This window comes from Homo sapiens, chromosome X (genome assembly GCF_000001405.40).
Source record: "Homo sapiens chromosome X, GRCh38.p14 Primary Assembly".
NCBI classification, from domain to species: Eukaryota; Metazoa; Chordata; class Mammalia; order Primates; family Hominidae; genus Homo; species Homo sapiens.
In genome coordinates, this window is record NC_000023.11 from 113,987,070 (window position 1) to 114,059,158 (window position 72,089).

Consider the following 72,089-nt stretch of genomic DNA (forward strand, 5'->3'; position numbering starts at 1 on the left):
TGAATATTCTTTTTTTTTTTTTTTTTTTTTTTTTGAGACAGACTCTCGATCTGTCTCCAGGCTGAAGTGCAGTGCGATCTCGGCTCGCTGCAACCTCCGACTCCTTGGTTCAAGCGATTCTCCTGCCTCGGCCTCCAGAGTAGCTGGGATTACAGGTACGCACCACCATGCCCAGCTAATTTTTGTATTTTTAGTAGAGACGGGGTTTCACCATGTTGGCCAGGATGGTCTTGAACTACTGACCTCAGGTGATCCGCCCACCTTGGTGTCCCAAAGTGCTGGGATTACAGGTGTGAGCCACCGTGCCTGGTGAATATTCATATTGTTTGGCGACTTTTCCTCTCAGAAATAACTTTTTTGGGGCAGTCATTTTCTTTTGTCATTGTCTTTCCATGTCATTCTGTCATAAAGAAGAGTACCATAGGGTAGAATATGGGCCTAGTGTCCGTAAAGCCTGCTGTTTGAGCCAGCCCTGAACACTGGTGAGCTTGCACTTCTGGCTAGATATATGTCTGTTAAGATAAACTTTGCTGTTGGTCCCTGAAAGAAAAACTGGGTAAGGTTTCCCTCTTGTCTTGTTTTACGTCCTTGAGAGCTTGATTTTGTGACTAAGTGGCATATTCTCTCATAGTCTCTACTACCCAGAGGGCATGAATTTTTGTGGTCAAGTGGACAGTCTGAAAGACTGGGAGTCCAACACACATAATATTTTAAGCAACACACTCTTTGTACCAAGTGTGTCAAGCTCTTAGAGGAGTTTTGTCTTAAAAAAAGGCTTATCCCTATGACACCTTCATTGTCTTTTGTCTATGTTAAGTCTATTTCTGAGAGTAAATTTTTGGGGATCAGGGAGCTGCCTCCTCTACATTACAGAGGTTTTGGATTGAGTTGCTATTGGAATAAAGCCTACAATTGAGAATTCTAATCGTCAATGGCCAAAAGATAGAAAAACAAAAAAGATTTTAGAGATGACTTATTCTAAACAATTGGAAAAAAAGTTTAAATTTTTAAAAAGATACACAATAGTGTCATGGCTAGCCTTTAAAATTCTCTCAAGCAGTTAAAATCCTATGTAAGTTCAAAACTGCCTGCTCCAGAAGAGCAATGGTGACTGCCCCACACTGTATTTTAGTAGCTGAGACTCTGCCCTTTCACTGTGGCAATCTGGGTTCAATTCTTGGCTCAGAGAATGAATCCTTTCTGGTTTGATATTTGTGTGACTTTTGAAATATCAACTGTTCCAGCTAAAATATGATAGTGAGAGATTGGAAAGAATTTTTTTAGAACTCTATGGTTAAAAGTCAGCTTCATTAAAAGCCGATTTCTGTCAGGCCTCTGAGCCCAAGCCAAGCCATCACATCCCCTGTGACTTGCACGTATACGCTCAGATGGCCTGAAGTAACTGAAGAATCACAAAAGAAGTGAAAAGGCCCTGCCCCGCCTTAACTGATGACATTCCACCATTGTGATTACTTCCTGCCCCACCTTAACTGAGTGATTAACCCTGTGAATTTCCTTCTCCTGGCTCAGAAGCTCCCCCACTAAGCACCTTGTGACCCCCGCCCCTGCCCACCAGAGAACAACCCCCTTTGACTAATTTTCCATTACCTTCCCAAATCCTGTAAAACGGCCCCACCCCTAACTCCCTTCGCTGACTCTTTTCAGACTCAGCCCGCCTGCACCCAGGTGAAATCAACAGCCATTTTGCTCACACAAAGCCTGTTTGGTGGTCTCTTCACAGGGACGTGCATGAAAATTTCCAAGCTGTGTGTGTGTACATGTGTGTGTGTGGTGTATATGTGTTTATATATGTGTGTATATACGTGTGTGTGTATATATGTGAGGGTGTGTATATATATGACATCTGTGTGTATGTGTGTGGTATGTATGTATGTTTACGTGTGTGTGTGTGTGTGTATATATATATATATATATATATATATATATATATATATATATATATATATAAAATGACCTTTGTGTGTGAGTGTGTGTGTATAAAGACCTGAATGCTTTTTCTCTTCTAGGATTTTGTGGTTGTTGTTGTTGTTTTGAGAAAAAGTTTTTTCTTCTCAGTCAACTGACTTCTGTTTCTCCATTTACGTCTGACTGCCTCCCTCTTGCCACTATATGCCACATGTGAGACCTAACAAAAAAATAAGGAATTTATGATAGCCTGGGATCCCCTGAGAAATCACAGGACACTAACAACTCCTCTGAAAGGAATCTGTTTTCCTCAAGGAACCCCACAAGTTTTAGGCAGACAGATTCCACTTAGGTATAAAAATTCTACTCTCTTTTGTGTTGTATTACCTGATACTTTGGATTTTGGAGGAGTACCAAAAAAGTTATTTTGCATTATGAGAAAATTTTTTACTTTGGTGTGTGTAATAGCTAAGTAAGAGATACACTTTCAGAGATGGCTAATGGCGGTTGCTTACAGGAAGTAGTCATTACTACAGGAGCTACTCTTTGCATGTTTAAGATAAGAAAGGATGCAGTTTAAACTCTTAGAAAAATGTCTGTAAAAGAAAGCATTAAATGGCTTGGTTCCATGCCATTTCTCCCTTTTTGGGTACCCAGGATTCAGTGTAGGCTCCACCCTGAGCTCAGTGGTCCAGTTAAAAGACAGAGACTAAATTTAAAACTACCTATCTAGGCCAGGCTCAGCGGCTCACGCCTGTAATCCCAGCACTTTGGGAGGCCGAGGCAGGTAGATCACTTGAAGTCAGGAGTCTGAGACCAGTGGGGCCAACATGGTGAAACCCCATCTCTACTAAAAATACAAAAAATTAGCCAGGTGTGGTGGTACAAGTCTCTAATCCAAGCTACTTAGGAGGCTGAGACAGGAGAATCGCTTGAACCAGGGAGGTGGAGGATGCAGTGTGCCGAAATCATGCCATTGCACTCCAGCCTGGGCGACAGGGCAAGACTTCATCTCAAAAAAAAAAAAACAAAAACAAAAACACAAACAAAAACAACCTATCTAAATGAATTGGTCACCTTAAAAAATCTTATGGTAAATTTCTATGATTTTGTGTTGCCCTGGCATCTATTCTTAATCTTGCTCTAACACACCCAAACACACTCTGACTCTCTCTCTTTCTCTCCCTGTACTTTGAAATGTAAATTTGCTACCCTCTTTTCTCCAAAACTCAGTAAGGGTGTCTACCATGGCCATGTAAAACAAATAAACTTTAACCTTTTCACAATTTAACCCACCTTTCCTTTTAAACTAGTGAGTTTATCTGTTTCATGGCTAAAATTTTACAATCAACACTATAAAGTCTTTGTAATGCTCTGTATCTTTATGTGTACATGGGTATATGTCTTTCTGTGTACTGTCTACATGGGTATCAAATTGACTTACTCGTAAATTAAATAAATAAGCCCAAATGCCTTCCAAGTTCACATGATTTTAGTAATCTCTGGTAAATAAAGAGTTTTTTAATTATTGGTAAAATAGCATAGAAATGCATTTAAAATTTAGACATTTGGTCTGAATTAGTCACTGTTTCTGCTAGATGTTTTAAGATAAACGTGGGGAAAAGAAAGATGAGATTGTTACTGTGTCTGTGTAGAAAGAAGTAGACATAGGAGACTCCCATTTTGTTCTGTACTAAGAAAAATTCTTCTGCCTTAAGATGCTGTTAATCTGTAACCCTACCCCCAACCCTGTGCTCCCTGAAACATGTGCTGTGTCAACTCAGGGTTAAATGGATTAAGGGTTGTGCAGGGTATGCTTTGTTAAACAAATGCTTGAAGGCAGCATGCTTGTTAAGAGTCATCACCACTCCCTAATCTCAAGTACCCAGAGACACAAAACTAAGGGAACTTAGTATTTATAAATACTAAGGGAAGTCAGAGGCCGGTGCCGGTGTGGATCCTCCATATGCTGAACGCCGCTCCCCTGGGCCCCTTTTTCTCTCTCTATACTTTGTCTCTGTGTCTCTTTCTTTTCCACCTAATGAGAAACGCCCACAGGTGTGGAGGGGCAACCCACCCCTTCAGATAAAAATCTTTGTTTCTGACACTTGCCTGTCTAAAAATGTTTGTCCTTTGACTTGAGCCTTTAGGATTTGACAAAGCCTAACTCCAGGCATTGTCCTTTGCTCTTGGCTCCATACCTGGTACATATTAAAATTGTTTACCTCCCAGGTTTTTCACTAAGAATAAGAGTTACTAAGAGTTAACATTATAATTAATGAATGTAATTAAAACTACTAGGTACACACAAAGTGTATAAGAAAACTAAGATGCGTTTTTGGTAAAAGGTTATTAAAAAAAGGGAATGTGGTTTTTATTAAAGGGAAATTTGTCTAGTTTAGACATTTTTAAAGATTGTCTTAAGCAAAAAGAAAGGACACAACTGAAGGTTTAAGCAAGTTGTAAAAATTTTAAGGAAAATCAATCTTGTAAAAACAATTCTGTTCATAAACAAGTTGGCTAAACTTTAAAGAGGATTTTTTTGTCTGTAAATTAAACATTAAAATAAAAATCCACACTAATGCAGGGCCAGAATCTAGACCTCAGTGCCAAAATAACAGGGTTTTCTTGCAATGTTGATTTGTTCTTCTATATATATATATATATATATATATATATATATATACATATAAAGGGGAGTTTATTAAGTATTAACTTACATGATCACAAGGTCCCATAGTAGGCTGTCTGCAAGCTGAGGAGCAAGGAGAGCCAGTCCAAGTCCCAAAACTGAAGAACTTCGAGTCCGATGTTCGAGGGCAGGAAGGATCCAGCACGGGAGAAAGATGTAGGCTGGGAGCCTAGGCCAGTCTCTCCTTTTCACGTTTTTCTGCCTGCTTCATATTCACTGGCAGCGGATTAGATTGTGCCCGCAAGATTAAGGGTGGATCTGCCTTCCTTAGCACACTGACTCAAATGTTAATCTCTTTTGGCCACACCCTCACAGACACACCCAGGATCATTACTTTGTATCCTTCAATCCAATCAAGTCGATGCTCAGTATTAACCATCACAGTGAGTGACCTGTAATTCCATTTTGTGGTATCGAGTGTTTTGAACCTTTGATATTTGACAAACTTTCTAAAAATCAAATTGTAAATTCAGTCTCTTGGCCTAAAACTAACTTTTCAGAAGGCCAAGAGAGACATACTTGGCTTATTTGGCATGTTAAAATTATACAAGAAGCACTGTCAAATATAAAATTGTATTTAGATTTTTTTGGCTTACATTTATATAAATGTGTTATTAATATGTTTTCCAAAATTATATATATATATACTATTAGTTATGTCCCTCTAGAGAACCCTGATTAATACACTCACTTTGAAATAAATCATTCATTTATCCAAAGTGATAACGCAAAGATGTTTTTTAGAATAAGCAGAAAATTTTACTCTGATAAAAAGGAGACTAAGTTTCGCAAATAATAAAACCTAATCATATTAGACAGTGTGAAGCCAACTGAATCTGTCTCTCTCTCCCCCTCCCCCCCCCGTTTATTTTTTTTTGGTAATTTATTCAAAGAGGCAATTACATGAAATCTTGCTCCAGAGAGAAAAACAAATTTTACTTTTGCATTCGCATGTTATTAATGCTAAAGCTAATTTAATACATCTTATAAACAAATCTATTTAATTTTAATCAGGCGGAAGCACTGGTTATTTTACCAAGGCTTTGACTGGAATGGCATATTTTCAGAAATGAGAAGACTGCTTTAAGAATTGAGATTGACTTTATAGAGCCAATAACAGCCCTTTGGAAAAACTGGCCTCACACCTTATCTATGCAGTTCCTTTGCAGGTAGGTTCCTGATCTGCAGTAGGTAAAGAATGCCACTTTCTGACAGACCCAGGGGCCCCAAATTATTTTGGGACATTAAAAAGAGAGGAATCCACCCAATTAATATAAGTATATGCAGGCACAGATAAATCCTTGGCTGGCTGTGGCTTGAGGCTTTTATTTAGAAGGTCTAATCTGAGATTCTTCATGAAAAAAATACTCCAGCAAAGCCAATTTAAAAATGAGCCATATGGCAAATAATTATTCTTGCTGCACTTTATGCAAAAAATCAAGCCGAGTATAATAAGACGAAAACTTCTTTTGCAAATAAATTGATCCTACTACAATTTCATCTTTAGTTAAATTGGGGAGTTGGAAAGAGAAAAAATATTTTTCTTTTTTTTTTTTGAGACGGAGTCTCGCTCTGTCGCTCAGGCTGGAGTGCAGTGGTGCGATCTCGGCTCACTGCAGGCTCCGCCTCCCAGGTTCACGCCATTCTCCTGCCTCAGCCTCCCGAGTAGCTGGGACTACAGGCGCCCGCCACTACGCCCGGCTAATTTTTTGTATTTTTAGTAGAGACGGGGTTTCACCGTGTTAGTCAGAATGGTCTCGATCTCCTGACCTCGTGATCCGCCAGCCTCGGCCTCCCAAAGCGCTGGGATTACAGGCGTGAGTCACTGCGCCCCACCGAGAAAAATTATTTTTCAAAAGAAGCTATAGTACACCTGTTATTAGATTGTAGCCTTGTCCACTGTGTTTCAGGTTTTATTATTTTCTACAATTTGGTACGGATTCTGAAATTTTTCGTGGTTACAAGTCTCCAAACTAATATTTGCCTTTTTTTCTCCCATTTTTCTGACTTGAAATCACTAGAAATTAAAACTGTGGTTTTCTTAAATCCTTGCAAACTAATGTTAGACGACTTAAGCTTTGGGAGAAAATAACAGGAAATTATATATAAATAAATTTCGTACTTGCTTGCTGATGTATAGACATCAGGGTTATACGGCCTAAATCAGTTTTCCGGGATTGCTTTTCCCATTTGTTATTATGATATTTCCTCCCTCCTTTTCGTTCTTTTCCATTTTCTTTCTCTTTCTTCCTCTCCCCGTTTTTCTCCACAAGACGTAAGACTTCACAGCCTACTAAGAATAAGCTTTCCTAACGCTGTGGGACCTATTTGTCTAGGAATAAATCATCCTAGTGATGAGAGATCAGACAAAATATGAGACCATGAGACCAGAGACTCCTTTTCTTCCAATATGTTTTCCGTGAAAGATTTTTTTTTTTTTTTTTTGTGAGGGAAATGGGATAGGAAAATAAAATCTTGGGACCCCAAACTCACTAAGCCAAAGGGAAAAGTCAAGCTTGGGAACTGAGTCACACAAAATTGCCTCCCACTTTTGTTCCTACAAAGATGAAAATTCACATAGCTCCCCAGGAGCCCTCCCTCACAAGGAATTTGCTCACAAGGAAATTCCTTGTAGGCCCCAAGATCTTTACCCTAAAACAGTCTTGTTGAATTTCACCCTGACAATGTAATTAACAGCTTATCTTCACGGGTACAGGACAAAAACTGGACCAGAAGTCATCTCTGACACAATGACACACTTTCCACCTGACACAAATGCATATTAATGCAGATTCACTGAACATGAAACAAATGCATAATTGACTATTTCTGTACCCCCTCATTTCACATGTAAAATATGGATTCAGTGAGCATTGATCAAAACCTCAAAAGAGTAGTACCACTTGCCCCTTTTATCTGCTCCCCTTTCTCCGCTTGTTTTTCTTTCCTCTTTCTTTTATTTCCCACTCTTACCCCTTTTAAGTATTGAAGTCCCCAGGCCTTCACTGGAAAAAAAGCACAGATCACAGATCTTCCTGTGGTTTTGTGTTCTTTTTCCCAGGGTGCATCCTCAACCTTGGCAAAATAAAACCCTAAAATGATTGAGACCTGTTTCTGACACTTTTTTTTTTTAACAGAGCTTACATAAGCATTCAGTCCATTGCATATAGCAAGGTCAAGGGACAAATTTTTCCAATAGATGCTATATCACTTCCATCTCCCTTTCCTTTTATTCAGCTATACATGCACTTATACACTCAAACTCAAGAACAAAATCTCTAATAACTTTGTGAAAATCATCTCTTCTCAGGCTTGCTCACCAATTCATTGCCAAGAGTGCTCAGATATATCTGAATATTAGGCTAAAAGAAAGCTGATCTTCTACTATAGGTGCCTAAGGGTTTAGGTATTTTTTATGTCTTATTAATATATGCTATCTACATAAATATATTCTAGTCCATCTTCTTACTAACTTGCTATGGACGTTTAGCCAGAATAATTGGTCCAAATCTGATTTTTCTTATGTGCAATATAAGAAGATGGGACCAAAACTAGAAGTTATTTAAGCCTAAGATCATTTTCATTTCAGCTGTTTCATTGTTTCATTCAGTTGTTCCATTTAGCTGTGATTCTAAGGGCAGAATCAAAGAAGATGTATCATTAACCTAAATTTAAATTCCCTCTTAGATTCCCTGATAAAAATTCACATATTATAATGATCAGTCAATTGATAATCAATTTTATGGTACATTTACTATTCAATTGATAAGTACTCAACTAAGAAACTACAAATTCAAAGAAAGGGATTTGTTTTTTATGTCTCAGATATATATATTGGATGATAAATCCTCAGTGGTCTTTTGTCACCAATGAAGATTTATAACTTTTAATTTTTCTTTAATGAATCCTTCTGTCTGAACTTGCTGTGGTCACTGGTAATATCTCAAACAGGTAGCACACAAATGTCATTACAGAAAGATATTTTTGAGATGTAAATAATAACATTTATAATAAAATTGAAATCAAATGGGAAATCTTAATGAAAATATTCTGTAAATGACCTTTTTGGTAAATGGTTTGGTAAGTGGTTTAACATATAAAATTTCTCCACAAACCTTGTGCTTTAGTTTAGTAACCTAAAACAAACAATAGAAAAGAAAAACATAAATTAAACAAATAATTTATTTAAAAGTATATTTTACAATGATATTTCCTTTTATCATTTTATTCTATTATGAAAGCTACCAATTTGGTGCTTTTTGTGAAAATTATAATTTTTAATCCTATAAAACCATCAAAAGTAATGTCATTAATTGCCTAGCAGAATTGGAAATTCTATGGACTTTGGAGTAAGACCAACCTGGGTTCAAATCCTACTTTTCTATAGCCTGAAGCAAATCATTTGACCATTTAACCCCTGTGAGTCTTGGTTTGCTAATCTGTAAAATGAGAATATTGTTAGTTCATATTCTCTAGGATTTATCTTTTTAATTAATGAATAACATTTAGCTATTGGCTCCTGGCATATAGTAGGCAACCAGTAAATGTTAGTGCTAACCAAAATACCTTCCTCTAAATGCCCAACAAACACAATAAAATATAAGTTCCCCACAATAATACTTTCTCCCTCTATTATAGTTATCAGTGAATTATTTAATGATGGACATGATTGTTTGATCTAATTAAAATAGCCAGACTCCCCAATAATTGGTATCTTCCTTGTGTAGAGCTAATAGGTTAAAAAAATTAACCATCAATTTTGCCCAGAGTCATATAGCAGAAAAGGCAAATTTCACAGTAGAATAATTTGCTCATTCAACAAATACTGTACATCTACCTTCAGCTGGCTACTTTGTCATGCACTATAAATATAAAGATGAAAGACCAGTCACTGCTTTCAAGGTTTAGTGGGAGAAAATAATTTCAGAAGATTATTATAGTACACAGTGACAGAAGTGAGTGATGGGTACTTAGTGAAAGAAGAGTAAGTGAAGATGTTGTTTGTGGAAGACCATAGTAAGAGATTTCTGGAAGAGGGACACCTGAGCTGAATCTGAGGATGAATAGGAATTTACAGATTTCCAAGAGCAGGGAGACTTGAAATATTGTAATGACTTATGGTTGAATTTGGTATATGGAACATTGGTGGAATGTCAACAGGTGAAACCGGAGGTGTTTACAGAGGCTTGGAAATAATGAGCCTTCTATATCACAGTACAAAGTTTGTATTTTAACCAGAAGCTAAGGAGAAAAAAAAAAGGATTTTGAGCAGGAAATAAAATGATCAATCAGCATTTTAGAAAAAAAAAAATACTGGCAGTGGTGTAGAGAATACCATTTAAAAAGAATGGGATTAGTATCAGGTACTCTGGGTAAGAGGTTATTGGTCACAACCCAGGAGGAAATGATATGTACATGAACTAAGGCATTGACAAGGGAAAAGAAGACAATACAAACACTAATAACAAAATAGGATCAGCAGACTTTGAAATCTGTTGATATGAGGAGTTTTAGCAAAACAAAGGCGTTCTCACTTGAGCTATAGAGAAAATGGTATTTCTATTCATCAAGTTCAGGAATTCAGGGAGACTTGCAACTACAGCATGGTATGAATTGGGAGTAGAAGAAATGGTTTGCGCTACCTGTGAAACATCTCTGTGAGATTGTGCTAAAGCTCAACATAGATATAGATACAGACACAAATACAGATAGATACAGATATAGATAGATACAGATATAGATATCTGGAAGTCATCATGATCTTCACATAAGGGGTAGTTTAATCCCATAGGATGAGATGAAACTCTTCTGGGGCATGCTAAGAGTATTGTTTGTATGTGTTCTTCACACAGCCTACATCAGAAATATCTAGTGGGGAGGACACAAGCTCTTGACCCTCTAAAGGTTCACTAAAGATCACCAACATGAGGTAGATTGATTAATAGAAGAAAAGGCATACAAATTTATTTAACGTGTATATATGGTAGTCCTTCAGAATGAAGACCCAATTTGCCAATGAGTTATAGAAACTTATATGCCATCCTGAGGCCACAGTAACATATGTAGAGTTAGAGCATGGCCAGAAACAGCTACTGTTGGTAAATCAGGATTGGTGGCAAGACAGGTTAAGAGAGAGAGAAAGGAAGACACTTGGCTAGCAAAGGTGGCCTTGTTAGGTAGATGAAGACTTCCTCAAAGAGAATAACTGGTAAATTTTTCTTTTCAGATTTTTAATGATGTCAGACTCTCAATTTCTCTTGGATCCAGGGAAAGGCATAGAAAGGGAAGGGGGCATGGTTGCATCAATGGAGATTCTCTACAGACACAAACTTTCCCCACAAAAGACAGCTTTGCAAGACCACTTCTGTTTGCTGGCCAAGTGGTGGCCATTTCAAAGTATGTCAAAGAAATATATTTTGGGGCAAAATATTTTAATTTCCTTCACTAGAATGCATCATGACAATGTTCCACTCCTGACATCAAAACTTTTGAGAATTGGCTCAGGCACTCTATATTTTGGAAAAGGGATCCTTTAGCATAATAATTGTGAAGATAGGGACAGAAACCTGTTATGGTAGCCAGCCTCCAAATCGACCCCTAATAAGCTCCATTTCCTGGTATACACATCTTTGTACAGCCCTCTTCCATGTTTGACCATGTTTGATCTGTGTCACCAGTAAAATATGGCAGAACTGGGCCGGGCACAGTGGCTCACGCCTGTAATCCTAGCACTTTGAGAGGCTGAGATGGGAGTATTCCCTGAGGTCAGGAGTCCAAGACCAGCCTGGCCAACATGGCGAAACCCCGTCTCTACTAAAAATACAAAAAAATTAGCTGGGTGTGGTGGCGCATGCCTGTAATCCCAGCTACTCAGGAGGCTGAGGCAGGAGAACTGCTTGAACCCAGGAGGCAGAGGTTGCAGTGAACCGACATTGCGCCATTGCACTCCAGCATGGGTGACAAAGTGAGACTCTCTCAAAAAAAAAGAAAAAGAAATGGCAGAAGTTATGAACATGGTATGTCATTCTTACATTAGGTTACAAAAAGACTAAAGCTTACATCTTGAAGATTCTCTCTCTGATTGTTGTCTCTAAAAAAAGCCATCTGAGAACACTATGGTAGTCTATAGAGAGGCCCACATGTTGGGTAACCGAGGCCTCCAGCCTACAACCTGTGAAGAATTGAGACCTGCCAACAACCACATGAGTGAGCAAGTAAGCTGAGTATAAGACCCGTTGGACCCAGTCACGACTTCTGATGACAGCAGCCCTAGCTACTATCAAGACAGCAATCTCATGAGACGCCCTGTACCAAAACCATGCAGCTAAGTCACCCTTAGATTCCTGATGCTCAGAAACCCTGACAAATAAATGTTTGTTGTTTTAACCTGCTAAGTTTGGGGATAATTTTTTATGCGGCAATACATGTGACAGATTCCATATGAAAAACACAAGGCAAGATTCGAAATCATTAACTGAGGTTTTAATGAATATGTAAAAGCTCTTTTCTCTTTAATCAATTAATATTGGCTTATGAATTCACAGATACTTATCAGATGTCTTCTCTGTATGTACGTATTTATTGCCTGTTTCCTCTATTAGAATTACAGTCACTTGGACACAGGATGGGGAACATCACACACCAGGGCCTGTCATGGGGTGGGGGGAGGGGGGAGGGATAGCATTAGGAGATATACCTAATGTAAATGAAGAGTTAATGGGTGCAGCACACCAACATGGCACAGGTATACATATGTAACAAACCTGCACATTGTGCACATGTACCCTAAAACTTAAAGTATAATAAAAAAATAAGAATTACAGTAATCACCTCACCCCAGGTGTTAGCACTGAGATTTTTTGGTTTTAGCACTGAAAGTCCCACATTCCAAGAAACCTCTTATGTTCCATTTAAACCAGGACAGTTGGTCACTCTAATGAAAATGAACCAAGAAGTAAGGGACAGTTTATTGTTTATTACTAGACACCAGTATCTAGAACAGAACCTAACATATAGGTGGTGTCTAAAAAATATTTTGAATGAAGGAATCAGCGAAATAGCACTTTATGTGTTTGTTGATCATACCTTCCCTAATGTGGCAGCAAGCTGAGTGTTGGGCTCCATTTGAATGGCACACTGTGCATTTAAGTCACAATTGGAAGGAAAGTTGGTAGAGGGGTACTAACCATGGGATTAAAACCAATTAAAGCTGATTCTTTCATTTTACTCTACCTAGAATGAGAAATCATTGGAAGATATAAAACAAGAGAGTAAAATAATTTGATTTATAATTTTAGAAGATTACTTCGGATACTCTGTGACAAAGGACTGTCATGGAGCATGAGTGCCAATTAGCTGAGCATTGTACTAGACACTGTAGATAATTTGGAAGTATGCAAATACAATGTAGTTGGAAAGCAGAATTAATGAATAGAAAACAGTTACCAATATGAAGTAAGTATACAACTATGATGCATTAGTGGTGAAGATTCTAAAGGTGACAGAATTTCAAAGGGAGAAAATAAGAGTAAGTGATGTAGGACAACTAAATAGAATAGATAAGGGATGGCATTCCTGGCAAAAGAAATGAAGTCACAGATGGCATAATAAAGATGGTATGTTTGGGCCGGGCGGGGTCGCTCATGCCTGTAATCCCAGCACTTTGGGAGGCCAAGGCAGGAGGATCACGAGGTCAGGAAATCGAGAGCATTCCGGCTAAAACGGTGAAACCCCGTCTCTACTAAAAATACAAAAAAATTAGCTGGGTATTGTGGCGGGCACCTGTAGTCCCAGCTACTCGGGAGGCTGAGGCAGGAGAATGGCGTGAACCCAGGAGGCAGAGGATGCAGTGAGCCGAGATGGCACCATTGCACTCCAGCCTGGGGGACAGAGTGAAAGATGGTATGTTTATGATAAAGGTGATAGCTTGCACTAATTAAGCCTGAAGATTCTTTTTAGTGAGAGGTAGGCTATTGGATAGTTAGGCCAGGCCTAGTTCACACTTTGATGACGTTATCCAGGCAGTAGTTTGAAGTGCAGAAAGTTGGTTGCCACTCTTTCTTTTATTGATGTGATACAGTATGTCATTAAATGAAAGGTTATGGGGAATTGAGGATACAAAAGAAAAAAGACCTAAATCTTCTTCCCTCATTCTAATTACATTTGAGATACTTATCCAACTCACTGATTTTCTTTAGTAGATCTCGAGGAATAAGATCTACACAAGACACAGCTGGTACAAATACTCAATTGTCCTTGTGGCAGAAAATAGAGCTCAGAGGAGGGATTTCAGTGAAGGGCAGCCCCACAGGAGAAGACTGAATTCGGATACTCAAATTCATGGCCAACAGGCCCTGTCATCTCTAGGAAGATATTTGTGGCTTGTTACTCCACTTAAAGTTGACAGTAAAATTTATCCATCACTGACCTTGCCAACTGCCTATCATTTATTGCTTGATAATGAGGTTTTTATTATTTATTTATTTATTCATTTATGAGATGGGGTCTCCCTCTGTCGCCCAGGCTGGAGGGCAGTGGCGTGATCTTGGCTCACTGCAAGGATAATGAGGTTTTCAATGCTAACTTTAGATTAATGAAATCAATGACCAATAATATATTCTAAAAATTCAACAGCAGGACTACCCTTTTTAGTATGAAAGGGTCAAGATCCTTTAAATAGAATAACAATTTTATTATGGACAATCATTTTCTTTTTATTTAATAACTTAACAGTGGAAGAAATGGCTTGAGATCAAGCCTTTTACTATATAATACACTGATTCGTAGACAAGGTCAGAGCAATTTTTACTCAATGAAATATGACCATTTTACTCTTCAATTTCAGAATGAAAATCAGAAACATTTGTTTTATAAAAAAGTGTTCGTCTTTCTCACTCTGTGGAATCAACCTTGTAAATTGCTTGTGATGCTCCTGGCAGTAAGTTATTCCAGTTCATCTTTTCTTTTTTTATTTTTAAAATTTTAAGTCAAATGTATATATTTTTTCAACTTAAATTTCTCTCTTGGCTTATTATATGGATAAAGCCTGTGTGAAGATGGTTGTTTTAATTAGCTACCACAAATTAAATATTATTCTTAAAGAAAAAATTTCAACCAGTTCATAATAAATCACATTAAATCTGAACATACAAGTGACAAGAATTAGTGAATATTTATTAAGTATAAGTTTTAGAGAGTTAGCACTTGGGGACAAAGGCAAAGTTGGGACCTGGCCGGATCTATGCTCTCCAGAAGGACTCCATGGCCTGGACTATTTTTTCTGACTTTGCAGCTAATCAAATCTGCCTACCATATTTCCTATTATCTGGGGTCTACAAACCCCAACTGTTATATTTGAAAGTGACAAAATGACTAATCCTTTTCAGGGTATAAATGGGTGAATGTGGCTTAACGTGTTAACTTTCATCTTAACTAGGCCCTCCTAGAGATCTTGTAACTGCTACAGAGGATTTAATCCTAACGGTACCATCAAGCAGCTTGTAGCAAGAAAAGGAGGATAGATTGATACCATTGGTCATAGCTACCAAGTCTATTTTTATGGAAGGCTACATCCCTAATGATATCTTGTGAAAAATAAGTCTTATAAAAATATCTACATTAATTGGACTTTAAACTAGAAATAAGCAAGTAATGTAACAAGACATAGCAGACAATATGTGGTTTTATATATTCAGTAACACATGACTTCTCCAACCTGATGAGTCAATATTAGTGCATTACCATTCATTCATTCAAGAGACACATCATGAACCAGATACAGATTTATAAAGCAGAGGAGCAGAAGATAGTTCATTAGTTATTGTAGGGGATACACTACTCTAACAAAGACATCCACAATTACTGCGGATTTCACAATAATATTTACAATATGAGATATACATTTATTTTTCTGTCAAATCCAGACTGGGTTAGACAGATAAAATTAAAAAAAAACTTCTTTTCATCTTATTGCTCCATTCTCTTCTAGGGTGCTGATTTTGTCCACAAGGTTCAAACTAACCTTTGGGAAGGATAAACATCAAAATTCAGAGAAATCAGCATGTCTTTCTGGTAGAAATGGCTCAGATCTTACACACTTACTTACACTCACTTTCCATTGGTTTAAATTTGGTCATGTGGTTACACCTATATGCAAGGGAGGCTAAGAAATGAACATTTTAGCTAAGTGTGTAGCTATTTGAGTGAGAAAGGTAAAATAGGTATTGGTGGCATTAATAGTGGTCTTAGAATGGAGTGCTTTTCCATTCCATTCTAAGCTGTTTTGAGTATTCTACAGGTGCTGGGAATTACTTAAAGGTTTTACACAGAGTAGTGCTTTGAAGAACAGATTGGAGGGGTATAAGATGCTGAGATACCACATAGGATGCTGTGGCAATAGTTCCAGGGAAGAGATGACTAAGTCCTTAACTAAGGTAGTAGCCTACTTTTATGGTTTATACTAAGTTTTACACTCAACTGCTCAGCACATTCAAAAGGGGAAAAGATATATGCTAACTGGAAGGAGGGAGTGGCACCTACTTAATATAGTCCCATTCTCCTACCCTCTATTCCAAGGCAGAACACTCTGAACATTCTTCTCTTTGGAACAGATATAGCTAACGACAAATGTGATATTAATGGCTCCTCATTAACTATTGTACAACAATATGGGTTTTCATTTTTTTCTAACTGCAGAAAGCTGGCGAGAATAATATAGCAACAATCCCAGCAGATACAGTATTATAGGTGGAGCCCTAAGATAAATATTTTCACAAATTCCACATGATTCTTAAGAACAGTCAGAATGAGCAACACTATTAAATTATCAAGATACAAAAATTAGTAGTGATAATAGACATTTATTTACAGTATACTCTTAAAACACATTTTATAGATTTAAGGATCAATAACAGAACAAAATTCTATGATTGGGGCTGGGCATGGTGGCTCATGCCTGCAATCCCAGCACTTTGGGAAGCCAAGGCAGGTGGATCAGCTGAGGTCAGGAGTTCAAGACCAGCCTGGCCAACATGGTGAAACCCTGTCTCTACAAAAATACAAAAGTTAGCCAGGCATGATGGTGGATGCATATAATCCCAGCTACTCAGGAGGCTGAGGTGGGAGAATCTCTTGAACCCAGGAGGTGGAGGTTGCAATGACCCAATATCATGCCATTACACTCCAGCCTGGGTGACAGAGCGAGACTCTGTCTCAAAAAAAAAAAAAAAAAAAAAAAAAAAAAATTCTGTGGTTGGTAACATGGGTATTGATGAGCACTTTGACATAGGACCCTTAGAATTTGAGATAATTGATATTTAGACCTGCTTACTATATGCCACCAATATTGAAAAATCATGTCAATCACAACTATATTCCATATAATTCTTATTAATCAATTAATAGAAACATTCTTAGTAACATCACAGACTCAAGGTTGCCTTACAGACTCAACATATTCATTGCCCTTTCCTGCCTCACCTCATGTTACCCTAGCCATCACTTACTCGGCTTTTTCTGTTCTATATAGCCTCTACAAGAGTGCCCTGCCCTAAATCACTTTACACTTACATTTATAATGGACTCATTCTTCTCCACCCCTTCCAGCACTGTACAGATTTTACTTTTCAACTTTCTCGTGACCAGTTCTCTGCCATGCCCCAGCTTCCATGTCCTAGCACACCTGATATAACATGTCAGACCATGCCCTGATTTGCCTGACCTTGTCTTGTTCAGCTCTTCCTTGCTCTGGGTATCTCTGCTATGCCCTGCCTTATCCCCCTTTCTCTTTCTTTTTTTTTTTTTTTTTTTTTTTTTTCTTTTGAGACTGAGTTTCGCTCTTGTTGTCCAGGCTGGAGTGCAATGGCATGATCGTGGCTCACTGCAACCTCGGCCTCCCGGGTTCAAGCAATTCTCCTGCCTCAGTCTTCCAAGTAGATGGGATTACAGGCGTGAGCCACCACGTCTGGCTAATTTTGTATTTTTAGTAGAGGCAGGGTTTCACCATGTTGGTCAGGCTGGTCTCGAACTCCTGACCTCAAGTGATCTGCCTGCCTCGGCCTCCCAAAGTGCTGGGATTACAGGCGTGAGCCACCATGCGCCGTCCCCTTATCTTACTTTTTCTGAATCATACCTTTACTGAAAGGTACTATTCAATCCCTCCTGGACTTTTTCAAACCCTCCTTACTCTGTTGGGCTTGAACCTACCCCTACATTTTCTAATGTGCCCCACCCTGCCCTGAACAGTCATTTCCTGCCCTGCACAACACTTTCCTTCTCTGCTCTGCAATTTTTATAGCTCTCCTGATTCCTGACTGATGATACCTTTCTATCAAATAGACCTTGAGTAAAGCTCTGATGTCTGTTATTCAGCAGTAAGATGATGGCAATGACCTGAGACACTGCTAGTAAGTATCCTGGCACTAGCACAAGATCCCTGAATTCTGAATTTGTATGTGTCAAAATTTAACAAAGCCCCCTCTTTAAATTCAGGTCTAGAAACTGTCATAAGCTCTTTTTTATTTAATTCAAGCTTTATATGAACAGCTACAGATAGCCGAGACAGAGAGCAATTTTAACAACTATTTCAAAAATCATAAGTTACATTGAACTTTTCTAGACTATGATACAACAACAAAATATCAATTCAAACTGGAAAAGAAGAAATGAAAAACAACCAGACTGAATTTATATATGTAAAATAATGAACAATAGGCACAATTTATAAACTATTTTCTACTATTTTACTTCTATTTTATAGCATTTCAAAATTACCTAAAACATCTTTTACTAGTCTTATTTTCATGAAAACATAGGTATTTACATTTTGTATAGATAGACAAGAACTGTAGCAAAACAAGCTTGACAACAAGAGAGTTATATTGAATGCTAAAACAGTCAAGAGAAATTTGTTACATAAAATAAAGAACACAGAAAAGACATGTTTAATTTTGTTTTAAATTTTTCTCAATTTTGGTAGTCAGTAAGTGATTTTTAAATGTATATCCTTGTGTTATCAATAATTCGTATCTTTCAGCTTATCAGTGTAGAGACAGGTATTTACAACAGAGTACCTAATAGGCCATGTGATTATAGGTCCAAGGGTTTGCGTTATAATTTCTCTTTAATTAAAGTTGATTCTTTTAGTGTGTAGTGGGATGAATGGTGGTCTCTAAGAAATCAGGTTCCTAATTCCTGAAACATGTAAATGTTATCTTATTTAAAGAATGGGTCTTTGTAGATGTGATTAAGAATCTTGAGATGAGGCAATTATCCCAGATTGTTGAGGTGGGTCCTGAATGCCAATACAAGTGTCCTTGTAAGATAGATGTAGAGTAAGACTCCATTCATGTAAAAGAGAAGGTGTTGTAAAGATTGAGGCAGAGATTGTAGTAATATGGCCACAAGCAAAGGAATACTGTGAGCCACCAGAAGCTGGAAGACGCAAGGAATAGGTTTTTTCCAGAGAGAGCATGGCTCTGCTGACACCTTGATTTTGGATTTTGGACTTCTGGCTTCCATAACTGTGAGAGGATAAATTTGTGTTTATTCTTAAATGATCCACTGTATTAGTCCGTTCTTGCATTGCTGTAAGGCACTAAGTGAGACTGAGTAATTTATAAAGAAAAGAGGTTTAATTGACTCACAGTTCTGCAGGCTGTACAGGAAGCACGGCTGGGGAGGCTTCAGGGAACTTCCAATCATGGCAGAAAGTGAAGGGGAAGTAGGCACATTTTCACATGGCAGAGGAGGAGAGAGAAAGAGCAAAGGGGGTAGTGCCGCGCAGTTTTAAACAACCAGATGTCCTGAGAACTCAGTCACTATCATGAGAACAGCAAGGGGGAAAGGAAGTCCACCCCATGATCCAATCACCTCCCACCAGACCCTTCCTCCAACATTGAGAATTACAACTCCATGTAAGATTTGGGTGAGGACACAAATCCAAACCATATCATCTACCCAGTTTATGGTAATCTGTTACAAATGCCATAGGAAACTAATAAGAGATTTTTGTACCAGGAAATGAGATGTTGCTGTAGCAAATGTTAAAAATGTGGAATTGGCTCTGGTATTGACTAATGGGTAGAGGCTGGAAAACTTTTAATAACATGATAGATAAAATGTACATGCCTTGAGCAGACTGTTGATAGAAATGAGGATGTTAAAGACGCTGCCAGTGAGGACTCAAGAGGAAGTGAGAAAAATAGTAGAGGAAATCTGTATCATATTAGAGAATACATATTCTGCCTGTCATCATGAACAGAATGTTGGTAGAAATATGAACATTAAAGGCACTTACAGTGAGAACGCAGAAGGAAATGAGAAACATATTATTGAAACCGGAGGAAGGATGACCTTCATTATATACTGATATAAAACTTAGCTGAACTGTGTCTTATAGTTGTGTGCAAAGCAGAACTTGTAAGTGATGAACTTAGAGGTTTAGCTGAGATTTCCAAGCAAAATGTTAAAGGTACATCCTGGATTTTTCTTGCTGCCTGTAGTAAAATGTGAGAGGAAATAGGTAAATTGAGGGAAGAACTGTTAACAATAGCAACAAAAACCAGAACTTGATTTGGAAAAATCTCAGCCTATCCAGATTGCAAGACTTGCTAAAATTACAAGATTCACAGTTAATAAAGGATGCTCTAAAGAGAAGGCCAAGGATGTGGCTAGATAACCCTGGCTAATGCCATGAAGAAATCTTAAGTTTGAAGTATTCTCTCACACAGAGGGCTCTTTGTAGAGATGAAGCTTGTGACTCATGAATCTACTCAACAATCTCAGCAGACTAGAGATGAAATTATCTGGGAAAGGTATGAGAGGGATTCTCTTGTTTAATGGTGTGAGTATCTGTAACATATACAGAACACCCACAAAGTTTTTAAGAATGTTATATCAGCAGCAACACACACAGCTTGGCCTGAAAGGTACTGACAGAACAGTGAAGAAAGAATGCCTCTGAAGGCAGATCCTTGGGCCCACAGGCGGGGACTACAGAATCAGAACAATTCAACTTCTAAGTATTTACCCAAGAAAAATGAAAACACATGTTCACACAAAGAAGTGCACATGAATGTTCATAGTAAGTTTATTTACAATAGCCAAAAAAATAGAAAGAACCTGAATTTCCATTTGAAGAAAATAATCAAATTGTGACATATTCGTGCAATGCAATACTACTGAACAATAAAAAGGGATTATCTAAAAATATACATAAAATATGAATAAATCTCAAAAACTTTATATTGCACAAAAGAAGTCACACATGAACATTTTATACTGTAATATTCCATTCCCATGAAGTTCTGGAATAGGCAACATTAAATGTGTGAAGGGATTGATTGGGAAGGGGAATGAGGGAACTTAACTGGAGTGTTGGAAATGTTCTTGGTCTTGATAGGTGTGAGTTATAAGGGTGTCTGCATTTGTCAGAACACATCAAACTGTTCACTTACAATTTGGGAAATTTACTCTGTAAATAATAATTCATACTAAAAATTTTCATTCACAATCTCACCAAATTAAGTATTATTCTTAATACATTATTCTTCTTTATTCTTCAAGGGTCCCCTTGAAGGGGACCTTTATTCTTCAAGGGTCCCCTATTTGAATCAAAATAAAACACAAAGTTCATACAAAGCCTAGAAGAATATCCAAAACCTGACCCCACCAACCTTTCTAATATTTTTTTTCCTACTCTTCTTATGAATTCTGCTCCATCCACACTGGCTTTCAAACTATTTCTTGAATATTCTATGCACACTCCCAACTCAAGGCTTTTGATCAGCACTCCCTCTGCATGGGTCCCTCCTTACTTTCTTCAATATTTGCTAACATCCCACTTTATCAAAGAGGCTTACTCTGTCCATCCTATTTAATTTTTTAATGAGGTACAAGTCACATAACAAAAATTGTACCCCTTTATGGTACACTATAAAGTGGATTTTATCATATTTGCAAAGTTAGACAACCACTATCTAATTAAGGAAAACTTTCATCACCTTGAAAAGAAACCCTGTATCCATTAGGAGTCAATCCAGAATCCTCCCTCTCCTCATTTCTAGGAAGTCACTAATCCACTTTCTGTCTCTATTGATTTGCCTATTCTGGACACTTCATATGAAATCATATGATACCTAGACTAGTGTGTCTGGCTATAATGTTTTCATGTTGCAGCATGTAGCAGAAATGCATTTATTTTTATAGCTGAACAATATTCTACTAAAAAGATATAACACGTTTTGTTTATTATCCATCACTTGACGGACAATTTGGTTCCTTCAACCTTTTGGTTATTACGAATAATGCTGCTGTGCCCATCTCTATGCATGTTTCTGCATGGACATATGTTTTAATTTTTCTTGGATGTATGCATAGAAGGGGAATTATTGGGTCATAAGTTAAGTCTGTGTTTTAACTTGTTTCAGGAATTGCCAGATATACTACCAAAGCAGCTGCACTATTTTACATCCCCACCATAAGTGTATGGGGGTCCCAATGGTACTACATTCTCTAAACTACTTGTTATTGTCTTTTTCATTAAAACTGTCCTAGTGAGTGTGATACAATGTCTCTTTGTAGTTCTGATAAGCATTTCCCTAATGATTAATGATGTTAAACATATTTCCGTGTGTTTACTGGCCATTTGTATATCTTCTTCGGATAAATGTCTATCCTATCCCTTTGCTCATCCGTATTATTATTATTATTTTGCTCATCTTTAAATTGGTTTTTGTCTATTTTTATTGAGTTTATGGAGTTCTTTATATATTCTGTATACTACACCTTTAAGGGGTATATGATTTGCAAATGTTTTCTCCTTTTCTGTGGGTTGTCTTTTTACTTTTTTGATTGCATTCTTTGAAAAATAAAAGTTTTTAAATTTTAATTAAATTTATTTCTGTAATTGCTTGTGCTTTTGGTGTCATATCTAATGAGCAACCACCTAACCTAAGTTCACACAATTTATGCCTGTTTTCTTCTAAGAATTTTATCACTTTAGCTCTTACATTTAGGTCTTTGATTCATTTTGAGTTAAATTTGGTGTATGGTATGAGTTAGGTGTCCAAGTATTTTTGGCATGAGTGGATCTAGTTGCCCCATCACTATTTGTTGAAGAGACTATTCTTCCCCCAACTGAATGGTCTTGGCAACTTGCTAAAACAGTTGTGATCCCAGCACTTTGGGAGGCCGAGGCAGGCGGATCATTTGAGGTCAGGAGTTCGAGACCAGCCTGGCCAACATGGTGAAACCCCATCTCTACTAAAAATACAAAAAAAAAATTCAGCCGGGTATGGTGGCGAGCGCCTGTAATCCCAGCTATTCTGGAGGCTGAGGCACGAGAATGGCTTGAACCCAGGAGGCAGAGGTTGCAGTGAGCCGAGATTGTGCCACTGCACTCCAGCCTGGGTCACAGAGCCAGACTGTCTCAAAAAAAAAAAAAAAAAAAAAGGAAAAAAGAAAAAGAAAATCAGTTGATACATACATTTACCTAGGGACTCTAAATTAAATTCAATTAATCTATATGTCTATCCTTAATGCTAGTACCATAGTGTCCTGATTACAGTTGCTTTGCAGTAAGCCTTGAAATTGAGAAATGTAAGTCTGACAACTGGGTTCTTTTTTAGGAGTTTTTGGTTATTTGGGGTTCCTCAAGTTCTCATATAAATTTTAGGATCAGCTTGTCAATTTCTATAAAAAAGTTAGCTGCTAGGATTCTAGTAGGGATCACACTGAATCTGTAGATCATTTTGGGGAGTATTGCTATGTAAATAAACTAAGTTTTCTGATACATGAACAGGAAATGTCTTTCCACTTATTTAAGTCTTCAATTTTATTGAAAAATATTTTCTAGTTTTGAGTGTATGTTTTGTGCTTCATTCATAAAATTTACTCCTAAATATTGTATTCCTTTTGATGCTGTTGTAAGTTAAATTTTCTTAATTTCCTCTTTAGATTTTATCTCTAGTATATAGAAATACAACTTATTTTTAATATAAATTTGTATCCTACAACTTTGCTGTACTTGTTTATTAAGTTGAATAGGTCTAATAGTTTTACTTCTTCCTCTCCAATATAGATGCATTTTTATTGCCTGTTTGCTGTGCTAGATAGATCCTCCAGTACCCTCTTAAATAACAGTGGTGAGGTTGGAAATCTTTGTCTCATTTCTAATATTCATGGGAAATTTTTCAGTCTTTCACAATAGAGTATGATGTTAGCTGAAATTGTTCATAAATACCCTTTATTATGTTGAGGATTCCTCCTTTTTGTTTTTTTGAGACAGAATCTCACTCTTGGCTCACTGCAACCTCTGCCTCCTGGGTTCAAGCAATTCTTCTGCCTCAGCCTCCCAAGTAGCTGGGACTACAGGTGCGTGCCACCACGCCTGGCTAATTTTTTATTTTTAGTAGAGACGAGGTTTCACCATGTTGGTCAGGCTGGTCTCGAACTCCTGACCTCGTGATCCACCCACCTCAGCTTCCCAAAGTGCTGGGATTATAGGCGTGAGGATTCTTCCCTTTGTTCCTAGTTTTATGAGTGTTTTTTTTCTTTTTAATAATGAAATGGTGTTGAATTTTATCACATGCTTTTTCTGTTTCAATTGAAATGATCATGTGGTTTTTGTCTTTTTTTAATATGGTGCATTAGATTAATTGATTTTGTTTTGTGATTTTTGATTAGTCTATTCTTTGCCCCAGCTGTTACCTACTATCTCAGGCAGCCAGTTTCAACAATTGCTTCTCACTGATTTTAATAAATGTTCCCAAGAAAAAGCCTGTTCATACTAGGTAAGCTCCAAGTCAGGTCAAATAAAGACAATTTCATTGGCAAGTCTTCCTAGGCACCTTCAGGCAGGACATTATGGTCTGAATTGTGTCCCCAGAAAACTCACAAATAAAACCTTAACCCCCAATACCTAGAATGTGACTGTATTTGGAGATAAGCCTTTAAAGAGGCAACTAAGTTACAATGAGGCCATTTTGGCAGGCTCTACTACAGTCTGAGTAGTGTTTTTCATATTAAGAGTAAATTTGGATTCACAAAGAGACAGCAGGGATGTCAGTGCACAGAGAAAAGATTATTTGAAGTAGCAGCAAGAGGGAAGTCATCTGCAAGTAAAGAAGAGAGGTCTCGGAAGTACACAATCCTGTTCTTGAATTTCTAGCCTCCAGAACTGTGAGAAAATTAATTTATGTTGTTTCATCTATCCATTCTGCAGTGTTTTGTTATGGCAGCCCTAGCAAACTCATACATTCAAGTAATGACAATTCTCCAGAAATGGGGTTTTAAAGGATCTCCAACCCTATTTTGTCCCTCCTGTACCAACCAGGCTTTTCATCATGATTGTGAGTTGTTGGTTTTCAAGGCTACCATGGAGCTTGGGGACGTGGGAATAGTACAAGTTAAAGGCCACAAAACTTGCTGTTCTTAGCAAGATTCATCTATATTTCTTGAACAAACAATCCTCAGATTTGCTGCAAATATATGGTCATTTCCAGAGTTCTGAAAGTTTTTTCTGACCATTATTGACAGACTTTCACTGCTTTCGTAGCTAATAGAATTTTCAAAGGCTCTTACTTTACCACTTTTCACTGCCATCCTCTACCAGGTATAAAATGTAATTAACCACTGTCCCTGGCATTCCTGATCATCATTATCCTATTCACACTTTAAAAAACAGTATGTATAGGTCAGGTGTGGTGGTTCACACCTATAATCCCAACACTTTGGGAGGCCGAGGTGGGAAGATTGCTTGATGGCAGAAGCTTGAGGCCAGCCTGGGCTACATAGAAAGACTCCATCTCCACAAAAAAATAAGAAAATTAGCAGGGCATGGTGACTCACACCTATAGTCCCCACTACTGGGGAGGCTGATGCAGGAGGATGGCTTAAGCCCAGGAGGCAGGAGGGTGAGGCTGCAGTGAGCTATGATACAGCCACTGCATTCCAGCCTGGGAAACAGAACAAGATCTTGTCTCTAAAATTAATTAATTAATTAACATGTATAGCTTTCTAACATACTGATTTATTTATTATAATGTTTTCAACGTATTTATTATATCTTCTGTCTCCTCGCACTAGACTATAAGTTTAAGAGAACTGGGGTATTTTCGTGTTTTATTCCATGATACATTTGCAGTGTCTTGCATGATACCTGGCCATACTAGTAATCAACAAAATTCTGAAATAAATCAACAAATATTTACTAGCTTTAACTGACAAGACATTGTGTAAGGCTTTGTGTACTGATAGAGTTGCGAAATAAATAAGCTCTAAGTCCTGCCATCTATGTTTATGATATAGAATGTGGCTCACAAGTAATTGAATTTCAAGTAGCATGTACTCAATACCATAAGACACATAATAATGAGCAGCTAGGTGATTTTGGGGAGGTAGATATTGGTTTTGTTTAGATAATTAAGATACTCTGCATTGTGATGTGATGCTATTTGAGATGGGCTTTAAAGGGTTAGTATGATTGCTATGAGCAAAGTTAAGTGTAGGTGAATGTACAGCATTGGAAGAAGAAATGTGAGCAAGAAAACACTTAAAATCTTAAAGGATATCTGTGGGAGGTTGAGCAGAACACTATAACTGGAAGTCATTTTTATTTTTCTTGTGGATAGTGAGAGATAAGGCTAGAAGAATGGTAGGGGCAAGCTTCTAGTAAGCCTTAATTATTTGTTAATAAAAATAATAACTGTTGCATGTTTACTATGTGTCAAGAACTTGGAAGCCAGTGATTCCTACAATATAAACCATACCCTCAAGAAAATTGCAGAATGCTTTGAATGTCAGATTAAGAAAGGCATAAATTACCTTACTGTTACTATTGTGGTGAGACATCTCTGTCTTTTCTCAGAAAATTTTCTTACTCAGTGTTGCTTCTTCTAGAACATCATGTACAGGAAATAGTAGAGGGCATATTCTTGTGTCTAGCTTCTTTTGCCCAACATAATATGCTTGAGATTCATCCAGGTTGCTGTGAGTATATTTACTGGTTCCCTTTCATTGCAATCCTAGTGAGACATATGACAGATACACTCCAGAGTTTTCTATTTTAATGTATATCTGGCTTCAAAGATTAGCTGTACCACATTTTAGGATTATGAATAAATGGAATGGAGATAAAAACAGCCTGGGCATATAATATTGACAGAAGGCAGTCTGAATGAACAAGGAGAAAAGGGTTTTGAATCAGCAATAGGGCAAGAATTAGTATTAGCATGAGTAGAAGGAAAAGATACTTAAGTATTAAAAGGAGATTATAAAAGACTGCAGAAGCAGCAGTCGGCACTGGTGGTAATAATGAAAGGTAGATATAGAGGCTGCTAATACAACGCAGTGGTAAATCTCTATAACACAACTGAAAGAAATATGCAGAAAAACAATGGTCAGCGTAGTTGCTCTGATCAACAAACGAGAGAGATCAAGACTAAGAAGAAACACCCTGAAACAATGACCTTCCCCCCTTTAGTAAAAGATTAGCGACTCTATTAAGAAAGGATTAATGGTTGAATTTCAATTCACATCTCCAGAGTTTTTGAAGTGTTAATTGTAATTAGCTAATTGGTTTTATAATTAACTGCTCTGTTCTTTCTAATATAGTTTTCACCCACATTATGTTTACTGTGTTATTCTCAAATTATTTCTTATATTATTTAAATTTGTTTTTTAAAATTTATGTACAATAAGACATTCTTTTTGTTATGCCATTCTATAAACTTTGACAAATGCTTAGAGCCATGTAATCCTCACCACAACATGGGTGAATTACTTTTATTTTTAAGTCCTGGTTTTTTACAACTGTAGAAGGGTGTGTGTGTGTATGTGTTTGTGTAAGATAAAGGCTAGGGATAGAGATGTAATTTTTCCCCAGATATTTATGGATTAAAGAGTTAAACATAAAAAATAAAACATTGAAAGTATTCTAAGAAAATATGAAACAATATTTCATTACCATTTAGTGATACTTTGTTAATCATGAAACAAATCAGGAATTTTTATGAAAACACTAGCATCAGATTTGATTACATAGTTTATAAAAATTCATGTTTGGTAAAAGACTGTAAACAAAGCTAAATAAGAAGCAAGAAAATATTTTGCAATATAGAGGAAGCGCAAAAGATTTTGGTCTAGCAGAAGCATAGTGTAGTGGAATTATAGTGTAGAACATTGGTCTTGAATTAAGTCAGAAAAGACAGATACATATCCTAACTTTGCCACATAAACCGTAGATGACCTTAGTGCAATTATGCATCCTCTTTCTCCTCATTGCCACATTTGTAAAATTAGCAAAATAGTAGTATTTATCTCATCAGATTTTTGGAGGTTCATAATTTACATTAAAGACTTGTTACAATAATTTGCTCATAGTAAATCCTTAATTAATATTAGCTATAGTATTACTTTCATTGTTGATAAATGATTCTGCAAATCAGTAAGAAAACAGCAAGCAGACTGCGGCGGGTTGGGGGAGCGGGCGGAGGGGGGGACAGGGGGAGGCGGCGGAGGGGCTCACACCTGTAATCCCAGCACTTTGAGAGGCCAGGGCAGGTGGATCACCTGAGGTCAGGAGTTCGAGACCAGCCTGGCCAACATGTTGAAACCCCATATCTACTAAAAATACAAAAGTTAGCCGGGCATGGTGGCATGCATCTGTAATTGCAGCTACTCGGGAGGTGGAGGCAAGAGAATCACTTGAACTGGGGAGGTGGAGGTTGCAGTGAGCCAAGATCATGCCACTGCACTCCAGCCTGGGCAACAGAGCAAGATTCTATCTCAAAAAAAAACAAAAAACAAAAAACAAAAAAGACAAAAATACCAACAAGAAGATTTTAAAGAAAAAAACAGGAAATTTCATAAACATAAAATCTTCAGAAAATAAAATACATATGGCTAATAAGTATGCAAAAGATGCTAAACTACATAATTAACGATACACAATTATTTAAATGAAATAATAACTTCAATCAAAATGAAAAATATTAAAATTTGATGATGCAACTATATAGATATTTTTATACACTGTGTTAGCCAAGGTCCTCCAAGAATCAGAGACCAAGATATGATTATTCATATAAGAAATTTATTGAAGGCCGGGCACGGTGGCTCACACCTGTAATCCCAGCACTTTGGGAGGCCGAGGTGGGCGGATCACGAGGTCAGGAGTTCGAGACCAGCCTGACCAACATGGTGAAACCCCATCTCTACTAAAACTACAAAAATTAGCCAGGCGCGGTAGTGCGCACCTGTGATCCCAGCTACTCAGGAGGCTGAGGCAGGAGAATCGCTTGAACCTGTGGAGGTGGGGGTTGCAGTGAGCCGAGATCGCACCATTGCACTCCAGCGTGGGTGACAGAGTGGGACTCCGTCTTAAAAAAAAAAAAAAAAAAAGAAAGAAAGAAATTTATTGAGAGAACTACCTGTGATAGAAAATGGGGAAGGAGCTGAAAGAATCTGGGAGAACTGCCAAACCACAATGCAGAACTGGCTCTGGATGAAAGGGAAGGGTAAAGAAGGAAGAATTAAATAAAGGTTGGGAGAGAAAGCATTCTAGACTTCATTGTGGTTTAAGAGACTTCTGAAAGGTCGTTGGAGAGTCCTTGAGCCAAAATCCCCTATCAGAGCAGCCCTGCATGTCTTAGAAATGGACCTGTCTTAGAATCTCTGCTGTGCTCAATTGTTTATTGGCTAGAAGCAACCCTTAGGAAGAGTGGTCTGTGCACAGCACAAGTACTGTGATGGATTTCTAAGTGCTACAATTGGGCCGCAGGTCAGTTACACTCTCTTCCATCAGAGATATAAGAAGCACATTTTCATGGCACTATGCATGGTGTATTAGTCCATTCTCACACTGCTATGAAAAAATATCCGAAACTGGGTAATTTATAAAGAAAAGAGGTTTAATTGACTCACAGTTCCACATTGCTGGGGAGGTCTCAGGAAACTTACAATTATGGTGGAAGGCAAAGGAGAAGCAGGCACCTTCTTCACAGGGCAGCAGGACGAAGTGAGTGCAAGCAGGGGAAATGCTGTATGCTTATAAAACCATCAGATCTCATGAGACTCTCTCATTATCATGAGAACAGCATGTGGGAAATGGTCCCCATGATCCCATTACCTCCACCTGCCCCCACCCTTGACATGTACGGGTTATGGGGATTACAACTGAAGATGAGATTTTGGGTGGGGACACAGGCAAACCATATCAAATGGCAACATATATTTATATATTTGTAGGTCATTTTAGCAATAGTTTTTACATTTGGAATGTTCATTTCCTTTCACATGGCAGTTCTACCTCTAAGAATTTATCCTTCAGAAATATACAACTATATATATACATGATGACTTACATGGACTCTCATTCAGCTAATGACTTGCTGCTGAAACATGGAAATCTGATTTTTAAAAATATAAAATAAGTAAAAATATAAATAAATTAAAATAAAATAAATTTTTAAAATAATTACACGACTGTAAAAATCTATGAAAAGTAATGATTATTGCATCATCATCATGGGTCATTGTTGAAAATTAGAAACAATTTAAAAGTTAATCAATAGGGGACTGGGAAAAAAATAACATAGCATTGAATATGATATTGTCAGGATATATGTACATTGAAAGGAATACATGAGATAGTATTGAGCAATAACGGATTACAAATAGGATGTCTCCTGTGAACTTTCATGTCTATGAAAAAGAAAGTAAACCAAGTAAGTGGAATAAAAGTGCTCATCTTTCTGAATATAAGCTGAAATTTTAGCTCAATATTTTGTCTCATAAAGAAAATGAAACATAAAATTTTTCCCATAGTAGAGAACCCTTCTTAATTACTTTCTTTTATTATTATTATTATTATACTTTAAGTTCTGGGGTACATGTGCAGAACGTCCAGGTTTGTTACATACGTATACACGTGCCATGGTGGTTTGCTTCACCCATCAACCCACCATCTACATTAGGTGTTTCTCCTAATGCTATTTCTCCCCTAGCCCCCCACCCCCCGACAGGACCCAGTGTGTGATGTTCCCTTCCCTGTATCCATGTGTTCTCATTGTTCAACTCCAACTTATGAGTGAGAACATGCGGTGTTTGGTTTTCTGGTCTTGTGTTAGTTAGCTGAGAATGATGGTTTCCAGCTTCATCCATGTCCCTGCAAAGGACATGAACTCATCCTTTTTTATGGCTGCATAGTATTCCATGGTGTATATGTGCCACATTTTCTTTAACTACTTTATTTTGAACAACTACTTGGAAAAAATACATAAATCTAAAATGGCCTTAATCAATGTTAGTTTTGTATGTTAATAGAAATTATCAGCCAGAATTTATAAGAAAAAAAGGAAGACAAAAAATCAACACTGATTTTTATTTATTTATTTATTTATTTTGAGATGGAGTCTCGCCCTGTCGCCCAGGCTGGAGTGCAATGGCGCGATCTCGGCTCACCGCAACCTCCGCCTCCCGGGTTCAAGTGATTCTCCTACCTCAGCCTCCCGAGTAGCTGGGATTACAGGTGCACACCTCCACGCCCAGCTAATTTTTGTATTTTTAGGAGAGACGGGGTTTCGTCATGTTGGTCAAGCTGGTCTCGAACTCCTGACTTCGTGATCCACCCGCCTCGGCCTCCCAAAGTGCTGGGATTACAGGCGTGAGCCACCGTGCCCAGCCCAATCAACACTAATTTTTAAATTATCATCTGTGAAGACAGATGACCTCACAATTACGGATTTTGGATACCAAGTATAAACAACCCTTTTCAAGGCTACTTTAGAAACAAATATATGATAAGTGGTTTTATTAGGGATTTTATCATGAATAACAGATACATACTTGTAACTTGGGATAAAATTTTGAGTGATATGTGGATTCAAAAAGTGCTTTCTTTAAAATATCTTAGATAGAAGTGATTATGTTGTATTCTAGAAAAGTGTCAGATCTCTCCAGAAAAAAATCTTCAGTGATGATAGTAACGAATGTTAAATTCAACAGTAAAATATGAATAAAATTGTTTTATAAAACATGAGAAAGATACAACATTATATTATACCTAAATCTGCACTTTGTGTTTATTGTCCAAACCAATGGATTCGGTGCTCTAAAGGATAATAGAGAGAAGTGTGAAAGACAACTTACCCCAAAGGGCATACTATATTGTTGGATCATCAGAAACATTCATGAATTTTTTAAATATATATCTGTAATTAATTTAATCAACATTTGCAAAGTAAATAGGGATATATCATCTTATTTAATTGCCATTTACACAATTTTCTATATTCAAGTTAGCCATATATTCTTGAAAAAAAAGTTCTCCTTAAGAAAATAGAAACATTTCTTATATTCAAAATTATCTTATAATTGAATATATATGGAAAATGCCCCAGCCCTTCAGGAATCTGCTTCATTTCTCATATGGACGGAAGAATAAGGTTGAAAGGCTTTTTTTTGCTGTTATTATTGTTTATACCTGTTTACTATTGCTACCAAAACATATCACAAAGCCAGTGGCTTAAAATAGCACAACGTATTATACACCTCTGTAGGTCATAAACACAACTCACTGAGCTAAAATCAAGGCATCGTCATCAGGGCTGCATTCCTTTCTGAAGGCTATAGGGGAGAATCCATTTTCTTGCCTTCTCTGGCTTCTAGAAGCCATCTACATTCCTTGGTTCATGGCCCTCCTCCTCCACCTTCAAAGCCAGCAACATCAAACTTACTTCTCACACTACCATCTTTGGTTCTCTGCAGCTGGAAAAGGTTCTCTGCTTTAAAAGACTCATGAAATTAGATAGGATTTACCTGGATAATCCAGAATAATCTTCCCATTACAAGCTTCTTAACCTGAATCACAGATGCAAAATCCCTTTTGCCATGCAAAGTAGTGTATTAACAGGTTCGGAGGAGTAGGACACATATATCTTTCAGGGTCCATTATTCTGCTTTCCACACTTTTACTTAAAAATGAAACTTAAATCAGTTATCAATTCATGTTATTTTCAGATTCATGTCAATAGAAAAACATATCAACAAATCTGCATTGTGTGCTTATTATGCAAACCAATGGATTGGGTGCTATAAAGTATAATAGAGAGAATTGTAAAAGAGATCTTACCCTAAAGAGCATTCTACATTTTTGCATCATTCATGAAAAGACAATTAACGATAAAAGCCTATGTGCTAAGTGTCAAATTCATGTGTTCAACAATATTTATTGAGTATCTACTATGCTTTTCTAAGCTCTGATAATACAATGAAAGAAAACACAATGTCTCTACCTTCATGAAGCTTATTTTCATGTAAAAAAAGAAACTATGAAAAGAAAAGAAAATTTGGGGACCCCAAACTCACTATGCCAAAGGGAAAAGTTAAGCTTGGGAGATGGGTCACGCAAAAACTGCCTTTTGTTCCTAAACAGATAGCTGCAACAATAGAAGGCCACATATCTCCCAGGGGGCCTCCTTTACAAATTGCTCACAAGGAAATTCCTGTGGGCCCCAAAAATCTTTACCCTAAAGCAGAGTTATGTTGAATATCACCCTGACAGTACAAATTAACAACTTGTGTTCACAGGTGTGGCACAAAGACAAGACTGGCAATCATCCCTCCATGCACCCTAAGAAAAATACACATTTGACTTTCTCTTCCCTATGTTTACTTTATGTTATGTAAAATGCAGATTTACTGAGAGTGAGATAAATGCATAATTGACTATTCCTCTTTTCCTTCCTGCCCACTCTCCCCTTTCAATACTGAAGTTCTCAAACTCTCTTTGGAGAAAGCACTGGGCTACAGATTTTACTCAGGCACGTCCAGAACCTTGGCAAAATAAACCTCCAAATTGATTGAGATCTGTCTCAGACCCTTTTTGGTTTACAAATTTAATAGCTATACTGTAATATCAAGCAGGAATAAGTGCTATGGAGGAAAATAAAGTAGGTTAAGGGGATAGAAGAGATGGAATAGCTATTCCAAAAAGGTTAGTAGTCCTCTTTGAAAGCTGAATGAAAGAATGAATGAATGAGTGTTACAGAGAAATACTGTATGACTTCACAGTACAGCAGTGATCTCTCTTGACTAGAGTAATCCCAAAGACTTCATATTAAAAAATAGAACATACATCTTTGGAGGGTAAGTAGGGTTTTAGTAAGTAGAGCAATATTTCTCATTGTGCTATATGTATCATCTTCATCAGAATCCACTGCTAAAGTTGTGGATTCTCAGGTGCCACCAACAGACCTACTAAATCAGAACCTCTGTGGATGGAGCTTAGGGATGTAACCAGGTGATTCTTACCTACACTGAATTATGAAAAAACATCACAACAGAGTCTTTTTTTTTTTAACTGTAACTCGCTTTTATGTGCTAAAATACTCATTTCTAGCTACGAGGCAATTTATGACAAAAGCCCCAAACTTCCAGGAGTTTTTGTTTTTGTTTTTTATTATACTTTAAGTTCTAGGGTACATGTGCACAACATGCAGGTTAGTTACATATGTATACGTGTGCCATGTTGGTGTGCTGCACCCATTAACTCGTCATTTACATTAGGTACATCTCCTAATGCTATCCCTCCCCGCTCTCCCCACCCCACGACAGGCCCCAGTGTGTGATGTTCCCCTTCCTGTGTCCAAGTGTTCTCATTGTTCAATTCCCACCTATGAGTGAGAACATGCGGTGTTTGGTTTTCTGTCCTTGTGATAGTTTGCTGAGAATGATGGTTTCCAGCTTCATCCATGTCCCTACAAAGGACATGAACTCATCCTTTTTTATGGCTGCATAGTATTCCATGATGTATATGTGCCACATTTTCTTAATCTAGTCTATCACTGATGGGCCTTTGGGTTGGTTCCAAATCTTTGCTATTGTGAATAGTGCCGCAATAAACATACGTGTGCATGTGTCTTTATAGCAGCATGATTTATAATATCTTGGGTATATACCCAGTAATGGGATGGCTGGGTCTATAATTCTAGAAATACCATTTGAGGAATCAACACACTGTCTTCCACAATGGCTGAACTAGTTTACAGTCCCACCAACAGTGTAAAAGTGTTCCTATTTCTCTACATCCTCTCCAGTACCTGTTGTTTCCTGAATTTTTAATGATCGCCATTCTAACTGGTGTGAGATGGTATCTCATTGTGGTTTTGATTTGCATTTCTCTGATGGCCAGTGATGATGAGCATTTTTTCATGTGTCTGTTGGCTGCATAAATGTCTTCTTTTGAGAAGTGTCTGTTCATATCCTTTGCCCACTTTTTGATGGGGTTGTTTGATTTTTTCCTTGTAAATTTGTTTAAGTTCTTTGTAGATTCTGGCTATTAGCCCTTTGTCAGATGGGTAGATTGCAAAAAATTTTCTCCCATTCAAGACAGAGTCTTAAACCACTAAAACTTAAAAGAAAACTGCACTGTCCCTTCCTGACAGCAACATGTAGCCCATGCCATGCCTGGGAGGATTAGCGAGTAGACTAAACTGGTGAAACAGATGGTCAAAACTAGAAGGATGTTTTCTACCAGGCTGAGAAGTTTAAACTCTTTAAAGACCAGTGAACCATCAAGTATTAATGATCAGGTAATTAACGTAAAAAGCAATATTTTAGGTCTATTAGCAATATTTAGGACTATTAGTCGTGACATGTACAGGATGGACTGTAAGTGAAGGTATCAATAATGAGGAAAAGTATGATAAATCTATGGCAGTGGTACACACTTGAGGCATTACGCATCAGAGCCAGGTTAACTTCAATAATAATCAAAGGGGAAGAACAGATATGGAGGACATTATGAGGTAAGTAAAAATGAGACATTGTAATTGTTTTGATTGGGAGAATGAGGAAGAGTCAGAAATGACTCAGATTTTGAACACAGATAACTGGCTAAATGGGTTTGCTGATTATTATGGAACACCATTACCTAGCTTGATGGGACAATACTCATAAATGATTATATAATAGTATAGGAGAAAAAAGCTATTACCTTCTTCCTGCAATTTTTCTAAATTTGCCAGTAATCAAAGAAATATGATTAGAGCCCTCTCTTGTACTTCTACCCAAGTTAACACGTGAAATAACTTCCAGCATTTGGGAATCAGTGTGCAAGAAAAAAACACCTTAATATTGAAGAAAACTGGAACTAGTCCTTTATAGCAACTGTTACTAATTTATTAGCTGAGGAGTAAGTAGAATGTAATTATAGCTTTATGATTGTCAGTATCAGTAGCATTTTGGAGAAAACCTGTAGTACTTCATGTTTGTTTCTTCAGTTATAGCACATACACTTAAACACAATCACACACTAAGAAATAATTACTATTGTTTAGCAAATGATAGTAATTATGTCTTTCAATTATTTTTAATTTAAAAATTATGTATTTCAGTCACCTAGTAATCCATGTAAAGTAAACCTCATTAAAATAAAACTTTTTTTTTTTTCTTTTTGAGACAGAGTCTCGCTCTGTCACCCAGGCTGGAGTGCACTGGCACAATCTCGGCTCACTGCAAGCTCCACCTCCCGGGTTCACGGCATTCTCCCGCCTCAGCCTCCCGAGTAGCTGGGACCACAGGCACCCGCCACCACGCCAGGCTAATTTTTTTTTTTTTTTTTTGTATTTTTAGTAGAGACAGGGTTTCACCATTCACAGGATGGTCTCGATCTCCTGACCTTGTGATCCACCCGCCTCGGCCTCCCAAAGTGCTGGGATTACAGGCTGAGCCACCGCGCCCGGCCAAAATAAAACTTTTTAAAGGTTGAAGTACACATTTTTCTAAACCAAGATATAGTAGGATACTCAAAGATAAGAAACAGGTAACTAGTGATTAGAGTATTCCATGCATTTTAAATGAAATCAACTAGGAATGTGAAGAATATGTTCTTTAACATTCTCTGTGTGTGTGTTGGTAGGGGGGGCTTTCTACACTTATACACATACGCATAGAGATATATGCATATATGTATCTGAAAAAAATGAGCAGAGATTTAATACACATATAATTTGAGTTCCATATATATAGAGAGAGAGAAAGAGAGAGAGCGAGAGAGAGTGTGTTCACCACATTAATGCCTTTGGAATTATCTGTGTGTATCAAAACACATTTGGCAACATGTTGTTACTATTCTAGAAAACTACCATATCTGTTTTCACATCTCGTTTTTTCCACAAATATAGTTTACTTTGTCCACTTTATTTTGAAGAAAAATCTCTCTCTTCCCATAATTTTCTACTTGGAGAGAAATAGCTAACAACTAGAAGAAGCAAAACTACATCCTACATTTTCTTCTGAGGTCAAACCCACTGGGCAACTGAAGTTGGTATTATTGGGTTTTCATGTGATTACTTGTCTTCTCATGTGAAACATGAATACACAAAAGGGAGAATGGGTTCAGCTTCCTGTAATGGCCAAGTGTCTCCTTTCAGAGCAATCCTTGTACAAATAACACCACCAATTCTGAATAATATTTTTAATTAAGGCATTGGATTATGATTGAAAGCAAGCAGGAACTGGAGAGGATTTGACAGTCATGAGGAAGTAAAGGTATGAGGTGAGATTTCTTTTTCTTTTAATAGCTTTTAGCCTTATGGCAGGCCCCAATCTGTGCCCAGCCTTGTGGATAATGCCCTGATAGAAATGCTGTAGTCTAATAGGCTTGAAAAATGAGAGAAAGGAGTTCTGGGCAATCACAGCTACTGACAGTGAAGGAAAAAATTCACAGGAAAAAGGGAGCCAGGAAGGGAGATGAACATGTATTATGAATAGTCTCTGCCTAAATCTCTGGCTGACCCTTGAACTACACAAGGGTGAGGTAGACTACAAGGAGCTAAGCCAAAATAACTAAATTGAGATCTGAGCTGCCTACACACCAAGGGAGAGACATTGTTCACATTACGAGTTCGGCGAAGTTAAGAGGTTTTTTTTAATGAACATTCTTTAGGAAAACATAAAAATAAAAACCAGAATCTTCACAAGATTTACAACTTCCAGGTACAATTCAAAATACTTAGAATATGAAGAATCAGAGAAAAAATTATCAATTTCAAAAAAAGGAAAATTAATGGAAACCAACCTCAAGATTTTGTAACTATGTAATAACTATAAAACCCTAAGATTTTATAACACAGCTTTTATAACTATGATCAGGGATATAAAGAAAATACGCTTGTTATGAATGAAAGGAAATCTTAGCAGAAATATAGAAACTATAAAATGAACAAAGAGGAACTTCTACTTTAAAAAGTAGCTTAAATAAAATAAATTGTTTAATAGGGTTAACAGCAAAATGGAAACATCAAAGGGAAAAAAAGGCAAGGAATTTGAAGATAGATAAATAGAAATTATCCTGTTTGAAAAACGGGAAAAAAGATGATTGAAAAAAAATGAGCAGAGACTTAATACACGTATAATTTGAATTCCATAAAAAGACAAGAGAAAATGGAAGAAAAAAAGATATTTTAAAAGCTTTGTTTATGCAAAGGAGTAACTTTGATTTTAGATGCTTATTTAAATCTCCTTAAATTTAGCTGTTCTTGCAAATATTTGGGAAATCTGGTTTTTAAATGGTGATGTAAAGATAGAATTTTTTATTTTAACCTTCTGAAAATCACCCACAAATAAAAGGAGAATGAGGAAATAAAAAAGCAAATTCATTTTTTGATGAAATCACTGAACATCTGGAATCCTTAATCACAATTGACAAAGAACGGCTTCATATACATTTAAGGATAAACAGTGGCACAGGAAGACAGCAAGAGCGGATGCACATAACCATGGAACTTTCTTTTTTTAGACGGAGTTTTGCTCTATCACCCAGGCTGGTGTGCAGTGGCACGATATTGGCTCACTGCAATCTCCTCCTCCCAGGTTCAAGTGATTCTCTCGCCTCAGTCTCACGAGTAGCTAGGACTATAGGCGCTGGCCACTACACCCAGATAATTTTTTCCTTTTTTGGATTTTTGGTAGACACAGGGTTTCACCATTTTTGCCAGGCTGGTCTCAAACTCCTGACCTCAAGTGATCTGCCCGCCTTGGCCTCCCAAAGTGCTGGGATTACAGGCATGAGCCACCGCACACAGCCCCATGCCCATGGAACTCTGATGAAGCCCACAGATCATAGTTCTCCGAAATATGTAGCACATTCTCAAGGACAAAACTAACACTTATTTTTTATACAAAAACTATCCTGTGATTTGAATACATAGTTTGAAATTATGTTCTAGGTACATTTTAAATTACTTACCTTGAGGGTGCCTTTTGAGAAAACGTTGAAGAAAATAATATATTAGTGATTCTTTGGAGCTCACTTCTAATTTGAAGGGATTTAGTTCATTTTTTTCATTCCAATAAAAATGAAAATAGGCCGGGCACTGTGGTGCATGCCTGTAATCCCAGAACTTTGGGAGGCCGAGGCGGGTGGATCACTTGAGGCCAGGAGTTCAAGACCAGCCTGGCTAACATGGCAAAACCCCACCTCTATTTAAAAAATAATAATAATACAAATATTAGCTGGTCATGGTGGTGCATACCTGTAGTCCAAGCTACTCTGCAGGCTGAGGCAGGAGAATTTCTTGAACCCAGGAGGTGGAGGTTGCAGTGAGATGAGATCGCGCCACTGCATTCCAGCCTGGGTGACAGAGCAAGACTCCCTCTCAAGAAAAAAAAAAAGAAGAAATAAAAGAAAAGAAATTTTAAAATTCTAAACTCATTGATGTAGATCTACACTACCTCCAGATGGTCACTAAGGAGATCAATTTTCTCAGTTATAGCAGTTTAAAATGTCATCTTATTAGAATACAATACAAAAAAGTTCCCTTACCAGATTATCAATTAGCTGACTTGGGAAAATAATAAGTGTTCTCTATTTCCTCTATAAAGCATTCTAACTGATGCCCAGCACAGGCTAGATACTCACTGCTAGTTGGCTGTACTCATTACCTTCACAGGCTTCTCCTTCCACCATATGAATTTGATGCTTACCAAGAGTCTGTTGAGTTTATTCCAAAACTTATTTATGCCAGTTAATGTGTTATGCCAGTATTTATGCCAGTTAATTATACATGTTAATGTGTTAAGTAATTTAAGGCAATATTGCGTAAAATGATAAGATATGAATGCAAAATCAGAGTTGTTCTTTCCATAAAAACTAATTTGAATGCTTTGAAAAATATTACTAAAAGTACATCTTTAAACATTGCCTTTGAATTTGGTGTAGATGAGAATTGCAAATATAAGGAAAATTTATTAACATCTTAAAAATTTCTAAACTCAGACTGCTTGCCAATTTTCTTTAAGTCCCCTATTCACTTTAAATACACTCAAATTGTAAAAAATAAATTATTTGATTTATATATTATATTTTTTTGAATAGTTTTTTGAATTATTTGAATTAATTTTTTTGAATTATATTCATGTAAGAATAATGTGAAACACAAATGATTGATTTATATACTCAAAGGAAAAGCCCTATGTTAAAAAGAAAAGCCAAATATATATTTAATATTTTAAACATTTATGGCACAGTCCATCATTTTTATGTTTCCTCAATTTTGCTTACTTAAAAGAAAAACAGAAACCAAGAAACTACTACCATGACATAGGAGACAAAAAGAAAGATTTATCAATGCCCTTTGATGTGTTATTAGCCATAAAGCTACTGTTACCAGACAGAATTCTGGAGAAGAACTATTGTATTATCCATATCCCCCATTCAATACTATTTTAATAACATAAAATATGTGCTTTTCAAAATGGAGAAGTCATGTGAATAAATATAATTTTCAATTATCATTGTCCAACTCCACTTTTCTCCTATCAGCATTTTATTATTATAATTTAATTTGGCATGATGATAATAGTAAACAGCTTGTGTAGAAAGCTTTATAATCATCATCATGATAGCTAGCATTTATAGAGCCTTTACTATACGCCAGGCACCTTGCTAAGTACTTTATAGGAATAAGCGCCTTTAATTTTCGCAACTCTCAAACTAACTTTCAATTGAAAGTTATTGAAACGAAAAAAACTGTCATTGAATAGCCTATAAGGCCTACTTTTGTATCAATATATATAATAATGAGTCATCTCAGTACCTATTTCCTGAGTAAGTAATCCAGTATAATATAAATATCCTGCTGTTTGGGGAAGAAAACAATGCAAAGTAATGAACGTTCTTAGGCTTAAAAAAGTAAGCACATTCCAAAGAGTAGTATCTATCTTCTTTAATCGAATGCATGGAATAACCAAATTTAAGACCAAAGATAAAATTAAGGAAATGTATTTCACCAAAGGATAATTATAGTTCTATTACCAATTCATTAATTCATATTGATTCACATATTATTCCTACTTATTATGTAATTTATTTTAAGAATATGTGGTAAAATTTACAATCTTACAAGATCTAGTTCCCAAAAGTTATAGAACATTCCATTCATTGTATTGGGTTAATTTCTACTGAAATCAGGCCTTTCCCCTAAACATGTAAAACTACTTTCTCAAATTTTCTTGAACATTTAATCTGAACAAGCCCTTTATATACATACTTATTTAATCTTAAAAAAAACTGAAAGGGCAGGTAGACTATTCTTTCCAATTAAATCATAAGAAAATTGAATTTGGAAGAATTTAGGACACTTGCTGGGGAACACACAATTAATAAGTATGGGAGTCTAACATAATAGGACATTGAAAAGGACTTCCCTTGTTGTCTTGGGATTGTCCACTAGAACTCACAGCTAAAAAAAGATTTAAAAAATACTAAGGCACTACATATCTTATTCTAAAATGAGCTTCCAACGAGCTACCCAGACATGCATCCAGGTATCACATTGCAAGGTTTTCTAATTGGTGTCCCAACTCACCCATACCATAATCAACCAGTGCCCTACTACTTCACTCTGGTATATAAGGAGAGCACCAGGGAAGGTAGAGTGCTCATCAAAGTGATTCCTCTGCCTCCTTGTAATAGGAGGGAAGAGGCGTTTTTTTCCTCTTGAAACCATATAATGTGGTGTTCCAAGAGAAAATATTTATAAAATGTAGGATGCATGCATGTAAGACTAGAGAGACATTTTGTTCCCTGGCTAGATAATTGCTTAGGCAACAGGCTTGCTATTATGCCCCTTGTCAAAAGAAAAAAACTACAACAAATTTGGTTTAAAGATCAAACTGACTTTTACCTGCAATTTGAGAATCTGGTAACATCTCACTCTATAAAATAGAATGAGTGTTCCAATGAGCTGAGCAGAGGAGGTTGGCTTTATAGGCAGAAAAGGGCTGAAGAAGCAGAAACAGAACAAAAAGTGAGTTGGTCCTTTTGAAGTTACTGTCTTTACAGGTTAAAATAGAGGCGACTTTCTTATTATGTTGACTCTGGTTGACTAGACTCTCATTTTTCAGAAAAACTGGCCCGTTTCAAAGTTCAGTTTGATTAGCACTTAGCACAAGTGACTCCATTCTGGTTTGGTCTGGTCTGACTGGGACCTAGCACAGGAGGCTAATCCAAAACAATGGCTTCCCATAAACTTTGTTTCCCACCCTATACCTATCTGATCAGGAAAATAAAGAGAGACTTAAAGGAAGAAGGAAGAAATTAAAGAAGAGATGGCAGTGGAGCAGCCTGTACTTCCTACAGCTCAACACAGAAATAACACCTGAGTATGTATAGTTTAAGTGGTTATCAAGGACAGAAGCTGGCGTGGGTTCTTCAGTGAACCACTGTGTGAAGAATTTAATAGGCGATACAAGTGGTTGAGAACTGTGCAGCGGGGAAGTCCCAAGAGTCCTCAAAAATACTCATATGTGCACTCCATAAAAGAGTCAGCATTTGGGTGTCTATTACACAGAAGGCATAGAGAGCCAGTGTTTGATAGTCAGAAAATCAGCAACAACAACAATTGCTAAAATGCATATGTTGACATTTTAACCTTGTGCCCTTCTAAAAGAAACCTCAGGCTGGGTGTAGTGGCTCACGCCTGTAATCCCAATACTTTGGGAAGCTGAGGTGGGTGGATCACTTGACGTCAGGAGTTTAAGACCAGCCTGGCCAATGTGGTGAAGCCCCGTCTCTACTAAGAAAGATACAAAAATTAGCCAGGCCTGGTGGTGGGCACCTGTAATCTCAGCTACTTGGGAGAGGCGGAGGTTGCATTGAGCCAAGATCCCACCACTGCACTGCAGCCTGGGTGACAGAGAGAGACTCCGTCTCAAAAAAAAAAAAAAAAAAAAAAGAAACTTCAGAGAATTCCTTTTCTCCTTCCCCCATGTGAGGACACAGTAAGAAGGCAGTCTGCAGCCTAAAAGAAGGCACTCATCAGAACCTGATCATGCTGGCACCTTCATCTCATCTGGTCTGTGGTATGATGTTATTGCAGTCTAAATGAACTAAGACAACACCAAGTAGTCTGCAAAATGCTGTCAGTTAATTAAAGAGACAGTCTCCTCTCATGCCCCCTCCCCAAAACCTTCTTGTAGTCAGTAGGAGAGAAGAAGCAAAAACTGAGAAGAAAAAGGATATAGGCTCCTAGCAGAGTATTCCCTGTCTCCACTCTAGGCCTTGGAGCTCTATGAAATTAGATATGAGACTGAAGTTTGAAACTGGTCTAAGACATTTTTCTAACTGTGAATTATATTGCACACACAAATGTTTGTAAAATGTATCCATACATGATGGAAGATGACATCGTCATCAGCAAAAAGAAACAGTTTCAATTCTTCCTTTTCTGTAGCATGCCATTTAATTCTTTCTCTTGTCTAATTGCTCTGGCTAGGACTTCCAAAACTATGTTGAAAAGAAGTGATGAGATAAAGATAATTTTAAATCGAAAAAATTCAGTATATTGTTGGGAGCAAGCCCCCCAAAGTCTGGCCATAAACTGGCCCCAAAACTGGCCATAAATAAAATCTCTGCAGCACCGTAACATGTCCATAATGGTCCTAACGCCCAAGCTGGAAGGTTGTGGGTTTACGGGAATGAGGGCAAGGAACACCTGGCCCACCCAGGGCAGAAAACCACTTAAAGGCATTCTTAAGCCACAAACAATCAGCATGAGCGATCTGTGTCTTAAGGGTGTGTTCCTGCTGCAGCTAATTCGGCCCATCCCTTCGTTTCCCATAAGGGATACTTTTAGTTAATTTAACATCTATAGAAACAATGCTAATGACTGGTTTGCTGTTAATAAATATGTGGGTAAATCTCTGTTTGGGGCTCTCAGCTCTGAAGGCTGTGAGACCCCTGATTTCCCACTTCACACTCCTGTATTTCTGTGTATGTGTCTTTAATTCCTCTAGTGCAGTTGGGTTAGGTTCTCCCCGACCGAGCTGGTCTTGGCAGTATATGAAATATGTTGTCTTTTGGCTCAGAATTTGGTCTTGGTGGAAAATCTATGTGCACTTGAAAATAAAAATGTGTATTCTGAATTTTGGTTATACTGCCCCATGAGTATCAATTACATCAAATTGGTTAATAGCATTGCACAGATCTTACATCATTAGTGAAATTTGTTTCCACTTGTTCTTTCAGTTAAAGAGAGATGTGTGCAAATCTCCAGCTGTATTTTTTATATTTCTCTATTTCTCCTTTTATTTCTGTTGATTTTTACTTCATGAATTTTGAAGTTCTGTGATACAGGTTCATACATATTTAGAATTGTACCTCTTCCTGATTAATTATCCATTTATCATTATGATATTTCCTATTTATCCTTATTGAGGGCCTGTTAGTCTGTTCTTGCATTGCCATAAAGAAGTACCTGAGAGTGGGTAATTTATAAAGAAAAGAGGTTTACTTTTGCTCACGGTTCTGCAGGCTGTAGAGGAAGTGTGGTGCTGGTCTGTGCTCCTGGTGAGGGCCTCAGGAAGCTTCCAGTCATGACAGAAGGCAGAAGGGAAGCAGGCATGTCACATGGCAAGAGAGAGAGCAACAGAGAGAGGGAGAAGGTGCCAGGCTCTTTTAAACAACCAGATCTCTTGTGAACTAATAGAATGAGAACTCACTAAATACCATTAGGATGGCACCAAGCCATTCATGAGGGATTCGCCCCCATGACCCAAACACTTCCCACTGGGTCCACCTCTAACATTGGAGGTCACATTTCAACATGAGATTTGGAGGGGACAAAACATCTAAACCATGTCAGGGCCTAATTATGTTAAGCACTCTGCTAGTCAATTTATATGTATACTTTTCTTAGTATGTATGCCCAAATAAGCCAGGATCAGGGTGGGAAAGGAGTATAATTTCAGGCATAGCAAGCAGCAAGTTTACAGACAAGGCATGAATGAGATTGACCTTTTTGACAGAAGTGAGTAATTGTGAGAGGGGTTGATGGTGCTGTTGCAATTTGTTTTTTTCCCTTTTCCCTCTAAGCTCAGTAGCATACAGTATCACTCAGTCTTGTACTGCTGCCCTACCTTCTGGAGTATGTTTATAGCAATGTAAAAAGCAAATGCCTCTTTACCATGATAAAAATTCACATTACAGTCATTTCTAATCTCACTACCACTCCCAGACCACACAGGCGCTTTCCTGATCTCTGATAAGCAAGATCTTTTCCAAGTGGGTCCCAAATCTACCTCTTTGTTTTCTCTCAAAACTACTTTCTCCATGGGAAAAAAAAAAAAAAAATCTTGTCTTGGTGGATTCCTGGATCTAAACATAAACATATAAACTCACCCAAAAGGCAAACAACCTAATTAATAAATGTGCAAAGAATTTGAATAGCCATTTCTCCAAAGAAGATATATAAATGACCAACAAGCACATAAGACAATGAACATTATTAATTAGGGAAATGCAAATCAAAACCAAAATATGTACCACTTTCCACTCATTACTAGTGGCAGTAATAATAATAATTTCTTTTTTATCTATTTCACTCATTAGTAATGATTTTTTTTTTTTTTTTTTTTTTGAGACGGAGTTTCGCTCTTGTTGCCCAGGCTGGCTTGCAATGGTGCGTTCTTGGCTCACCGCAACCTCTGCCTCCCAGGTTCAAGTGATTCTCCTGCCTCAGCCTCCCGAGTAGCTGGGATTACAGGCATGTGCCACCAAGCCCAGCTAATTTTGTATTTTTAGTAGAGATGGGGTTTCTCCATGTTGGTCAGGCTGATGTCAAACTCCTGACCTCAGGTGATCTGCCTGCTTTGGCCTCCAAAGTGCTGGGATTACAGTTGTGAGCCACCACACCCAGCCTTCAAATTTTTCTTTTAATTATTTGAATCACCTTTTCTTTAATACTTGGGACACATTTTTAATGACTATTTAAAATCTTTCTCTACTTAATCCAACATATGGACCACTTTACAATTGTTTATTACTGATTGCTTTTTGCTTCACGATGGGTCATATTTTTCTGTTCCATTGTCTAGTATTTTTAATAGTATATTGACCTTTTGACTCACATGTTGTAATGATTTTGGATTCTTCTATCTTCCTCTGAAGAGTGTTGATTTTTTTTTTTTAATCCAGTAAGCAGTTCAATTACTGTCTAATTACCAGGAATTTGGATAGGCTTGGTATTTTCATTGTGTTAAGACAGATTTGTGAAAAATCTGAAGTGTTCTCAAAGCCCCTAAAACATGAAAAAATTCAACCTCCAAACTCTTCTCACCTAGGATTTTCTAAGGCCGTGGTTGTAGGCTTACTTAATGTGACTCTGTGTTAAGTCTTACTCCAGAGAAGGGGTCAGCAAACTGCGTGAGCCTGTTTTTCTATACTACTAAGCTAAGAATGAATTTATGTTTTTGAATGGTTCTTAAAAAGAAGGACTAGTAGCAGGAAGAGAACAAGAAAGAGGATGAGAAAGAAAAGTGAGAGAGCTATGTGTCCCACAAAGCCTAAAGTATTTATTACCTGGCCCTTTACTAAAGAACTTTGCCAATCCCTGCTCAAGAGCATGGTCCTCTTTCCTAAAGCACAACCTTTCTAGATGCCTCAGCTCGATTAGGGGTATCAGCATAGTGTTAAGCAGATCTTTCCTTTCTGACTCTGCCAGAACTCCAAAGTCCTCCAGCCCCAAAGGACCTCTACTACCACTGTGTTTTGTTCAGTCCCACTGCAGGCACACTATAAGCCGTAGGTAGTCTAATCCTTTGTATTTTCAGCCTACCTCTCACTCAGGGAAGCACAGGGGATGTTCACATAGACTCAGAGTCCACTTTTCACAGCACTTTCTTTGATGACCTACTTCACAGATTCTAGGGACTTCAGTTATTTTGAATTTGGATCTCTGTCCTTTTGTTCAGCTGGACTACCATGCTCTGCTTGAATTCCAGCTCTTACATGTACTTGGATAAAAGTGAATAGTTAAGAAGTGATAGTTAACCAACAACTCATTAAAGTCTTAAAATGACATTATATGCTTGATATTATTATCTCCATTTGACAGATGGAGCAACTGAGGCATGAAGAGTTTAAGCTACTTTCCGTAAGTCACAAAAACGTCTCTTTTATCAAAATATAGGAGATAATATATATGTGCAATATATAAAAGGCATTGCAGCAGATTTAGTTAAGGAAATTGATGGACATAGAACTTTCTTATATACCTAAAATTATCTCCATTCTAATTGTAGGAAAAAAGGAAAGCATCTTTTAAATTTCATGCAGTACTGTTCTGTAGACATTCTAAAATAGATAGGAAATTTTCAAAGTCTGAGACAATAAAGCATATTAACTTTTGCAGCATTTAATTACTGGAATAATCACTGTAATTATTTGAGTTAGCCAAATAGATTTTACATATCTAAATAAGTATATAAGGTACATACATAGAGCCACATCGAATATTTAATAAAGTGAAAGTTATGCAATTGCTCATTTTCAGAAAAATAATGGTGACTGACACATGAGTAGCAGAATAAGATTAGGAAAATATTTTAATTCTATGAAGAATTATATTGAAAAGACAAAATATGATATCCAGTAAATTTGGAATGGTTTGCTATTAAGTTGGTGCAAAAGTAATCACATTGTTTTGCCATTACTTTCAATGGCAAAAACCTCAATTACATTTGCACCAACCTAATATAGTCTAGAGAAAACACATCGATTGTATTCTCTTAGAAATACTATTACTATTTTACCAAAGTTCAAGATTTGAAATTCAGTTTGTTTTTATTACAGATAGTGAATGAGGCATTTTTATGGCTTTAAAGATAAATCTCTTGGTTGGATAATCACAAAATAGTGAATTCTTCTATATCTTTACTATTTTTAGCCTTGCTAGATCAAATATTTCTTTGAAAATCTGATAAGAACTATGTATTATCTCTCCCAGGAAAGAAATGTATAGATGGATATACATAATATTTTATGCACAATTTCAGGGCATTCACACACTCCATTAACCCCATTATGAAACTAAGAGCATATTAAAGAGCACTAGTTTAGTATAAATGTTAACAGGAGGAAAAGGGAAGCAAAAATGAAGCCCGCCATGAATGAGAAGGGTGTTTTGGTTTATTTAAACATGAGACCGAAAATTTTGCAAACAAATAGGAAATCTCTATCATGCAATATTTATTTTTCCTATGAGATTCCACACAAATAACTGTACTTAATTTACTTCTCATTACCCAGGGAGCAGGTGATGCTCTTGTTTTACAATGATAAATGTTTAACTGAAAATGAAGCGTGCTGTTTTAATAATCTGTTGGGGAAAAAAATCCACCATGTCCATCTATGCACATTTCTCACTGGGTATATAAAATTGCAAAGCTTTCATCACTCTCTACCTGGACCATTTCTTGGGGCTGCATTTGCACAAAGAAACTCTAAGGATGAGGAATCATCTCCTTCCAAACAAAGAGCACGCTCACTTCTGCTTTCTATAAAAGTGTTAACATTTCAAAGCTCAGTATTACTCTCCTGGAAAAAAAAAAAAATCCACTGCATATATAGGCATCTACCATGGGCCCTTTGGGTTGCCGTAGTGGGACATGGGTGGCATGGAGATCCTGTATGAATCAATATGAAGCTCTGAGGACTCCTTTTTCTGTGAGTAACAAAGTCCTTTGTCTCTGACCCAGGTCTTCTCTCATTCTGTCAGTTTACAAGTAGTGTAAAGTCTCAGCCTCTGTCTGCTGTTGTTGACACAAACTACCCCAAAACATGGTGGCTAAAGAATAACCCTTTCTTATAGCTAAGGTTTTTTTTTTTTTTAGTTAGGAATTCTCAAGTGCTTAACTGAGTGAATTATCTACTACACATGGTGTCAATTGGGGCCATTCAGTGGCATTCAGCTGATGGCTGAGCAAGTCTGGAGGATCCAAGACAGCTTCGTTCACTTGCCTGATGCCTTGGCAGTGACATCTAGAAGACTGCACTCTGGTAGGAATCTCTCTTCTGTGGTTCAAATGCATCTTCACATGATATTTACAGCAGTGTAATCATAAATAAGCAGATTCCTTACATAAGTAGAAAAGCAGGCCTTCAACAGTAGGTGTTCCTAGGAGTGCCCTCGACAAGATGATGAAAAAAAAAGCCCTAGACTCTTCTTGCCCCAAGGATACAATGATTCAACAGTAATACACAGATCAATTCTCTTTGTGGGAAATGCAGAAGATAGTTGAGAGGCTCCTGCACTGTGAGTGAGTGCAAAACCACCCACATTGAAACCAGTAGGAAAACTGGAGAAATTCTCACACCATATTCCTCACCCCTGTAAGGAAGTCTCAAGATCCACTCCTCCTCACAGAAAATTCAATTATCAACTATCCAAAGACTAGAGCATCCTTTTGAAAACTCAGTACATGAAAGCAAGCCTGAGAAACCCGTGTGGTCCACAGAACAGAATAAAAGCCAAATGCAAAAGATAGAAAGAATGATCTTACTCTGACCTTGATGCCCCACCCCTCCACAACCTCAAGTCAGTACAGTGTTGGACAGAGAGGATTTCCCTGGGCCCACAGTTTATACAGGGGAAAACAGAATGGGAGGCAGTCATCTGGCATCCCTAGCACTTTGATATGCTTCCCAGGAAGCTGATTTGTCTCACCTCACTGAAAACACTAGGGTAAACAGCACACTTAAACCACCCAAGATCAGGTAGAAACAGAGAAAAGAGCCAGAGATCGTGACCAGCACACAAATCTTGGTAGTACCTTCATGTTCCTGCCAACTGTGGCACCAGATCATAGACACTAGCCAACCTCATAGCCCACCTGCAAGGCTGAGCCGGTTTGGTTGCCTTCAGAAGCACAGTGGGAAGTTTAACCTAGTTTGAGTACCTAGATTACTAGTCTCCATACCCAGCCTCAGAGCCTACCCTAATGACCCCACCCAGGCAAAGAGACTCCCACCTCTGTTCATTTTGGAGAATTTAAAGGACTAGGCTGGCTTAACCTGCCAAGTCAAGCAGCAGCTCCACTCAGCCAATGAGCCCAACCAATGACCTTGCCCAGGAAGGAAGACTCCTACTTCTGCACATTTTGGGGAAAGAAAAAGGTTAGATCAACTTGACCTGGGAAGTCAAGCAGCAGATTCATTTAGCCAAAAAGTTCACTCAACAACCCTGTCCCGGAAGGTAGACTTCCACCTCCATGCATTCTGAAGAGGCAAGGGGGCTGGACCAGCTTGACTTGGGAGGTCAAACAGCCACTCGCCTCAGCCAAAAGCCCACCCCATGACTCCACACTGACAGGGAGGCAATCCTCAATCATGTGGCAGTTCTAAGGGGCATAGCCCTTGGTCTCACACATCTCAAACAGCATCTCTACTTAATCTTGGAGCCCAGCCTGCAGACCTGCCCAACTGTAGGTCCCAAATAGTGGAATTGCCCAGACAGGAAATACACGTTATGACCAGCCTGAGTAGAAGACATTGCTATACCCAGCTAGTATCTCCACCTGATAACAGAGCCCAGCCAGTGGTCCTACCGGACAGTGCAGCCCATCCAGCAGCCCCATTTGACATCAGAGTAAAGGCAGTGGCCCAGCCAACTGCATGGAAAAAACCAGTTTGTTCTTCTAGAATCACAGGCTAGACTAAACAGTGAAGGCCTATCTCTGCCAAAGACTATCTATAAGGGCCAGAAGAGGGGGCTGACTCCTCAAATACACAAACAACGATGAAAGGACACTGAGATTATGGAGAATCAAGGAATCATGACACCTCCAAAAAATATGAATAAATCTCTAATCATGGACTCCAGAAAAATGGAGATCTATAAAATGGTAAAAAAAAAAAAAATAAATAAATAAAAATTCAGATTGATACACATAAAGAAGTACAGTGAACTACAAAAATATGCGGAAAAAAATTTATTGAAATTTGGAAAATAGTACATGAAGTTTGACAAAGAAGTAGAAATAAAAAACCACCAGACAAAAATCCTAGAGATAATAAATAAAAGGAATGAACTAAAAAAGTTATGGAGAAAGCCTGAACAGGATACCACCAAGAGAACAATCCATTGCATCATAGGAGTTGTGGAAGGAAAAGAAAGAGAAAAGGGACCAGAAAACACATCTTAAAAAATAAAAGCTGAAAAATCCCAGAATTTCACTTCTGCCAGCTTCTATTAGTTATGTCAGTCAATGAAAAGGAAATTAGGCCCAAAATCTTAATGGTAGGAGTGTTGTAAGTTTCCAATTATTTCTAAACTGTGTTGAGGCTCAGAAAATGATATCCTAAAATATGGCACTTAATATGCTGAACTGAGGAAGCCTTAAGGTATCTCTGACCACTCCCTCCCCAACCTCCTGTTTCTCAGCCTTCTGTCTCTCCCAAAGCACAGAATGAGGCTTTACTCTGATATTCCCTCACCTGCCTTAAAACTGGACCCTTCAAAAAAAAAAAACCACAATTGCCTTCCTCTTGCTCACATCTCATTATCTATCTTAAGAAGGAAGACTGAGGAATGCAACCACAAGAACTGACTTTTTCTGCAAGATAATGTCTGCCTCTCTGGCTCATTCAAATTCTAAACGGAACCATTTACAAGTAAATTTATGTATCCTGGCTCTATTCATTCTCTTTAATGACTATTTACTACTCCTCAAAAGAATTGCCTACATTCCCCATTTCCCCTCTCTTCTATGAAAGGTATACAAGCAACTGTACCACATTGGGTTATTCGGTAATCATTCTCTCGCAATTTCTCCATGCTATGGATGTTAAGTTAATTTAGTATGACTTTTTTTTTCCTATTAATCTGTTTATTTTCAGCTACCCTTCAAAAGGCAGAGGGGAAGCTTTTCCTTGGCCCCATAATTTTTTTTTTCTGAGACTATCGCTTCAATTTCCAAGTCTATCTGAGCTTATTATTATAAAAATATTTGGCTATAGTCTTTCATACCTGAGATTATAAATATATCTTATTTATCTACCCTGGTGAAATAAGTTTGATGCCCTTAAAATTCCTTAATGCGGGATGGGCGCGGGGGCTCACGCCTGTAATCCCAGCACTTTGGGAGGCTGAGGCAGGCGGAGCATGAGGTCAGGAGATCAAGACCATCCTGGCTAACACAGTGAAACCCTGTCTCTACTAAAAATACAAAAAATTAGCCAGGCGTGGTGGCAGGCGCCTGTAGTCCCAGCTACTGAGGCAGGAGAATGGCATCAACCCGGGAGGTGGAGCTTGCCATGAGCCGAGATCACGCCACTGCACTCCAGCCTGGGGACAGAGCGAGACTCCGTCTCAAAATAAATAAATAAATAAATAAATAAATAAATAAATAAATAAATAAATAAAATTCCTTAATGCATTTAACTGGGGGCTCGTGATTGGAGGTTGAGAGAAATAAAATAAGTGTTTAATATTTAGTACCATTGTTTTAATATGAGTCATCTTGTCTTTATTAACTCTAGTCAGAAGTCTTTATTAACTCTAGTCAGAAGACATATTCTATTTGTACTGTTAATTAAGAAGAAATAATCTATTGTTAATTCAATCTAGCATTTCATTTTGTTTGGAGAACTTTAACTATCAAGTAAGCTTAGTGAAAATCTCCTTAATATGCAAAATAATCATGTAAGCATGGGGGATAAGCCTTGGTAGTTGAAATGGGATCTTTGCTGAGTTGTTTTTCTGTTTTCTGGGAATTACATTTTTCCACATTTAGGCCATCGATATATTTGAAAATAACACAGTAAATTATTTATTATTTCGAGAACAATTGTAGAGCTAATACACCTGTTGCAATTGGGTTGTTTTTGATTCAATGATAATGATTGTATTGCTTGATATATGGCTTACTTTCTTCTGACTCTCAATTGTATCAATCAGAGTTAATGGTAACAGTTTAAAAATGTCTAAACCCTTTGTTTTAAAATGTCTAAAGGTGTAAAATGTTATTAAATGATTTAAAATGCATTATCAGAGATGTAATCGGGAAAGACTATCAGTTTGTGCAATAAAATCAACGTGAAAACATTCCAAGATCTAGGACATAGCTGTCAGGCCTCTGAGCCCAAGCTAAGCCATCATATCCCCTGTGACCTGCACATACACATCCAGATGGCCGGTTCCTGCCTTAATTGATGACATTCCACCACAAAAGCAGTGAAAATGGCCTGTTCCTGCCTTAACTGATGACGTCACCTTGTGAAATTCCTTCTCCTGGCTCATCCTGGCTCAAAAGCTCCCCTACTGAGCACCCTGTGACCCCCACTCCTGCCCATCAGAGAACAACCCCCCTTTTTCCTTTACCTTCCTAAATCCTATAAAACGGCCCCACCCCATCTCCCTTCGCTCTCTTTTCAGACTCAGCCTGCCTGCACCCAGGTGAAATAAACAGCCTTGTTGCTCACACAAAGCCTGTTTGGTGGTCTCTTCACACGGACACGAGTGAAATTTGGTGCCGTGACTCGAATCGGGGGACCTCCCTTAGGAGATCAATCCCCTGTCCTCCTGCTCTTTGCTCCGTGAGAAAGATCCACCTACGACCTCAGGTCCTCAGACCGACCAGCCCAAGAAACATCTCACCAATTTCAAATCCAGTAAGCGGCCTCTTTTTACTCCCTTCTCCAACCTCCCTCACTATCCCTCAACCTCTTTCTCCTTTCAATCTTGGTGCCACCCTTCAATCTCTCCCTTCTCTTAATTTCAATTCCTTTCATTTTCTAGTAGAGACAAAGGAGACACGTTTTATCCATGGACTCAAAACTCTGGCACTGGTCACGGACTAGGGAAGGCAGCCTTCCCTTGGTGTTTAATCATTACAGGAACGCCTCTCTGATTATTTACTCAGGTTTCAGAGGTGTCAGACCACGCAAGGATGCCTGCCTTGGTACTTCACCCTTAGCGGCAAGTCCCGCTTTTATAAAGGAAAGGCAAGAACCCCTCAACCCCTTCTCCTTCACCCTTAGCGGCAAGTCCCGCTTTTCTGGAGGAGAGGCAAGAACCCTGACCTCTTATCCCTATGCCCCGATCCCTTATTTCTGCGCCCGGACCTCTTATCTCTGCGCCCTGATCCCTTATTTCCACGCCCCGACCTCTTATCTCTGCACCCCAACCCCTTCTCTGCTTTTCTGGAAGGCAAGAACCCCCCCCGCCGCCCCCCGACCCCTTCTCCGTGTCTCTACTCTCTTTTCTCTGGGCTTGCCTCCTTCACTATAGGCAAGCTTCCACCTCCATTCCTCCTTCTTCTCCCTTAGCCTATGTTCTTAAGAACTTAAAACCTCTTCAACTCTCACCTGACCTAAAATCTATGCGTCTTATTTTCTTCTGAAATGCCGCTTGACCCCAATACAAACTCAACAGTAGTTCCAAATAGCCAGAAAACGGCACTTTCAATTTTTCCATCCTACAATATCTAAATAATTCTTGTCGTAAAATAGGCAAATGGTTTGAGGTGCCTGACGTCCAGGCATTCTTTTACACATCAGGCCCTCCCTAGTCTCTGTTCCCAATACAACTTATCCCAAATCTTCCTTCTTTCCCTCCCGCCTGTCCCCTCAGTACCAACCCCAAGCGTCGTTAAGTCTTTCTAATCTTCCTTTTCTACAGACCTATCTGAACTCTCCCCTCCTCACCAGGCCGAGCTAAGTCCCAATTCTTACTCAGCCTCCGCTCCTCCACCCTATAATCCTTTTATCACCTCCCCTCCTCACACCTGGTCCGGCTTACAGTTTCGTTCTGTGACTAGCCCTCCCCCTCCTGCCCAGCAATTTACTCTTAAAAAGGTGGCTGGAGCTAAAGGCATAGTCAAGGTTAATGCTTCTTTTTCTTTATCCCAAATCAGAAGCGTTTAGGCTCTTTTTCATCAAATATAAAAACCCAGCCCAGTTCATGACTTGTTCGGCAGCAACCCTGAGACGCTTTACAGCCCTAGACCCTAAAAGGTCAAAAGGCCATCTTATTCTCAATATACATTTTATTACCCAATCTGCTCCCGACATTAAATAAAACTCCAAAAATTAAATTCCAGTCCTCAAACCCCACAACAGGATTTAATTAACCTCGCCTTCAAGGTGTACAATAATAGAAAAAAGTTGCAATTCCTTGCCTCCACTGTGAGACAAACCCCAGCCACATCTCCAGCACACAAGAACTTCCAAATGCCTAAACCACAGTGGCCAGGCGTTCCTCCAGAACCGCCTCCCCCAGGAGCTTGCTACAAGTGCCAGAAATCTGGCCACCAGGCCAAGGAATGCCCGCAGCCCAGGATTCCTCCTAAGCCGCGTCCCATCTGTGCAGGACCCCACTAGAAATCGGACTGTTCAACTCACCTGGCAGCCACTCCCAGAGCCCCTGGAACTCTGGCCCAAGGCTCTCTGACTGACTCCTTCCCAGATCTTCTCGGCTTAGCAGCTGAAGACTGACGCTGCCCGATCACCTCAGAAGCCCTGTAGACCATCACAGACGCCAAGCTTTAAGTAACTCTCACAGTGGAAGGTAAGTCCTTCCCCTTCTTAATCAATACGGAGGCTACCCACTCCACATTACCTTCTTTTCAAGGGCCTGTTTCCCTTGCCTCCATAACTGTTGCGGGTATTGACGGCCAGGCTTCTAAACCTCTTAAAACTCCCCAACTCTGCTGCCAACTTAGACAATACTCTTTTAAACACTCCTTTTAGTTATCCCCACCTGCCCAGTTCCCTTATTAGGCTGAGACACTTTAACTAAATTATCTGCTTCCCTGACTATTCCCGGACTACAGCTGCATCTCATTGCCGCCCTTCTTCCCAATCCAAAGCCTCCTTTGCATCCTCCTGTTGTATCCCCCCACCTTAACCCACAAGTATAAGATACCTCTACTCCCTCCTTAGTGACCGATCATGCACCCCTTACCATCTCATTGAAACCTAATCACCCTTACCTCGCTCAATGCCAATATCCCATCCCACAGCACGCTTTAAAAGGATTAAAGTCCGTTATCACTCGCCTGTTACAGCATGGCCTTTTAAAGCCTATAAACTCTTACAATTCCCCCATTTTACCTGTCCTAAAACCAGACAAGACTTACAAGTTAGTTCAAGATCTGTGCCTTATCAACCAAATTGTTTTGCCTATCCAGCCCGTGGTGCCAAACCCATATACTCTCCTATCCTCAATACCTCCCTCCACAATCCATTATTCTGTTCTAGATCTCAAACATGCTTTCTTTACTATTCCTTTGCACCCTTCATCCCAGCCTCTCTTCGCTTTCACTTAGACTGACTCTGACACCAATCAGGCTCAGCAAATTACCTGGGCTGTACTGCCGCAAAGCTTCACAGACAGCCCCCATTACTTCAGTCAAGCCCAAATTTCTTCCTCATCTGTTACCCATCTCAGCATAATTCTCGTAAAAACACATGTGCTCTCCCTGCTGATCGTGTCCGACTAATCTCCCAAACCTCAATCCCTTCTACAAAACAACAACTCCTTTCCTTCCTAGGCATAGTTAGATACTTTCGCCTTTAGATACCTAGTTTTACCATCCTAACAAAACCATTATATAAACTCACAAAAAGAAACCTAGCTAACCCCATAGATCCTAAATCCTTTCCCCACTCCTCTTTCCATTCCTTGAAGACAGCTTTAGAGACTGCCCCCACCCTAGCTCTCCCTGACTCATCCCAACCCTTTTCATTACACACAGCTGAAGTGCAAGGCTGTGCAGTCAGAATTCTTACACTAGGACCAAGATCATGTCCTGTAGCCTTTGTCCAAACAACTTGACTTTACTGTTTTAGGCTGGCCATCATGTCTCCATGCAGCAGCTGCTGCCGCCTTAATACTTTTAGAGGCTCTAAAAATCACAAACTATACTCAACTCACTCTCTACATTTCTCATAACTTCCAAAATCTATTTTCTTCCTCACACCTGACACATATACTTTCTGCTCCCCAGCTCCTTCAGCTATACTCACTCTTTGTTAAGTCTCCCACAATTACCATTGTTCCTGGCCCAGACTTCAGTCCAGCCTCCCACATTATTCCAGATACCACACCTGACCCTCATGACTGCATCTCTCTGATCCACCTGACGTTCACCCCATTTCCCCATATTTCCTCCTTTCCTGTTCCTCACCCTGATCACACTTAGTTTATTGATGGCGGTTCCACCAGGACTAATCGCCACACACCAGCAAAGGCAGGCTATGCTACAGTACAAGCCACTAGCCCACCTCTTAAAACCTCTCATTTCCTTTCCATCGTAGAAATCTATCCTCAAAGAAATAACTTCTCAGTGTTCCATCTGCTATTCTACTACTTCTGAAGGATTATTCAGGCCCCCTCCCTTCCCTAAACATCAAGCTCAAAGATTTGCCCCTGCCCAAGGCTGGCAAATTTGCTATTCTACTACTTCTCAAGGATTATTCAGGCCCCCTCCCTTCCCTACACATCAAGCTCAAAGATTTGCCCCCGCCCAGGACTGGCAAATTAGCTTTACTCAACATACCCTGAGTCAGATAACTAAAATACCTCTTAGTCTAAGTAGACACTTTCATTAGATAAGTAGAGGCCTTTCCTACAAGGTCTGAGAAGGCCACCACAGTCATTTCTTCCCTTCTGTCAGACACAATTCCTCAGTTTAGCCTTCCCACCTCTCTACAGTCTGATAACAGACCAGCCTTTATTAGTCAAATCAGCCAAGCACTTTTTCAGGCTCTTAGTATTCAGTGAAACCTTTATATCCCTTTACAGTCCTCAGTCTTCAGGAAAAGTAGAATGGACTAAAAGTCTTTTAAAAACACACCTCACCAAGCTCAGCCACCAACTTAAAAAAGACTAGACAATACTTATACCACTTTCCCTTCTCAGAATTCAGGCCTGTCCTCAGAATGCTACGAAGTACAGCCCATTTAAGCTCCTGTATAGATGCTCCTTTTTATTAGGCCCCAGTCTCATCCCAAATACCAGACAAACTTAGACTGTGCCCCAAAAAACTTGTCATCCCTTCTATCTTCTATCTAGTCATACTCCTATTCACCGTTCTCAACTACTCATACATGCCCTGCTCTTGTTTACACTGCCGGTTTACACTGTTTCTCCAAGCCATTACAGCTGATATCTCCTGGTGCTATCCCCAAACCGCCACTCTTAACTCTTAAAGTAAATAAATAATCTTTCCTGGCAAGGCTATGCTGAACCTCTTTAAGCACTCTCTAATTAGATGTCCTAAATTCTCCCAATTCTTAGTCCTTTAATACCTGTATTTCTCCTTCTCTTATTCCGTTTAGTTTTTCAATCCATACAAAACCGTATCCAGGCCATCACCAATAATTCTACATGACAAATGTTTCTTCTAACAACCCCACAATATCACCCCTTACCACAAAATCTTCCTTCAGCTTAATCTCTCCCACTCTAAGTTCCCAAACTGCCCCTAATCCCGCTCAAAGCAGCCCTGAGAAACATCGCCAATTATCTCTCCATACCACCCCAAAAAATTTTCACCGTCCCAACACTTTACCACTATTTCGTTTTATTTCTCTTATTAATATAAGAAGACAATAGCAACTAATAAAAACTTAAAAGAACTCAAAGAAATTTTAAAATACTTGTGATATTGTGACTTATTATAAGAAATATAAATCTGGTGTTTATCCCCATTTCCTGGCTTACAGCTCCGAAAGCCCTTGCATTCTCTGAAGTTATAAGTGTCTTTTTGTATGCTAATAAGATGACTGATGGCTGGGGCCTCCTGAGCTGCCTCAGGATGAAGGCCAATTGCCAGGTAAACAACCATGTGATGAGAGGACTGAAACTTTCAGCCCCATCCCCTGAACTCCAGAAAGGGGAGAAGATCTGAAGGTTGAGTTAATCACTAATGGCCAATAATTTAGTTAATCATGCCTATGTAATGAAGCATACCAAAAATATCCCAAATGGCAGGGTTCAGAGAGCTTCTGAGTTGCTGAACATTGGAGGTACTAGGAAGGTGGTACACCTAAATAGGGCATGGAAGCTCCACGCCCCTTCCCCCTTACCTTGTCCTGTGTATCTCTTTTGTCTGAATACTCTTGAGTTGTATTCTTTTTTTTTTTTTTTTTTTTTTTGAGACAAAAATCTCACTCTGTCACCCAGGCTGGAGTGCAATGGCGCAATCTCGGCTCACTGCAACCTCCGCCTCCCGGGTTCAAGCGATTCTCCTGTCTCCACCTCCTGAGTAGCTGGGATTACAGGTGTGCACCACCATGCCGGGCTAATTTTTTGTATTTTTAGTAGAGATGGGGTTTCACTATGTTGGCCAGGCTGGTCTTGAACTCCTGACCTCAGGTGATCCACCTGCCTTGGCCTCCCAAAGTGCTGGGATTACAGGCGGGAGCCACCACACCTGGCCCGAGTTGTATTCTTTTAAAATAAATGAGTAGGCCAAGCGTGGTGGCTCATGCCTGTAATCCCACCACTTTGGGAGGCCGAGGGGGTGGATCACCTGAGGTCAGGGGTTTGAGACCAGACTGGCCAACATGGCGAAACCCCGTCTCTAGTAAAAATACAAAAATTAGCCAGGCGTGGTGGTGGGCGCCTGTAATTCCAGCTAGTTGGGTGGCTGAGGCAGGAGAATCACTTGAATCCGGAAGGCAGAGGTTGCAGTGAGCCGAGATCGTGCCATTGCACTCCAGCCTGGATGACAAGAGTGAAACTGCGTCTCAAATAAAATAAAATAAAATAAAAGAGTAATAGCAAGTAAAGCACTTTCCTGAGTTTTGTGAGCTGCACTAGCAAATGATTGAACCTGAGGAGGGGGTGGTGGGAACCTGCAATTTACAGCCAGTCAGTCAGAGGTACTGGAGGCCTACACTTGTGATCAGCATGTGAAATAACGGGCAGTCTTGAGGAACTATATTAGCTGGGAGTGGTGACACCCACCTCTAGACCCAGCTACTTGGGAGGCTGAGGTAGGAGATCATTTGAGCCTGGGAGGCAGAGGTTACAGTGAGTCGAGATCATGCCACTGAACTCCAGCCTGGCCAACACAGTGAGACTCTGTCTCAAAAAATAATAATGAGACCAGGCGAGGTAGCTCACACCTGTAATCCCAGAATTTTAGGGGGCTGAGGTGGGTGGATCATCTGAGGTCAGGAGTTCAAGACCAGCCTGGCCAACATGGTGAAACTGTCTCTACTAAAAATACAAAAATTAGCTGGACGTGGTGGTGCACGCCTGTAATTCCAGCTACTAGGGAGGCTGAGGCAGGAGAATTGCTTGAACCTGGGAGGCAGAGGTGGCAGTGAGCCAAGATTGTGCCACTGTACTCCAGCCTGGGTGACAGAGCAAGACTCCATCTCAAAAATAATAATAATAATAATAATGATAATGATAGGGACAGGAGGCAGGGAAATTTTGGGCAGAAGAGGGCAGGGCCCGGGCAAGGACCCCATCCTCAGGCTGAAAAGCCTACCTCTCCAGCATTTAAAAAAAAAAAAAAAAAAAAGACGAGCCTTATGCGCGCGTCTAATTGAAGACACAACCTGAACCGGCTAAGTGTGAGCAACGAGGCTGTTTATTCACCCAGGTGGGAGAGGGCTGAGTCTGAAAAGGGAGTCAGCGGAGGGTGGTGGGATTGGAGCTGGTTTTCTAGGTTAGGGGTAAGCTGTGGAAAGTTACAATGGGGGCCGTTTTTTGCCGGCAGGGGAAGGATGTCACATGGTACATTATCACAAGGTGGGAGGGGTCACGAGGTTGATTGATCAGTTAAGGTAGAGCATGTTACAATGATAGAATGTTGCAAGCTTGGCTAATGGACTAAGACAGGAACTAGCTGTTTTTCTTCTCTTGTGCTTTTCCTGTTGTCTCAGACTTTCTGGCTCCAGGAAACCTTCTGGATGTGTACGTGTGGGTCACAGGGGTCACGATGGCTTGACCATGGTGCAGCCTGCTCAGAGGACCTTACAGTGAGGGGTCCTGGCACAGTGGCTCATGCCTATAATCCTGGCACTTTGGGAGGTGAATTGCTTGAGCCTAGGGGTGGGAGACCAGCCTGGGGCCACATGGCAAAACCCCATCTCTACAAAAAATACAAATATTTCCTGTGCATGGTGGCGCCCATCTGTTGTCCCAGCTACTTAGGATGCTGAGGTGGGAGGATCACTTGAGCCTGGGAGGCAGAGGTTGCAGTGAGCCAAGATCCCACCACTGCACTCCTGGGCAACAGAGCGAGACTCTGTCTCAAAATAGTAATAATAAATTATAATAAATTATAGCCGGGCGCGGTGGCTCAAGCCTGTAATCCCAGCACTTTGGGAGGCCGAGGCGGGTGGATCACGAGGTCAGGAGATCGAGACCATCCTGGCTAACACGGTGAAACCCCATCTCTACTAAAACTACAAAAAATTAGCTGGGCGTGGTGGCGGGTGCCTGTAGTCCCAGCTACTCCGGAGGCTGAGGCAGGAGAATGGCACGAACTCGGGAGGCAGAGCTTGCAATGAGCCGAGATCGCGCCACTGTACTCTAGCCTGGGTGACAGAGCGAGACTCTGTCTCAAAAAATAAATAAATAAATAAATTCTAAAATACCAAGAAAAGGCAGCAATGTTTAGAAGCCCAACACTAAGAATGCTCTAAATTTTTTTTAAAAAGTGTTTTAACTCTACAGTGCAACAAAACAAATATGGAAAAGACTGTAAAACTCTAAAATCAGTCTGTTTATATCAGTGGTTCTCAACCATAACATTTATGCTTAAGGCACACTGTCTGCAGAATACCCAGAATTATTTATGCATATTTTATGGCACCATGAATATTATTTCACCCATTTCTTTCTTGCTCAAGAAGGTCTATCAAAATGAAAGTCAATGTTAATATAGGAATAATGTAAATTTCCTTTTGTTGAAAGGAAATAAATACAAAAAGATCTTTAGTACTTTCATTTTCACTAGTAAAAGACTACTGATTTTTCTGCCCGGAATATTTTTTCCTGACATCCTTTGTCTTGCTAAGTTCTAAGTCTTCCTTCAGCTCTTAGCAAGGAGTCACTTCTCCAAAAAGGCCTAGCTTAATACTCCCTGCTGACATTCCATTTAAATGAGGTCCTTTCTGCCAGATGGCTTGGGTTTGAATTGTTTTGTTATTTACTAATGTAGTCACTTTAGACGTTAGTCTCTGTGCCTCAGTTTCCTCATCCGTGAAGTCGGAATTGTCATAATACCTACTCATGGAGTTGATAATGAGGATCAGGTGAGTCATGTTAAATGCTGCAGAGAGCACCCACCATTTGGCATGTACAATACAAGTGTTAGTCATCATTTAAGCCCTATGTCAAAACATGCCTAAGATAAGACCCTCCCCTTGATTTTTCAGTTCTAAGAACAATAAATTCTCTTTTGTATTAGCCAGAAAAAAATAAGTCCATTCTATTATTCTTTGTCATTGCCCTAGCTATCTTGCCTTCATAAGACAATTTTTAATCATGTATATTTTCCTTTTATATTGTTGTTTTCCCCTACCTCTAGAATAGAAACTCACTGAAAGCAAAGATTTTGTCTTGTTCATTGCTATATACTGCAGTTCTTTGAACAATGCCTACCTAGCATATAATGGGCTCCCAATAAATGTTTTTTGAAGAAATGAATGCACGATGGTTTCACAAATACTTAATTATTTTTATTTTTTTTTTACTTTTTGAGACACAGTCTCACTCTGTCACCAGGCTGGAGTGCAGTGGCACGATCTCGGCTCACTGCAACCTCCACCTCTCAGGTTCAAGTGAATCTAGTGCCTCGGCCTCCAGAGTAGCTGGGACTACAGGCATGCACCACCATGCCTGGCTAATTTTTGTGTTTTTTCAGTAGAGATGGAGTTTTGCCGTGCTGGCCAGGCTGGTCTCGGACTCCTGGCCTCAAGTGATCTGCCCGCCTCAGCCTCCCAAAGTGATTACAGGCATGAGCCACAGTGCCCGGCCCACAAATAATTTTAATTCACAAATGGAATTGATGAAAAAAAGGAAAAAAAGTTTACAACCATTTAAAAACATTGCAGTTGGCAACCAATATTATTTGACTAGAGCCCTTCCAAGGATCAAACCATGACATAGATATAGGTTAAACTAGAAGGGACTGAGAGAGATAAAGATATAGATTGCACTAGAAGGGACTCTGATTTTGTTATGAGTTTGAGTCACAAAGTGAATATTATCTTCTGTGTTCTTGTTACAGTAGGTAACCAGCCAGGCATGAGTGGGGCAGGATAGGGCTCCCCCAACCTACCCACCAGGAATGTCACGTGACCATCAGGTGATGGTTCGGCAGTTATCACACTGCCTCTCTAAAAGTCATAATTGGCAACTAGTGCCAGGGAGAGGTAATCTCCTGATGGTCCACAGTTGTCAAACTAAAGTGATAATTGATCACAGGCACCAGGGAGAGGCAGTTTCCCGAAAAGGTAAAAACACTTGAAATTTGTAACCAGCTTCCAATAACATTTCAGGAATTGGGCGAGTGAGCCTGGGCATGTGCATTAAGAGACAAAATGGCAGAGCATGACCTTCCGGGGGCATTCCACTGGCAAAGGGAAGAAAGCTTCAGGTGGGCATGCATACAACACTGCACATGCTCACCTCCCAAGGGTAAGGAGGCCACTGTGTGTGCAGGCAGCTCATCCTTAAAGAAGAATGAAGGGAAAGGGGCTCAAGATGCCGGAAGTGGGCCAGCATATAAAGTCTTAGGATCAACTTAGGGTCAAGGTGAAATGGGGCACTTGTCCTTCAAGTCACCCGGTTGGGTCCCTTCCAAGTGCACTTTCCTTTCTTTCCTGCTCTAAAGCTTTTTAATAAACTTCCACCCTTACTCTCAAACTTGCCTCGGTCTCTTTTTCTGCCTTATGCCACTCAGTGGAATTCTTCTTCTGAGGAGGTAAGAACGGAGGTTGCTGCAGACCTGTATGGATTTGCCACCCCCTAACATTCTAAACGGGCACAAATATAGAGAGTCAACTCTCAAATTCATGATTTTACTAATTCAGTCAACAAACATTTATGAAGTACATGTGTGAGTGTGTGTAGGGGTGTGTGTGTGCATCAGGCATGGTATTACGCACTGGAACTATGTTTTAGCCATGGTAGGCCAGAATTATCCAGAGCAAGGCCACATCTTATTTGAAGTGGATATATACCTGAAAGGAAAAAAGAACTGACATATTTGTCAAGCAGCATAAATGTCTACTGTCAGGCCTCTGAGCCCAAGCTAAGCCATCATATCCCCTGTGACCTGCACGTACACATCCAGATGGCCAGTTCCTGCCTTAACTGATGACATTCCACCACAAAAGAAGTGAAAATGGCCTGTTCCTGACTTAACTGATGACATTATCTTGTGAAATTCCTTCTCCTGGCTCATCCTGGCTCAAAAGCTCCCCTACTGAGCACCTTGTGACCCCCACTCCTGCCCACCAGAGAACAACCCCCCTTTTTCCTTTACCTACCCAAATCCTATAAAACGGCCCCACCCCTATCTCCCTTCGCTGACTCTCTTTTTGGACTCAGCCCGCCTGCACCCAGGTGAAATAAACAGCCTTGTTGCTCACACAAAGCCTGTTTGGTGGTCTCTTCACACGGACGCGAGTGAAACCTACCACAGTTCATCCTTCCAGTTCAAAATATTTGGCTCATTATCCTTCTTGCATGCAAATATACTCCCTCTTTCTTTGAGGAAAAACAAACCATAAAATGTGTGTCCTTCAGGAAATAAAGCCTAGTATGATGGTTAATAGTAGGTGTCGACTTGACTAGATTGAAAGATGTCTAGGTGGCTGGTAAAGTGTTGTTTCTGGATATGCCTCTGAGGGTGTTGCCAGAGGAGACTGACATTTGATTCAGTGGACTGAGAGAAAAGACCCACTCTCAATGTCTATGGTTACCATCCAATTAACTGCCATATGGCTAGGAAAAAGCAGGGGGAAGAAAAAATAAGCAGTTTGCTGACTCTCCGAGCTCTCTCTCTTCCCGTGCAGAATGCTATCTTCCACTCATGTCCTTGGTCATCAGACTCCAGGTTCTTCTGCCTTTGGACTCTGGGACTTGCACCAGCAGCCTCCCAGTGGTTCTTGGGCCTTCGGCCTCTGACTGAGGGCTTCACTACTGGCTTCACTGGCTTTGAGGCTTTTGGACTTGGACTGAGCCACACTACCAGCTTCTCTCTTTCCCTAGCTTGCAGACAGCCTATTGTGGGACTTCACCTTGTAATCTTTTGAGCAAATTCTAATAAACTCCTTTTATATATAAATAAATGCCATTGGTTCTGCCCCTCTGGAGAAGACTAATACACTTAACGATCTCTGAATTATTGCCTACATCAGATATTCTCCCACTGAATATGCCTATACCCCAGGTCATGGTATATCTTGGGGTTCAGGGGGCCCCTTTTACATGGACACCTCTTTCACAGAATCATAGACTGTTTGAGAAGCCTTATCAAATTTGTGTCCCTCATGGGCCTTACAGATGCTTAATAAAACATTGGGAGTAATTATAAAAAAAAAAAGGGAAAGGAAAAAGGGAGTCAAAATGCTTGCCCCAGAAGAGTGATAGAAATTTTTGGATGGTTATTCACTATTTGCCCCAGATTGGAAAACTAAGAAAAAAAAAATCAGAAGGCAAAGGTTATCAAGAGAAATTTAACATTGCCTGGAGCAATGCTGACGCAAATTAAAATAAAAATTGACAAAAGAATCTGAATACCTTGGCTCAACTCTTTGCTGGGAAATGAAACCCTTTTTCACCAGAAGAGGTAATACGGTCTGGGGGTAGAAAAGAAAAGCTCCTGGGACCTTTTAAGTTCTGAACACAAAAAACATACAAGTTGGCCGGGCGCGGTGGCTCACTCCTGTAATCCCAGCACTTTGGGAGGCTGAGGCAGGTATCACCCACCTCAGGAGTTTGAGACCAGCCTGGCCAACATGGTGAAGCCCCATCTCTACTAAAAATACAAAAATTATCCGGGCGCTGTGGCAGGCGCCTGTAATCCCAGCTACTTGGGAGGCTGAGGCAGGAGAATGGCGTGAACCCAGAAGGTGGAGGTTGCAGTGAGCTGAGATCCCACCACAGAACTCCAGCCTGGGTGACAGAGTGAGACTCCATCTCAAAACAAAACAAAACAAAAACAAACAAAAAATGTACAAGTTAATAGAATTATGAAATTTGACATGTTTAAGCAGACTTTACGTAAGGTAGTTGTGACTCTACCTAAATGTCTTATGAAAATAGGTATTGTATCTAACTGGGGGATGTTTCCCCTATCTAGTACTATAAAATTGAAAGCATGTAAATCTGCTCTTTGAGAAATATGAATCGGACATGCTAAATGGGAACTAGTAAGATTACCTGAGCCCACAATCTGTAGGGTAAAAGCTGGAGTGCCAGTCAGGACAAATCCTCTCCTTCATAGCCTTTTGTGGAGCATTAATTGGGGCTTATGGCAAAAGACTGTGAGTACTTCCCAACAACAATGACTGGACTAGAGAATTTCCACTTGAGGGGCATTTACTGCCTTGCTATGGAATGTTAACTGAAGCTACTCCTATGCTGATGGAAGTAATGCTGTGCAAAGAGTTTCATGATAAAATGAAAATAGCTTACATAGGATCTTGGTACCTGAGTGTATTAGTCCATTTTCACACTGCTGATAAAGACATGCCCAAAACTGGACAAAAGAAAGAGGTTAAATGCACTCACAGTTCCATGTGGCTAGGGAGGCCTCACAATCATGCAGGAAGGTGAAAGGCACACCTCACATGGCAAAACAAAAACAAACAAATAAACAAAATGGCAGCAGACAAAGAAGAGGGCTTGTGCAGAGAAACTCCCAATTTTAAAACCATCAGGTCTCATGAGACTTATTCACTATCATGAGAATAACACAGGAAAGACTCACCCCCGTAATTCAATTACCTCCTACCAGTTCTCTCCCACAACACGTGGGAATTCAAGATGAGATTTGGATGGGGACACAGGCAAACCATATCACTCGGGATACAAGGAGGAGATACTCATGGACAGGGAGCCTCTTTTTTCCCTAGGACTGATTCTAACTATGTGAGGAGCTACTAGATTCTACAGTGCCTGATACAGACAGCCCTCATGAGCTGTTTGGCTTCTGAATGGCAGTTCCAAGGTGAAAAAACATCTTGTTTGAAAGGCTGCTGCTCTGATTAAAGAAAAATCAAAAAACATTTTTTTCTTTCTTGATACAATTCTATTTTTTTTTTCTCAACATAATTTTTTTTTTTTTTTTTTGAGACGGAGTCTCGCTCTGTCACCCAGGCTGGAGTGCAGTGGTGCGATCTCGGCTCACTGCAAGCTCCGCCTCCCCGGTTCACGCCATTCTCCTGCCTCAGCCTCCCAAGTAGCTGGGACTACAGGTGCCTGCCACCACGCCTGGCTAATTTTTTGTATTTTTAGTAGAGACGGGGTTTCACCGTGTTAGCCAGGATGGTCTCCATCTCCTGACCTCGTGATCCCCCCGCCTCGGCCTCCCAAAATGCTGGATTACAGGCGTAAGCCACCACGCCCGGCCTTCTCAACATAATTTTTTAAAGTTATTTGTAGTTAGAGCATTTGGGTGAAGTATGTTTATGTAAGCAAATTTACTTTTCTATTTGAGTTCCCCAAAATTTGCATTGTTACTTTATGACAATATAGTTATTTGCATACGTTTAGTAAGAGTCTTTTAGAACAGAACAATTGGAGACACTGATCGTTTTACCAAGACTTTGACTAAAATAGTATATTTTTAGGTAAAGTTCCAGCAAAGCCAACTTAAAAGGAGCCTATATAATCAATCAATTCTTGCTGCACTTTATGTGAATAATCAGGCTGATAAAAGAAAAACTTCAGCCAAATTAAACTTAAAGGAGTTTAATTGAGCAATGAACAATTCGTGAATCAGGCAGACCCCAGAATCACAGCAGATTCACAGAAACTCCAGGGGTGCCTCGTGGTCAGAACAAATTTATAGACAAAAACGGTAAAGTGACGTACAGGAATCGGATGTGAGGTACAGAAATAGTGAGATTGGTTGCAGCTCAGCGTTTGCCTTATTTGAACGCAGTTTGAACATTCAGCAGTCTGAGTGGTTGAAGTATGTCCACTGAGTTTGGCCAACACTCAGCAATTGTTACAGGTATATACTATTAAGTTAGGTTTTCAACTTTGTCTGACTATTCAGCTAGGTTACAGTTCATTCTCAAGGACTCAAATATAGAAGTATGGAGTCCTTCTCAGGCCATATTTAGTTTGCTTTGACAAAGCAAACTATAATAAGCCTAATACTTACGTTGCATACAAGCTGCTAGTATTAAAATTTCTCTTTAATAGAAAAAGAGGGCTAGAGAGAGACAGAGAAATTGTTTCAAAAGAAAAGTGTATAACATTTGTTACTAGATTTTAGCCCTGATTTTTGTTTTCCAGTGCAGAGTGAACCATGAATTATTTCTTGGCTACAATAATCCTCTAAAGGATGCTAGATTATAATTCTTATTCATGGTTTTAGCTGATGCCCTCATGGAATAGATTCATTTTTCTGTTCTGACACACAAGTACTCTTTGTCAAATTATTAATGTTTTTTATTTCTCCTTGTTTTATTTCCAGGGAAACCAAATCATGGTATTCTGAAGACCAGAGATGATAATCTCCCTCATTTGGCTTCCCACTGGGTCCGATCTGTTATTCACTACAAATGCCCAGCTGCTAAGACTACACAAGCACACTCCCTGTAGGCCCAGGAACTATTGCAGAAGAAATGGGTGTATGAGATTTTAAGGGCTGGTTTTTGAGGGATATAATTAAGTCAAGGTCACAACCTCCAAATGAAGTTTGGGTACAAAGATGCCTAAACAGCTGGTAAAACAATGGCCTTTGCTTCTTGAGCTATTATGGGGCACCTTTGCATCCACCCCAGCTATTAAGAATTTCCTTCTCCTGGGCCAGGCACGGTGGCTCATGCCTGTAATCCTAGCACTTTGGAAGGCTGAGGCAGGTGGATCACGAGGTCAGGAGATCGAGACCATCCTGGCTAACACGGTGAAACCCCGTCTCTACTAAACATACAAAAAATTAGCCGGGCATGGTGGTGCACACCTGTAGTCCCAGCTACACTGGAGGCTGAGGCAGAATTGCTTGAACCTGGGAGGTGGAGGTTGCAGTGAGCCGAGATGGCACCACTGCACTCCAGCCTGGGCAACAGACTGAGACTCCATATTAAAAAAAAAAAAAAGAAAAGAATTTCCTTCTCCTGTAGAATGAAAAGAAAATAATTTTTGATAGGATAAACATACGCCGTGACAAAGCCTCCTGGGTATAAGACTCCCAGCTATGAACTGTACAGATAGATATATATTTCTTTAAAAAAATGTTTTCCAAACAATGCTTGTGTTTTATAGAGCTAATTGCTATAAGTCTGTAACTGAAACCAAGATTACAGTAACTCAACAAATAGAAGTTTAAAATAAGCCAGCTTTGGGCCAGGCACAGTGGCTCATGCCTGTAATCCCAACACTTTGGGAGGCCGAGGTGGGTGAATCACTTGAGGCCAGGAGTCCAAGACCAGGCTGGACAACATGGTGAAATCCCGTTTCTACTAAAAATACAAAAATTAGCCAGCTAATATAATTTACTTTTTTTTTTTCTGAGACAGAGCCTCACTCTGTTGTCCAGGCTGGAGTGCAGTGGTGCGATCTTGGCTCATTGCAACCTCTTTCTCCTGGGTTCAAGCTACCTGGGAGACTGAGGCAGGAGAATCACTTGAACCCAGGAGGCAGAGGTTGCAATGAACTGAGATTGCACCACTGCACTCCAGCCTGGGCAACAGAGTGAGACTCTGTCTCAAAAAAAAAAAAAAAAAAGTAAATTTTGTAACCTCTCCTTTGGCTTTTTGTTTGTTGGCTTTCTACTTTAAAAAATAATAATAATTTTAAGGGGTAATAAATGCCTGTCCACGTCCATTTCTATCTCACCTAGAACAATTAGTTGGATGTAAGTCTTGTTGACCCTAAGTCCCTTGGCCACTTAGCCAAAGGGAGGGACAGAATGGACCCAGGGCAGGCAACCATGGCATCCCGGCAATGCTTACGGGACAAAAGCGAGGACTAAGCTATGATGTTTTTATCTTGCCCAAATTCCTATCTAAGGGGTCTGGGGAGTCATGCCGTACAAACTATAAATTCTCATCAGATGGTTTTTATTTAACCCTATATATTGTGACATACTTTCCAACCTGACTCTGCCATAACACTACGAGACAAGGAAGAAAATAAAAATATTTTACCCCAAAACATATTTCTTTGCCATATCTTGAAATGGCCCTGTAAAGCTGTTTTTTTTTTTTTTTTTTTGGTGGGGGGAAATTTGCATCTGTAAAGAATCTCTATTAACATAGCTAGATCTTTTTATTCCAGGCCCTCCCAATCCTAAAAAAATTAACTAAAGTTCTAGCGCCTTTTAAACATCTGAATAGGAAACATTTGTCATCTATTGTCTCTAAGGGAAGCCACTATAAGACTTCAAAAGAACCTTGATCTCCACAATCTTTTTTTTTTTTTTTTTTTTTTTTTTTTTTGAGATAGCGTGTCGCCCTGTTACGCAGCCTGGAGTGCAGTGGCACGATCTCAGCTCACCGCAACCTCTGCCTCCCGGTTCAAGCAATTTTCCTGCCTCAGCCTCCCCAGTAGCTGGGATTACAAGCGTCTGCCACCACGCTCAGCTAATTTTTTATATTTTTAGTAGAGACGGGGGTTTCACCATGTTGTCCAAGCTGATCTCGAACTCCTGACCTCAGGTGATCCACCTGCCTCGGCCTCCCAAAGTGCTGAGATTACAGGCGTAAACCACTGAGCCCAGCTGGTCTCCACAATCTTTTATCTTAACCTGTACATTTCTTTCTATCTATCCCAGGTCTTTAGACAAACTCAACCAGTTGTCAACCAGAAAATGTTTAAATTTACCTACAGCACTTTGAGTTGTCCCGCCTTTTGGACCAAACCAATGTATTTCTTAAATGTATTTGATTGACCTCTCATGCTAAAACCAAGTTGCACCCCGACCACCTTGGGCACTTGTTCTCAGGACCTCCTGAGGGCTATGTCATGGGCCACGATCACTCATATCTGGCTCAAAATAAATCTCTTCAAATGTTTTACAGAGTTTGACTCTTTTCATTGACAAAAGTACAATTTTGTGGCCATTGATGTTGCCTCTGAAAAATCTTGGCCAGAAAGGGGAGAATGTAAACGAAAAATAAAATTTAAAAGTCCTCCAGCAACCCAACTGAATGGACTCCCTCCTTGGCCAGGGCACCCTAAAATGTAACCTGAAAGACTGGTTGAGGCTGTGATGGGAAGTGGGGGTTGGACATGCCTCATTATACCCCTCCAGTATTAACATCGACACAAACCTTAAGTCTGTTAATAAACATTTACAGTCTGTTCTCTCTAATGCCTGCTACTTGGAGGCTTCATCCGTATGATAAAACTCAGGACTCCACAACCCCTATCGTAACCCTGACATTCCTTTCTGTAGATAATAACTCTTTCAACCAATTGCCAATCATTTATTTATTTATGTATTTTTTGAGACGGAGTTTCACTCTTGTTGCCCAGGCTGGAGTGCAATGGAGCAGTCTCGGCTCACTGCAACCTCCACCTCCCGGGTTCAAGCAATTCTCCTGCCTCAATCTCTCAAGTAGCTGGGATTACTGGCATGTGCCACCATACCTGGCTAATTTTGTATTTTTAGTAGAGATGGGGTTTCACCATGTTGATCAGGCTGGTCTCAAACTCTTGACCTCAGGTGATCCACTCACCTCAGCCTCCCAAATTGCTGGGATTACAGGTGTGAGCCACCGCACCAGGCCCAGGGTATGTTTAAATCTACCTATGACCTGGAAGCACCCACAACCCTGCTTCGAATTATCCTGCCCTGCCAGATAAAATCAATGTAAATCTTACCTGTATGGGTAGATGCATTGTAGCAGGACGAGCCACAGACACCGAGTTGAGGAAGGAGAGGGCTTTATTTGGCCAGGCGCGTCGGCAGAGTTACGTCTCAAAAAACTGAGCTCCCAAGTAAGCAATCCCTGTCCCTTTTAAGGGCTTACAACTCT

At 39.3% G+C, this 72,089-nt stretch overlaps 1 non-coding gene across 1 annotated transcript, besides 6 other annotated features; it reads left to right on the forward strand.

The window, feature by feature from the left end:
* Positions 1,137 to 1,836: an enhancer, noted in NCBI's record as "OCT4-NANOG-H3K27ac hESC enhancer chrX:113231447-113232146 (GRCh37/hg19 assembly coordinates)". NCBI's record gives its function as "activates a minimal SCP1, AML or CMV promoter by ChIP-STARR-seq in naive H9 embryonic stem cells {active_cell/tissue: H9 hESC(naive)}" and the evidence as "EXISTENCE:reporter gene assay evidence [ECO:0000049][PMID:30033119]".
* Positions 5,766 to 6,280: an enhancer, noted in NCBI's record as "H3K4me1 hESC enhancer chrX:113236070-113236584 (GRCh37/hg19 assembly coordinates)". NCBI's record gives its function as "activates a minimal SCP1, AML or CMV promoter by ChIP-STARR-seq in naive H9 embryonic stem cells {active_cell/tissue: H9 hESC(naive)}" and the evidence as "EXISTENCE:reporter gene assay evidence [ECO:0000049][PMID:30033119]".
* Positions 6,281 to 6,794: an enhancer, noted in NCBI's record as "H3K4me1 hESC enhancer chrX:113236585-113237098 (GRCh37/hg19 assembly coordinates)". NCBI's record gives its function as "activates a minimal SCP1, AML or CMV promoter by ChIP-STARR-seq in naive H9 embryonic stem cells {active_cell/tissue: H9 hESC(naive)}" and the evidence as "EXISTENCE:reporter gene assay evidence [ECO:0000049][PMID:30033119]".
* On the forward strand, positions 29,964 to 30,033 carry LOC124900490 (small nucleolar RNA SNORD30). Its single transcript, XR_007068421.1, has one exon. It is a non-coding gene; the product is annotated as a small nucleolar RNA SNORD30 (small nucleolar RNA).
* Positions 32,797 to 33,298: an enhancer, noted in NCBI's record as "NANOG hESC enhancer chrX:113263094-113263595 (GRCh37/hg19 assembly coordinates)". NCBI's record gives its function as "activates a minimal SCP1, AML or CMV promoter by ChIP-STARR-seq in primed H9 embryonic stem cells {active_cell/tissue: H9 hESC(primed)}" and the evidence as "EXISTENCE:reporter gene assay evidence [ECO:0000049][PMID:30033119]".
* Positions 51,061 to 51,888: an enhancer, noted in NCBI's record as "OCT4-NANOG-H3K27ac-H3K4me1 hESC enhancer chrX:113281309-113282134 (GRCh37/hg19 assembly coordinates)". NCBI's record gives its function as "activates a minimal SCP1, AML or CMV promoter by ChIP-STARR-seq in naive and primed H9 embryonic stem cells {active_cell/tissue: H9 hESC(naive and primed)}" and the evidence as "EXISTENCE:reporter gene assay evidence [ECO:0000049][PMID:30033119]".
* Positions 52,863 to 53,840: an enhancer, noted in NCBI's record as "OCT4-NANOG-H3K27ac-H3K4me1 hESC enhancer chrX:113283103-113284080 (GRCh37/hg19 assembly coordinates)". NCBI's record gives its function as "activates a minimal SCP1, AML or CMV promoter by ChIP-STARR-seq in primed H9 embryonic stem cells {active_cell/tissue: H9 hESC(primed)}" and the evidence as "EXISTENCE:reporter gene assay evidence [ECO:0000049][PMID:30033119]".